This window comes from Microplitis mediator, chromosome 4 (assembly GCF_029852145.1).
Source record: "Microplitis mediator isolate UGA2020A chromosome 4, iyMicMedi2.1, whole genome shotgun sequence".
NCBI lineage: Eukaryota > Metazoa > Arthropoda > Insecta > Hymenoptera > Braconidae > Microplitis > Microplitis mediator.
In genome coordinates, this window is record NC_079972.1 from 7,072,886 (window position 1) to 7,144,974 (window position 72,089).

General features: G+C 33.1%; 2 protein-coding genes across 2 annotated transcripts; both read left to right on the forward strand.

Annotated features, from left to right (window-relative positions):
- The first annotated feature begins 17,710 nt into the window (after positions 1 to 17,710).
- Positions 17,711 to 19,278, forward strand: LOC130666566 (uncharacterized). Its single transcript, XM_057467681.1, has 2 exons — positions 17,711 to 17,945; positions 18,047 to 19,278. Exons 1-2 carry the CDS (start codon positions 17,774 to 17,776, stop codon positions 18,745 to 18,747), a joined length of 873 nt encoding a protein of 290 aa, XP_057323664.1. The 5' UTR covers positions 17,711 to 17,773; the 3' UTR covers positions 18,748 to 19,278.
- LOC130667200 (uncharacterized) lies at positions 18,799 to 19,299 on the forward strand. The gene has a single exon (XM_057468693.1). The coding sequence runs from the start codon at positions 18,799 to 18,801 to the stop codon at positions 19,297 to 19,299; it is 501 nt and encodes a 166-aa protein (XP_057324676.1).
- The last annotated feature ends 52,790 nt before the right edge of the window (positions 19,300 to 72,089 follow it).

Genomic DNA, 72,089 nt, shown 5'->3' on the forward strand with positions numbered 1-72,089 from the left:
CAAGGAGAAAAAAAACAGAAAAAGAAGTATAATTGATATTTAATTTATCTTTTTAATTATTTAAATTCGAGTTGTCCTTTTCATATCTCTAATTTGAATAACAGTTACTTGAAGGAATTGACATCCCTCTGAGAAGTGAGAAATTGTATAATTTGGCGTAAGAAGGTTCTGGAAACGATCACCTTGGTCAATTAAATATAGATTTGTCCTTGATGACATAAGTTATCTTGGTTTAACTTCCAAATTGATAGATGAAAGGGTGTCATCTAGGAGACACCGCTTGGTACCAAAGGTGGTAAAAGAATTGTTAGACCCCTACGAGAGTACCCAAAATAGTGGGTCCGAGGAGTAATATCGTGAAAAAGAAAAGAAGGAAAAGAGTTCTAGGTGGTAGGGCGACCACCGATCGTGGTCGGGAGCAGAAAAAGAAAAAGAGTCGTTGGTGATTAAAATGAGGGCACTTGATTGGTCAAGTAATAGCCTCATCCGTACTGGTACCACGGCACGCGTCATTGAAGCTTGACCCTTGGGTCACGGATGGAAGGGTGACACCTTGAGGAGTACTACTTATTACCAGAGGTGGTAGGGGAGTCGCTTGGTAAAATAAACAAGCGCGATGTCAGAACCGAAGGTTTAAGCTTATGAATCACTCGGCTGCGGTAATAAAGAAATAAGAAATCAAGAACTAATACTGATGTTTATTAATCTTACTCGTTGACTTGGGACTCTTGCCCCCTTTCCCCTTCTGCAAACGGAAGTGCCGACATGGAGCACACTTGCACATATCAATAGATGTATATGAATTTATTTTTCTCTTATCGAGTTATTATTCAAACTATCCTTATTTAATTAATTATATATTTTTTAAAAGAATTTACTTGTTAAGTTATTCTTACTATTATATTATTAATAATAATGATCCTCTAATGATAAATGCAATTTGTAGTATAATAACCGTTTAAAGGTCCTTTTCTCTAGGGTTTTTGATAATCTCAATTAAGCATGCATATATATGGATATACATGTGCATGTTGAATTAACTATTATGTTATATCTTTATGAAATTGTTTTTCAGATAGTCATGTGTATGTGTTTCTTTTATGTGTATATGCAGGCACTCGGGCACTGGTTCTTATTGATATATATAGTTTCCTACCGATAGATTTAGTATATTAGTAGTATTTAATTATCAGAACCTTAGCTCAGTTGCGACTACGGTTTAGTGTTTTATTAAACGTGATGAATGTATTCATGGGGAATCGGTTTTTGTGTGAAGTGTTTTCAGAGTTTACCTCGTTAGGTGATACAAGTTATAATTGTAATTTTGATGTGTTCGCTGTGTTTGTTACTGTAATAATAATACCGTATCGTTACTCTCAATAAACAAATTACATTTGAATATAGAAGAACACACACAGCTCTCACCGCTCTAGATCTCATCGTTACGCGTATTGTCCTCCTTCCAGGAGTGGGCTACTGTGGTGACAATACCACTGCTTATGTGCCGCGATTGTTTCTTATATCGGAGTACGATGAAATTTGATATTAAGACTTCTGTGTTCTCCACTCTGGTCATAACACGATAAGCCTTAATACGCATATACATATATACAGGCATACTGTTTTAATTTATTGTGTTTTAAGTTACTTATTGTACGAATTGTCAACCAATAGAAATATATATATATATATATATATATATGTATCTTTTATATACATAGACATATCTTTATCCGAGGGATCTCAGTATTTTTATTAGTTGTTTCTACGTTCTTTTATATTTATGAATAATTTCGTCTTTATCTCATTATCATTATTATTATTAATTTTTTTGTGATCTCTACTCTGGTCATAACACTATTTGTGCGATCATCAAAACAAAGTTCTGGTTCTTCACTATTATGAGTAATATCTTTAGTGTTGATTACAATACAGCCTACTAGGTATCGTACACTGCCGCATTACGGTGGTTCACGGTAAATAATTTACGTGATTAATTATAGGACATGTTTGTTCATACTTGAGAAGTTCTAATAAATCCACGCTGCGTAAATGTAAGGACCTTATTCCCACACCATTTCTATCGATTCATTTTGTCTTTGTTTGGCAGATGGCGCCATGTAAATTTTCGATTCGAGTAATAAAATCCTAAGTAAGCATCAATTTCCAAAATAATAGGTTAGAGAAATAAAAGTGACTCAAAGGTTATTCTGTACTAATTTATGAAATGGTACAGCAATTGGGAGATTTTCCGAAAACATTTTCTTACAAGGTAATTAACTTTAAGATTATGTTAGTGTTTATAAATTTTAAAAACTTATTATTTATAACAGTGCCGATGAAATTGAATATTTTCAATAAATTTTTTCCATTCACGGAAGCCAAATTTGAAGATAAATAGATCATTTGCTAAAAATTATATATATATTATAATCATAATTATATTTATATATATATATTATATAATCAACGTAACTGAAGAATAGCATAAAAAATTACTCAATTTCTATAAAAACTTTTTTTCATCGATGCATCGAGTGATTAATTAATCGTTATTAATGTAACAGGTACAAAAACTTTTTCAGGTCGGTGATGCAGCAATATTTTTACATGAGATGACTTATCATGATATCTTGGCTCGCCAAAATCGACGAGTGAGGTATATGGAAATTAATTATTATAAATTAACGGTATTACATTTGCCTAATAACTGTACTTCGATTTATAACTGCATATAAATATTTTAAAGGAAATGTGCACTCGAGAGGAGGGTCACCGTGACACCTAATGATGATCACCACAATGAATAACCGTAACTTACGGTAGAGCTACCGTAACTTACGGTAAAGCTACCGTAACTAACGGTAGTTTAACGGTACTTCTACCGTAACTCACGGTACTTCTACCGTAACTCACGGTACTTCTACCGTAGCTCATAGTACTTCTATCGTAACTCATGGTACTTCTACCGTAACTCACGGTACTTCTACCGTAACTTACGGTAATTTTACGGTGGCTCTACCGTAACTTAGGTAGTTTAACGGTACTTCTACCGTAACTTGCGGTACTTTTACCGTAACTTACGGTACTTCTACCGTAACTTACGGTAGAAGTACCGTAACTTACGGTAGTTCTACCGTAATTTTACGGTGGAGCTAACGTTACACCACCGTAGGTTACGGTAGCTATACCGTAAGTTACGCTAGAACTACCGTAAGTTACGGTAAACCTACCGTAGACCTACCGTAATATTAGATCCGCCAGGGTGATAAAGTGATCAGCAAGTGCTTTCATTCTGAATGGTAATTTTTTAATTTATAATTGAAACGTAAATAACTATAGGATAAAGATTAAGATTTGTTGTCTATGCAGGAGGTATTGATATTTGAACTTTAAAAAAAAATAATGATAATAATAATACTAATGATGATAATAATCGTAACTTTAATATTGAGAAAAATTTATGACATGTACTATGAAATTGATTATTTGGAATGTTAGGATTCCCTATGTTGACACCCAGGTTCCGGGTTATGATTTAGACACTCATTTTCAAAGTTTATTTTTCCGGGCATACTCGAAAAGTAGATACAGCGAATACTATCAAAGCTTTAAATCGCGCTGTATCCTTGTTTGGTCCACCTACTCATGTAATAGCAGATCAAGGTAGATGTTTTACCGGCAAAGAGTTCCAAGATTTTTGTACCTCTCAAAATATTAAATTACACTTAATAGCAACGGGGGCTAGAAGGGCAAATGGTCAGGTTGAACGAGTAATGAGTACTCTTAAAAATATGTTTACTACAGTTGAAACAAACGGGTGCTCATGGCAGGTGGCAATAGATGAGGTTCAATTAGCGATGAATTGCACTACCAATCGTGTCACCAAAGCTAGTTCACTAGAATTGTTAATTGGTAGAGTAGCGCGACCGTTTGGGTTAATAGTCAATGATAATGAAAAAGAAGTCGATATCTCTGATGTAAGACAAGATGCGATTGAAAATATAGAAAAGAATGCTAAATATGATAAGTCTCGATTTGATAAGAATAAAGCAAAGGTAATTAGATTCAAGTTAGCTGATTTTGTTTTAATTAAAAACGAAGAAAGAAATCAAACTAAGCTTGATCCAAAGTTCAGAGGTCCATTCGTGGTAGTAGAAGTTCTCGATAATGATCGGTATACTTTAAAATCTTTAAGCTGTAATAGAACTTACAAATATAGTCATGAGAACTTAAGAAAAATGCCGGAAAGTCATATTCCTAGCGAGTCGGATGTTTCAGATGGGAGTGTTGATGAAAGAGACTCTGAGGCAGAGTCTTGAGCCACCAGGGGGAAGGTCAAGCACTAATGACAGAAAAAAGATCGCACCACTTGCACCAGGATGTAGGTCGTAACTGCGAACCGGGAGTGGTTTGTTCACGGGCGATGGGCATCTGGTGAAGTGGCGGGGGTCTGAAGTTTTTGAGAAGTCGCACCATACGTATCATACAGTAACTGTTGATAGTATGGCGGGGGCTTGGATAAAAGATTGCATAGTTGTGGCTTTGGCAATATTGGACAGAAAAAGATCGCACTACTTGCGCCAGGTTGTAGGTCGTAACTGCAAACCGGGAGTGGTTTGTTCAGGGGGTGATGGGCAACTGGTGAAGTGGCGGGGGTCTGGAGTTTCTGGAAGTCGCACTACACGTATCATACTGTGGCAGTTGATAGTGTGGCGGGCGCTTGAAAAAGTGTACCTAGTTATGAGAAAACTTAAAATTCAAAAATCTCGATCAAAAACATTTCGTATATTTGTTATGCATTTTTGTCTGTAAAGGCCAACTAAAAACGAAAATTTTGAATAAAAAAACATTGAATTTCTACCATTATTACGAAAGTTATGATCAAAAAACCATAAAAAGAGCGGTTTTTTTGTTTCAAATTCGATATTTTTTGAACGACTAATCAAAAAGATCTCAAAATTTACCGGGAAGCCTCTTTTGAGGGGTACTAAAAAATACCAAAAATTGAAGAAAATCGGAAAAATTAATTTTTGAAACCGTCCGATTTGGCGTGGAATGCCCCATATAGATAAATTTTTTTTAAGTTATATTTTCATGAAAAAATAATATGATGTCCAAAAAAAACATTTAATAAATGAAAATTAAATTATTAATTTAACAAACCATATACTGCAAAGATATCTTGAATTTTCATATGTATAATTCAATTTATTTCAGAAAAAACAGATTTTACAGCCTTGGCTTACAGGACCTTTTTTGTAGCAAATTTGATTTCCTACAAATTTGTCATTTACTTTTTTTCGGTAACTACAATATTTTCTACGAAAAACTCAAAAAATCGCTAAAAATCGACTTTTACATTTTTTAACTCTGACCCCGTTCCTGTCACATAAATTTTACTGTAGGAACTTTTGAAGTATAAAGGTTCCCCTACAACTTCTGCCTATGGACAGTAAAAAAAACGTGAAATGCAGCAGAGCTATAGATAATTGAAAAAAAAAACCTCCACTTTACATGCTAAATGAATGGGAAAATTTCAAATTCAATTAGCGAGTTCTTAAAATTAAAATTAAGGGCTCAAATTTTGTGGAAAATTTTTTTTTTATGTCTAGAACAATATTCCGTCAATAGAGCAAAAAAAAAAAATAGTCGTTTCAAATGAGCCACCCTAATATATATATATATATATATATATATATATATATATATATATATATTAGGGTGCTTCGTTTGAGATGACTATTTTTTTTTTCCAAGTCCCATGTCAAAATATCATTGTACCCATTGAAAAAAAAATTCTCACCAAAAATGAGCTCTTAGTTTTAATTTTAAGTACTCGCTAAATGAATTTGAAATTCTCCCATTTGATTAACACGTAAATTTTAATTTTATTTTTTCAATTATCTATAGCTTTACGGCATTTCAAGATATTTGATTGATCATAGGTGGAAATCACAGAGGAATCGTTCCTCTTTGAAAGTGCTTGTAGCTAATTTATGTTTTGTAACCGACCTCACCGGTAAAAAATCTTAAAGCCAATTTTTTCTCAAATTTCATGGTTTCTTTTATTTTACTCACAAACCATTAACTTTACGACAAAATTATACAGGACTTTTTTTGTAGAAAATTTGATTTCCTACAAAAAAAATCGTGTAAGACATTACCGTAGAGCTAGTAGTTTTCGAGATAAATCCAATTAAACATCTCAAAATTTGAAAAATCGCTGTTTTATCCAAGATTTTAGTACTTTTTGGTAAAATCATTGCTGAAAACACAAATAATGTATAAGAACAAAATATAAAAATACATATTACACATTTATATGTAAATATAAAAAGTATGAAACAATTATCTTTTTACTGAGAGAGAAAGTAATTAAAAAAGCTTCCGATTGTCGGACAGAGGCGATTGGATTAAGTGAAGAAAAGACGGAGGAAATGTAGTAGGAGACAGTTTTGTTTTATATAACAGGGCTAAGCTGCTACTCTGGTCGTCCTTTTTAAGGGCGCCACTGGAAGTATTAACGGTCTTCCAGAACCGGGTCTTAATGTTCAGGGTCGTGTGAGTTAAGAGTAAGAGAGAGGAGAGGGAGGATAAATTATAAATAAATTAGACACAGTTAGAATTTACACTTTTTACCTTTTATTTAATTGACCTTGACAATCTCTTATTTTATTTAACAAACCCTTTATCTTTTATAAATCTTATAACCTTATTTTATAAACCTTATTAACCTAATGTCAACTACCTTTGACGATTTCCTAAACCTTTATTACCGATTTATTATTAAGCCACTACCTTGGCTGTACACACACGCAACTTATTCTATACACGCCAACTACCTTTGGCTTTACACACACACGCAACTTATTTTATAACTATGCCAACTACCTTTGGCTTTACACACACATTACCGAGTCCCCGGACTTTTTATCACACACACACACACGGTTAAAATGGCGTCTGATTCTCGCCTACTTTTCCCGCCACGATTTTATTTTAATAATTTAGTTAATCTTTGAATTAATAAAATTGATTAACTAAATTAATCTTTTTTCGACTTTTACTTTTATTTTATCAATTTCCTCCTTTAATAAATTTCCGTATCAACCAAAATTATTCATCGGAAATATCAACACCGCGTTCCCCCGATACTCAAAGTACGCGTTACTGACTACCTTTGACTTTATCTAATCCCTTTCTTTTCTATTAATTATTAATTTTAATCTTTAATTTATTCTTATAAATTCAATTTTCTCGTTACTTAATTTTTCATTTTAATCTCCCGGTGATTCTAATTTTTAATTATTCCCGGAGACTAATTATTTCAAATCTCTACTTGATTTTAGATTTTATTAATTTATTGTTATTTTATATTATTAATTATTACGGACTAGACTACGACTAGAATCGCGAGGATTTCCGGCGTGTGTGGCGCACAACCTGCCTGGAAATTTTACTGCGTAGTATCTCGACGAGCGAACGACGCGGTTAAATATTTTATTTATTACAACCCGTTAATTGCGACAATATGTCACGTACTCGACGTACGACTATGTATTTTAACTAATAAATATTCCGGCCTTTATTGCCTGGAATATTTTATTAATAAATACCTGTTCTTTCCCTTTAGCGTCCTTCCCCGGGTTGCGCGTCTCGTGGATCCAAGCTTGCGGGTGTCGGGTCCGGCTTGTGTCGCTCAGCGTCTCGGCTGTCCTGCGTGTACGTTTTGTCTTTTTTCTCAGCTCGTATCTCCTTCACCTGCTTTTATGACGATATTAGAAAAGTATTTTACGGATACCGGCCGTATGCCTGGTACCCTTTTTTTTGATTTATCAATTTTATCGCTTGGTTCCACAATGGTAGCCAAGTCTCAATTTTATAATTACCTTTTTTTCTTAGCGGTGTTTGGTGGACAGCGTCTCTCGTGGCTCTCTCACTGGAGGTTCCGGTCGGACTAACTTACCCGGCTCTCGTCTTCCGCACTTAACTTTTTTTCGGGTGCGCTTCACTCGGACATCTTCGGAAAATTAACCACTCCTACTTACTACTAAGTGGGACTGACGACGAACTCCCCTAATTTCCACGCCCGACGACAAGTCGCTATATCTACCCCGGATAACCCTGGGGCAGTAAATCGATTTACCGACCGCGTGTATCATAGGTGTTTTAATTAATCAGCCGGGAAAATTTAAATTCTCCCCGTTACACTCCCCCCTGCCAGACTGTCGCCCGGGTGGGTGAAATTTACAGGTGTTCGTCGTCCAAGGATCCAGGAACAGCGGTTAAATTAAGAGATTTGACGTGGATTATGAAAATGAAATGAATAATTTATTTTGATTACAGGTTACATCCTCTTTACTCTTCCCGTTCCTCGGGACTGTCTAAGTCCAACTTATCTTCTGGATGTACTTCCAACTCGAGAACATCTCCTTCCTGAAATTCTCGATCATCGAACGGTGGTATGTCTTCGCAGCCTGAGTCGGCAGGGACGTACCCTTGTTCCCAGTTAATACCGGGGGGCACCACGTAATCCATATGTTCCATGTTTGGCCCGTTCTTCCCCTTCTTCCTCTTTTTCTTCTTTTTATTCAAGGTCCCAGACGCCTGAGCCTGAGAACCTTCAGCCTGGACAACGACTCGTGGTTGAACCCGTCGTCCGGCTGGGCCTTTAGCTACTGCTGGTTTCTTTGATGTTGACAGCGGTTTGCGTGTTTCTGGTCTTACTGACGTAGCGCTTGTTGGTGTCGTGTCAGATGTTCGGATAATGCGTACTGGTGGCTCGACTGCGGATATTGAGGCAACACGTACTGATGACTTGACTGATGTTGTTGGCAATGCTCTGGCTTCATCTTGCCAGGCGATGTCGTCTGGTCGAGATGACGGTCCTGGGAGTTGCTCCGATTCAACTACTCCAGAAACCGGGTTCTCTTGACCTGCATGTTCTTGTAGTTTAGTTGTTGTCGATGAGGCCGCCTGGAAGTCTGCCACAGCTCTGGCTCGAACAGTCATCAGTAGATCGGGTATATCCACCTGACCCTGACTCCACTGACTAACTCGCCATCTTGGTTCGATATGCATTGACAGCTTTTTGATACCTTGTCGTAAAATCTCCTTCTCAGGGAGGGCCAACACTCGAGCTAACTTAGCTTGGCGTAACTGTCGCCTCTTGACGTTCTTTCGGTGGCGGTTCTCAGCGCGACTCAATTCTGCTGGTGGCGGTTTAATAATTGCTACTTGTTGAGAGGATCCAGTAGATTTCTCTGGTCTTGGCTTGACTTCACTCACCGCTGCTGGTGGTCTGTTAATCGCAGCACCTTGGTGAGTGACTTTAGTGGATCCTTGTGGTCTCGGTTTAACCTCACTCACTGCTGTAGGTAGACTAGGAGTTGCAGCAACCTGGTGAGTGATTACAGTAGATCTTTCCTGTCTTGATCTCGAGCGAGGAGTGTCACTGGTCGATGGACCTGCCTCGACGTTCCTGAGATGGGTGGGGGCGGTTGGTCGGTCCCCAGACATCACCTGGCCTAGTCTTCTTGGAGTTGACTGGCATGGTGTCCTCTGCTCTTCGCCCTCAGGTGTCCACAACCTGCCTGGTTGGTTAACTGCCAACCGGCGATGGGGGCGTCTGCCTGGAGGTCCGTAAGGTCGGTCTGCCTCCGGATTCCGGCGATATCTTCTGCGGGTGGCCTCTGTCCACCCGGGTACTCCCTCCCGGGACCTCTTTCTTGATCTTTCCATCTGTAATAAAAATAGATTAGCCATACGTTCGAGTTATATTGAATACAAACTTATTGAGACTTTTTATTCGCTATACGAGTACTGCGGCGCGGTAATTTTAGATCGGGCGTGTAATGCGTACCGAGAGATTTACCCGCGTCATTTTTGAGTTCCACAACGAGTGGACTTACGACTTTAGTAACCGTAACCGGCCCGAGGTATTTCATCCCGAGACTAGCGCTATATTTTTGACTCTTATTACTAAGTTTTCTATTTGGGTAAAAGACCCTGTCGCCTAAATTAACCTGAGGTATATCCTGTTCAGTATTTTTATAATTTGCTTGCCGTTCATGCTCGGCCCGCATGATACTTTCAACCTTGTGTCTAAGCTCAACCAAACGCTGGACACGTTGTTTCCATTCCTCATTATCTGGAAGAAAATCTTCCATTTCACATTCCGTCATCTTATCAGATAGTCTAGGTTCTTGTCCATGCACCAAGAAATATGGAGACAATTTCAACGACGCGTGATACGAACTGTTGTATGCTAGTTGGAATTCCCCTAGATGGTCATCCCATCTGGTCTGGTCCTTATTGATATAAGCTCGAATCATCGGCTTTAAGGTTCGATTAATTCTTTCCACCGGATTAGCTTGTGGATGAGCGACAGCCAGTGGTGTAAACTTCACTCCAACTGATTTCAAGTAGTCCTGTACGGTCTCATTGACAAACTCCCTGCCATTATCCGTCACCAGAAACAGCGGGTAAGACCGTAGGGAAAACGTGCGTTTAAACGAGTCCAGAACAGCAGCTCCAGTATGTCGACGTAGTGGATAAAGCTCTATAAACCTAGTATATAAGTCCTGTATGACTAAAATATACTGGTGGCCTTTACTTGATCTAGTGAAAGGTCCGGTGACATCAGCAGCGACAATGGCCCAAGGTCGAATGGGTTGCCGAGTCTGCATTGGAGCTTTAGATGACGTCTGTTTATATTTAGCTTGTTTACAGATTTCGCAAGCTTGTACGTAATTCTCCACGTCTTGATACATACCAGGCCAGTAAAATCGGACCTTTAGACGTTCGTACATTTTCTCTCTCCCTAGATGTGCAGCATCTGGGTCTTCATGGTGTCTATGGAGGACTTCTTGGACTTCAGAATCTCGTAAAACCAATTTCCATGCGTGTTCATCTCCAACGATAGATTTTAATGGATCCGGCCGATGATATTCGAGTTTGTCGTCGACAATACGCCAATCCGAGTATCGCTCTGGATTGCGACGTACATTATTGAATTTAACTCCGTACCAATTTGACACTTGTAGATGTAAACAGTGATTTGAACCAAGTTGATCTGTTATTTCTAACCAGTCTTCTGGAGCAAGATCTTCATATATGCGAGATAGTGCGTCGGGACCTTCATTTTCCGTTCCTCGTCTATGCTCAATTGTGATCTGGTGAGATAATAGCTCCATAGCCCAACGAGCTAGCCTGCCATTCGGATCTCGTAGCGAATGCAGCCATTTTAATGCCGCGTGATCGGTGACAACAGTAAAGGGGGTGCCTTCAAGATAACAACGCAACTTACGAACTGCCCAGACTACAGCCAGACACTCCTTTTCGGTAGTGGTATATCGAGTCTCAGCACCCTTGAGTTGACGACTTAAACAGATGATAAGAAATTCTTTGTGTGTCTCAGGATCCCGTTGTACTAAGAATGCCCCAAGTCCCGTATCACAAGCGTCGGTGTATAAATAATATGGAAGTCCAACCTTCGGTACTGACAGTGGCTGAGCATCTATTAATGCTCGCTTGAGCTTTTGGAAAGATTCTTCTTCCAGGTCTCCCCACTTCCATTCCGTTGTAACGCCCGTTAGTTTGTTTAGAGGACCTTGAGCTTTTGCGACATCCTGCAAATGTCTGTGATACCAATTGACGAGACCTAGAAAACTACGAAGCTGTTTTCTGTTCGTCGGACGAGGGTAGTTGATGATTGGTGCTATCTTCTCTGGATCTGTATGGAGACCATCTTTATTTACTAGAAACCCCAAAAATTTGACTTCAGGTCGACAAAATTTGCATTTTTCAGGATTTATGAGTAGACCAGCGTCTCTGAAGACTTCAAATACCAAACTTAGAATTTTCTTATGTTCTTCAATCGTCTCACTGATGACTATCCAGTCGTCTAAATATGCAAAGACTTGGTCAGCCCATTTCATCGGAAATTCTCGTTCAACCAAAATTTTGTGGAATCTTTCCTTTAACTTGTCCATAGCTTTTTGAAATGTACTTGGTGCACCTACTAGTCCATATGGCATCCGCAACCACTCAAATTGCCCTCGTCCTTCCACGGAAAAAGCGGTGAGAGGAATCGACGCAATAGCCATGCGGATTTGATGGAAAGCTTCTTTTAGATCCATCGTGCTTATATACACTGCACCATGTAATGCGCTTAATATGCGTAACATATTAGGTAATGGATGAGCTGGTGGTATCGTGACTCGATTTATGGGTCTATAGTCAACGCAAAATCTCCAAGTATTATTCGGTTTCGCTACCATGACCGGTGAACATGACCACACGCTGTAGCTTGGTCTTATAAACTTTTTCTCAAGTAATTCATCAATCTGTCTGTTCAACTCTTCATTTATGACGGGACTGCGTCTGTACGGTTTTATTCTGACTGGTTTGGCATCAGGCTTCAGAACAATCTCGTGTTCAATAATGTTAGTGAGTCCTCGACTTGGCATAACTTCAAATTTCGCCATTTCAAATTTAATGAAATTTTTGAAGTCGGTTTCTTGATCTTCTGCTATTGATGCGCACCTCGTCACGTTTTCTTTGCAAGAAATGAGTTCAAACGGATATATCTCGTGACTACCACTGAACTGCCAAGTTCTATCTTTACTGTTAATTATTACTCCAAATTGTAACGCAAAATCCATTCCCAAAACTACAGAATGACCAAGATCTTCAATTATACTTAGATATTGTTCTCCCGCTACCGAACCAATCTGTATGATAAACGGAGCGCCACCCAGACTTTTACACAGCGTGTGATTTGCCAGCAGAACCCCACGTTTTTGCGTTTCGTCAGGTCTAAGTTCTCCTGACGCGTACTCTCTGATGTCACGATACACCTTGGCATTGAGATAGGATCTTTCACTGCCAGTGTCCAGAATGCCATTAAGTTTAATACCAAAAATCCAGAGTAACACTGGTATTCTTGCAGTGAATTCAGGTGGTCTTGGTCCTGAAGCAGGAACAAAAATTTTCCTTTCCGCTAGACGATATTTAATGGCAGCTGACAATGGCTGATTCTGGAGTACTTTTGGAATGAAGACTTCTCGAGGTGAATGTATTGTCTTGGTATCTACTGCCTGTGACTCTGGATTGTTTACTTCCAGAGTACACGGCGAAGATACGTTGAACTCGAGGTCCACTGGCTCCAAACCCGGCTGGAATTCATCTTCCCATGGTGTTTCTGGTTCATCATCCTGCTCCATTGTAGTCGTAATTAAATTAATACTGGGGTTTTGGTTTGGTTGATTAAGATCTTGTATAATAAAATTTGGATCTTCCATTAGTTGAATTAACTGATTAACAGTTTTGATAGAATCAGTCGTTAGATCTTCCTGAATTAACTTGATGATTTCCTCAATGTCTATTTTATTTAAAGACATGGTGGCTAAGCGTGTGACACTGCCTGGAATGGCACGTAGCGGCGAAGTAGGTACTACAACTGCCTGCGACACTACCTTCCGGCTATTCTGTTGAGGTATACTGCCAAGTTGAGAATATCGCGGCGAAGTAGATACTACAACTGCCTGCAATGTTTCACACTGGCTAACAGGTTCAGGCGTACTGCCTAGTTGAGAATACTGCGGCGTAGTAGCTAGTACAACTGCCTGCGATATTTCAGACTGGCGAACGCTGCCTGGATGAGGACATTGCGGCGTAGTAGCTAGTACAACTGCCTGCGATGTCTCCAACCGGCTATTCTTTGTGTCTTGAGTCGATATATTTAACCCCTGTGTTGTTCTTGCGACATCCTGAGCCGACGGGGAGTTCGATTCAGGTATTAGTCGTTTTTTCGGTTGTCACCTGGACTATCGATATTCTCTTGTTGAACTGGAGTTCGACATTCTGGTGATGTTGAATTTTTCGGTATGTTGTCATTTGCGTAAACTAATGTTACATTTACTTCTCGTATGTCCGGTCTCAAAACAGATGTTACAGACTTCTTGTCTGGGGTTCTCACATACCTCAAAGACGTGTCCTGGGACCCCACAGTTAAAACACGGTCTTGTATATCTCGGAGCCACTACTGGATTTTGATTGAAACCTGATGTTCCTACTGAAGTTTGATTCATACGAGGTCTGAATTGTTGTGGTCTTGTATTGTATTGGTTGTTTTGAGGTCTGTAATAATTTGTATTATTCCTCATCTGTACCCCATATTTATTATTGTATGTTCCGGATGGTGGTGCTACCATAAGGTTACATCTTGAAGGTTCCAAGTCCTCTTCTTCATAAACTAGATCATCACTCGGCGACTGAAGCATATTAAATCTTGTTTTTTCTTGGAATTTGACAGTTTTATTGATTACGGCTGCGGGTTGTTGAGCCTCCTCTATACATCGAGTGGCCTCGTGTAACGCATTTAACAAGTCCTCATATGAGTAAACTGATCTGGCAAAAACTAGAGTTCGAAGTTCATCTGTCAGATGGTTACGGATACAAGCGACTTGTTCTGGTACTGGAGGAGGTATCTGCATAGCTTGGTACTTCTGCTGTATTTTTAATACAAACTCGGTTACATTATCTCCTGGTTTCATTCGCATCTTGCTGATTTCCATAATAATTTGGTGGTCAGTTGCAGAGCTGCCGAAAGCCTTTCTGAATTCTGTCTTGAACTGATTATAGTTTGTCCATCGTAAGTAATTGGCATCAAACCATCGAGCTGCCGCTCCCTGGAGTATATAGCTCATTGCTTTCAGTAAATCCCATTCCGACCAGCCTTCTCTGTGGGCTCTGGCTTCGGCGGCGTAGAGAAAATCATTCACCGTCATGTTTTCTTGAGGATAATGTAAATTACCCATTTTTAGGCTATGCAGGATATCCTTCCACCTTCTCTCGTCGTTGTACCTGCCTAGACTCGGTTGATAGACAGGATTTGGAACGGGTGCCCCCGGCGCGTTATAAAAACCTCCCTCTGCCTGGGGGTGACTTCTTGCTCTTTCTCCTGGATAATCGTTGTTGTTATTCTGGTTGGGGACCGGGATCTGGCGTTGAGGACCCATTTGTAATTGACGTAATTGTTCTTGGAGAAAATTTATTCTGTCCCCCACTGATATATTTTGGTTGTTGGGATCCGGTCTGTCATCACGGTAGTAACCAGGTTGGTGTGGTAGTTGATCTTGAGGTTCGTGGTGTGGGAGTCTGTCAGCAGCTGGGCCCTCCCCCCTCGCCAAATGTTGGCCCATCGGGGCAACGTTTGCATTAAGTTGGAGCTCAGCTGCTCTCCAATTTACCGGTGAATTAGATTGCCACGAATTATCTCTTGAATTCCATCTATTGTTCATTTCCCGTTGATGATCCATGATTTCTCTCATTACTTGTGACAGATGATTTATTTGTATCGCGTTTTGTTCATTTATATTTCTCTGATCACACGACAATTGGCGTATCTGCCGAGTACTGTCATCCATACGGCTAAATATGCGTTGCATATCTGGAGGTATGTTGTTCTGAATGTGATTTAAGCTTCCAGCGAAATCCATCTGTTCATTCGTGATTCCATCTTGTCCAGGTACCGGCCTACGGACATCCTCAGCCTGCGTTCTGGGTGGAAAATTCCACCCATCAGCGGCTCCGATCATTCCGTGGCTATCTGGTGGTACATATGGAGGTAACGAATTCACTGGCACTGAGCTTGAAACCGTGCTGTTAGTTGTGGTGATCGTAGGTGTTGTCCTTGTCGTTGTAGTTACAGTTGTGACTGTCGATAATCTCGGTGGTGGACCAGGATTTGATGAGACAGTCGGGCGGTTAAACCCTCGACCTGCCGACAACCTTCGTCCGTCTGGGGCTTCCTGAGTTTGTTCTTGGTTAAACATTATCACCATTTATTTTTCTTTTTGTACAAATAATTTATGCCACTACAATTTTGTTGACCGGTTTGGTTTATTTAATTCCCGACAATGGTTTAGTTGTTTTCAATTTTAAGTCCGAGTAAATTTGATCCTTTGTTTACGTTTTTATATTTGATGACTCATCCGGTAGCAAGTAAAATTTTAAACCGACGACTATTTTACTTGATTTTGTATATTCGTGTTATTTTACTTATTTTTTCTCGCATTAATTATTTTAAGTGAATTAATAACTCATTTTAAGTAAATTTATTAATTATTTTAAGTAAATTTATTATTTATTTTAAGTAAATATCCTTAAAATATTTGCAGTAAATGTCTTTAGAATATTATAATTATCATTATTTCCAATAACCCAATTATTATGTAGTAAATCTTTTTTTGTTTTCTCAATTAATTTTTTTCGGATTCCAAAATTTTCCCGATATTATTTTCCAATATTAATATTTATTCAAAGTAGTTTTTCAAAAATAAATTTTCCCACGCCGCTTTAATCAAACTTTTTTCTATAATTCTATTCCGCGAATTTATCAATATAATTTATTTATAATTAAACCCCTCAGTCTCTCTTACAATTAATTACCAGGTTTTTCAATAGTTGGGCGCCAAATATAACAGGGCTAAGCTGCTACTCTGGTCGTCCTTTTGAAGGGAAAATTTCAGCTTAAAATTGAAATATTTAAACGTCGCGCAAGAATTTTTAATGTTTCCGAGTACTGTTTCTTGGACGTTTTCGAGCGACCCTTGAATGTTAATAATAAACCTTCTCAATTTTTTTACCATCAATTTGTATCATAATGAATAAAAAGATAACCCGAGAAATAGAAATAATAAGTTGTTTACACACTTTTTTATTTTTTAATTCAATTTTTAGGTTTTTTTGCTTATTCAAAACTTACCCAATTTTACTGTTTAAGACTGTCCTGTATATTTTCGGTAATGCAAAAGTTATATTTAAATGAAATGACAGTAAATGAGTTATAAAAAAAAAAAAAAACTAATTCAAAGTATTAGTTACATAGGTGGCACGTCTAAATACCCGAAGACAAATCACCCGCGACAGAATACCCGCGACAAAATACCCGACGACAAAATACCCGATACCAAAATACCCGACGACAAAATACCCGATACCAAAATACCCGACGACAAATCACCCGACGACAAAATACCCGCAAACCAAAACACCCTCGACAAAACACCCGCAATTAAAAACACCCGCCACACGGTGTGACGCTTTTTGACCAAGATAATTCATCCTGAAAATCAATTGAAATTAAAAAAATCTCTTTATTTTTTTTTCCGTGCATTTTTTGAAATTTTTTTATGTATGGGTATATTCTTTTAATTGCACACACACAAAAATCGTGAAAAAAGGGCGCTATGCTTCACACCCTTTTATGTATGGGTACATTGATATAATTGCACACACACAAAATTTGAACTAAATAATAATAATTGTAATCAGTATTTTATTTTTTTGTGAAAAAAAAAATTTTAATTTTTGAATAATTGAAATATTTTTCGTTATTAGTAAACGTATCTATAGTTTTGAATGCTTATATTACTTGATAAAATATTTATAAATCGAATTACCCGCGGTTTTGTTGAGGATATCAAATCCTAAGTATGCCATCTGTTAGCCATATTTCATAATATTTTATCATTATTATCTCATATGTAATATTTCAAATTCAACCAATACGCCATTAAATCTGCCGAATGATATCACTGCCATCTGTTAGTCTTATGACACACTAATTTTACTTATTAGTTAATATATGTTACCTCTGCGATGTATTTATATTTTCTGTGGTAGCGTATATAAACACGTGTTTGTTAGCAGTTATTAAAAATTTCTTGACTATTATTAACTAAATATTAAAGACATAATAATAATGCCTTTAAAATTCGTAAAATCTCAAAAAGGTAAAAATTTATTAGTCCACGAAGGTTATACCTATACGTGTAAAACTGTAAATAAGAAGAGCATTACTTGGCGATGTAACGAACACAGTCGAAAATTTGCTTGTTCGGTAATTATTCACACGTCATCACAAGATAAGAATGGTGATTATTATTTTTTTTACTGATCGTATTATTTGTTTTTATAAAAACTATAATTTTAGTTGGTAATTTTAATAATTGTTCCTAATTAACTATATCAATAGGTAATATTATTGGAGATGTTCCAATACATAATCATCCTGCTGATTTAGCTGATGTTAAATCTAAAGCGATTCGATCTACTTTAAAGCGTCGTGCTGTTAGTGATGATGTTGGACCAATTGGAGTTATTGCCGACGTTGTTAAAAACGTTAAGTCACCGGTGGCAGCGCGTTTGGGTACAATTTCATCAATGCAGCGTACAATCCAGCGTGCTCGACAAAAAACGAAACCAACAGCTCCAGAAAAAAATCTTGGAGATTTTATTGTGCCTGATGAATCACAACGTACATCTAAAGATGAACAATTCTTGCTATTTGACAGTGGTGGTCATAGAAATCGGATTTTAATTTTTTCCACGGCTTCTAATTTGATAAAATTGGCTGAATGTGAGATTTGGTGTGGCGATGGAACCTTCCGTACTGTACCGGCCATTTTCAAACAGTTATATTCAATCCACGGCGTAGTTGGTGATAATACGATGCCACTTGTATACGTTTTGTCTTCAAGTAAATCTAAATCGATTTATTTAATGATTTTGCGTAAATTAAAAGAATTACTACCTGATATGATTCGTTTGCGTCGTATGCTAACTGACTATGAGTTAGCTTACATGAATGCATTTAAAATTGTATTTCCTGGTGTTAATATCAGTGGATGTTTGTTTCATTACACACAATGTGTATGGCGACATGTTCAGCACTAGGGTTTACAATCACTTTATAACAAGAACATACGTTTTTCTGAAAATATACGAATGCTCATGGCACTTGCATTCGTTCCAGTTCACGATGTAATTTCAGCGTATGACGAACTTACTAAAAGTAAATTTTATGTCGATCATGATGACGAATTATGTGGTTTGCTCGATTATTATGAGTCAACATGGATTGGTGTACTGAAACGCAACGGAGTTGATCGTTCGGAGCCTCTATTTGCTATTCAAATATGGAATTGTTATTTGAGCGTTATAAACGATGAACTAAGATCAAATAATGGAATGGAAGGTTGGCATCATTCCTTTAATGATTTAGTTCGTGTTAGTCATGCTAACGTTGCTAAGTTTATAAATGTATTGAGATCACAGCAAACACTTGTTGAAATGAAGTTAGTGCAATTAAATACTGGTTTGTCATTACCTAAACGGCGTCTTCTTTACCGTAATTATAATGATCGTATCAAAAAAATTGTGGTTTCATATGATAGCAATAATAAATTGCAGTTTCTTAAAAATATTGCTGGTGTTCTAAAGATATAAACTAATTTAATACTTTATGTTTATTATAATACATGTTTTATTGATTAAGTTTAATTAATGTAATTACAATTACCATATTAACCGTTGATTATTGACCTTTAATATACATTGATGCAATATTGTATTTAAGTTTTTGTGTACTTTAAATATCATTATTATATTAAATATGATTTATATTATAATTTTTTTAATTATTTTATATTATATACTATATATTTACTATTTTTTTTTGTCTAAATACAATGCTGAAGGAATTCAACATCTATATTATTTATAGATATTTTGGACTGCGAGTATTTCATCGTGGGTATTTTGTCGTCGGGTATTTTGGCATCGGGTATTTTGTCATCGGGTATTTTGTCGTCGGGTATTTTGTCGCGGGTATTTTGGTTTGCGGGTGTTTTGTCGCGGGTATTTTGTCGCGGGTATTTTGGTTTGCGGGTGTTTTGTCGCGGGTATTTTGTCGCGGGTATTTTGTCGTAGGGTGAATTGTTACGCAACCAGTTACATATTATCTGTTAATATTCAGAATTCTTGAGCGCCGTTTAAATATTTAAATATTGGGCTGAAATTTTCAGCATAGTCATAATTTTACAGATATAAAATATTGCTGCCACAAGGAAGAAAAAATTCAGAAACAAAAATTCCGAATTCCAATTACTTTTGATATTTTCAAAATTCGTGAGCGATCTCTTGAAAATTTTTTATCGAGCTGATTTTTGGAGAGGCTTCTTAAAACATCTTAAACTAACAAATTTTCATTAGAGACTCGAAAAAAAAATAGTCGGTTTTTTTGGGCCACCCTAATATATATATATATAAGCGAAGTACCACTGACTGACTCACTCACTCTCTCACTCACTCATTACGAGATCTCCGAAACTATCAGTCCTATTGACTTTACATTTGGCAACATATTTCTTTCTCAACGTAGATTCTCACTAAGAATGAATTTTATAAAATTCCTATTGAAAATAGACTTTTGAGCAACGAACCAAATCCTCTCTTCTCATGAGATATCTACCAAACGCGCTTCTCTGATTAGGTACTACCAGATGACGTAGCGAATGTCGTCATAGTAGAATAAAAATTACTGACGAACTAAGAAAATGTATGGTGTAAATTTTTCTTGTATAATCGACTCTGGTGGGGCTTTGCGGGGGCGTAAGAAATGAAAATTTTCACAATTTCTAGCCAAGAGACCTACAGACTTGAAACTTGGAATAAAAATCACATAGGATACCAGAACATAAATGAAGTGAATTTTTTTTTAAATTTACAATGGCAGGACAATACAGGGGCATAAGAAATAAAAAGTATATTACGTCCCTAAGCCAGAAAGTTCGATTTTCTGGCGTATGTGATATTATGGCCGAGGCGAACCCTGTTGGTCGTATACTATTTTTTTTTATCTTCCGCCGAAAATACGTTTAACAATAAGGTTATTAATTATAACACAGTACCTGCGAATTTTACAAAACCGAGGACTTTGCAAATGGTGGGGAGGCGCGCCCGACTTTTAGAAGACCGAGGCGAAGCCGAGGTTTTGCTGGTCGGGGCGTGCATCAACAACTAATGAAAATTGTACACCACGAAGGACGGTAATGTAATTTAAAGTAAAAAATTTTTGAAATTCACATTTCAAATAAAACTTTATCAATGTATTCATAATAGTCATAACCCTGGTTAAAAAAGTGAATTAACAAGGATTAAAAAAGCACACATATTTAATACTACTTAATACTCTTAATTCTCCGGAGAATTCAGATTGAACATAAAATGAATCCTTTTTAATTCTCCTTCATCTAGCGAAAAAATTATTATCGTTTTAGGATTAAAGAGAATTAAAAAGGATTAAATATATTTAATCCTAACTTATACTTTTTAATTCAAAAATAATATTGCAATTTCTGATCGCGCAGAGGCTTCGAAAGTATAAAAGAGGATTCGAAAAAGTTTAATTCTAACTTATTATTTTTAATTCTAAAATAATGTTGCAATTTCTGTTCTCGCGGTGGATTGAAAAGAATAAAAAAGGATTCTAAAAGATTAATTCTAACTAATTCTTTTTAATTCCAAAATAATATTCAATTTCTGTTCCCATGGAGGATTCAAGAGAATATAAGAGAATTGGAAAAAGTTTAATTCTAACTAATTCTTTTTAATTCTTAAACAACTTTGAATGTCTGTTCTCGTGGAGGATATAAGAGAATAAAAGAGGAATCGAAAATGTTTAATTTTAACTAATTCTTTTTAATTCTAAAATAATATTTAATTTCTGTTCCCGCGGAGGATTCGAGAGAATATAAGAGAATTGAAAAAAGTTTAATTCTAACTAATTCTTTTTAATTCTAAAATAACTTTGAATGTCTGTTCTCGTGGAGGATACAAGAGAGTAAAAGAGGATTCGAAAATGTTTAATTCTAACTAATTCTTTTTAATTCTAAAATAATATTTAATTTCTGTTCCCGCGGAGGATTCAAGAGAATAAAAGAGGATTCGAAAATGTTTAATTCTAACTAATTCTTCTTAATTCTAAAATAATATTCAATTTCTGTTTTCGCGGAGGATTCAGGAGAATAAAAGAGGATTCGGAAAAATTTAATCCTAACTAATTCTTTTTAATTCCAAAGTAATATTCAATTTCTGTTCCCGCGGAGGATTCAAGAGAATGAAAGAGGATAGGAAAAAGGTTAATTCTAACTAATTCTTTTTAATTCTAAAACAACTTTGAATGTCTGTTCTCGTGGAGGATATAAGAGAATAAAAGAGGATTCGAAAATGTTTAATTCTAACTAATTCTTTTTAATTCTAAAATAATATTTAATTTCTGTTCCCGCGGAGGATTCAAGAGAATAAAAGAGGATTCGAAAATGTTTAATTCTAACTAATTCTTCTTAATTCTAAAATAATATTCAATTTCTGTTTTCGCGGAGGATTCAGGAGAATAAAAGAGGATTCGGAAAAATTTAATCCTAACTAATTCTTTTTAATTCCAAAGTAATATTCAATTTCTGTTCCCGCGGAGGATTCAAGAGAATGAAAAAGGATAGGAAAAAGGTTAATTCTAACTAATTCTTTTTAATTCTAAAATAATATTTAATTTCTGTTCCCGCGGAGGATTCAAGAGAATAAAAGAGGATTCGAAAATGTTTAATTCTAACTAATTCTTCTTAATTCTAAAATAATATTCAATTTCGTTTTCGTGGAGGATTCAGGAGAATAAAAGAGGATTCGGAAAAATTTAATCCTAACTAATTCTTTTTAATTCCAAAGTAATATTCAATTTCTGTTCCCGCGGAGGATTCAAGAGAATGAAAGAGGATAGGAAAAAGGTTAATTCTAACTAATTCTTTTTAATTCTAAAACAACTTTGAATGTCTGTTCTCGTGGAGGATATAAGAGAATAAAAGAGGATTCGAAAATGTTTAATTCTAACTAATTCTTTTAGTAGATTTCATAAAAATCTAACTATTGTATTTGTCCTCATGATGGAATTTTCGAAAAATTTTGCTACCTCTGAACTCAGCTCGATGAGCTGAGTCAGGAAATACATTCAGTTCAAAAGTTTATATATGTATTTATATATATATATATATATATATATATATATAATATAACGCGCCGTTCTCCAACGATAGCGTCCGCAATTCTACACCGATCTTAATGAAACTTAGTATACTTATTCTATGGACGATTACCTTGGATAAGTTCGAAGATGAGCCAATTCGGCCGATAAGTTTAGAAGTTATGGTTAATTGAAATTTTGTAAAATTTTCAAAAAAAAATTTGTTTGCCGCTTTAACTGGATGTAACTTCTAAACGGAAAGAGATAGCTTATTTTCGTTTGTTCTATGTGAAAGCTCGTCCGATTGCCTACAATTTTGACTATACAGCTCATTGATTGGACCATTTTTTCTAGTAGATAAATGATTTTGAACATTTACAAAATATTATAAAAACTAATTTTATGCAGGTTTTCACTTTGATTATAGCCACAATTTCAAACCGATCACCTTGAAACTTAGTATACGTATTTTGTGGGTGACTACCTTGTTCGAGTTTGAAAATGAGCTCAATCGGTGGATTAGTTTAGAAGTTATAGCATTTCAAAATTTTCAAAATGTCCAAAATTCATATTTTTACTTATTCTTCCTTCAATATCTTTTGAATGTGATAACTTATCGACTTTATATAAAATTCATCTGAAAGCTCTTCGAATAAGCTTTAATTTTCATGCCTATATATATGCCTAGACCACTAAAATTACTTATTTTACCATTCATTTAATGAAATTTTGCTATTGCATTAGTTCTCCTACTTCTTAGTACATTCATGGAGCTACTTAAATTCATATTATCGCAGTGTGACAATTATAAAATCCAAACATCTCAATTCAGTGGGTATATACAATTTCGTTTAATTGACAGTGGATAAATGATATGATATATCAATAACAAGATTAACATTAGTTATGATGATAATATTTTCTATATCGACTCGTCGTTTGATATTCTAGTAGGCTTTTTATTTCAAATATCAGTACTAATTTCAAGTATGACACTTTGATGTATCACAATCAATTTTTAATCTTAGAATATTTTATTAGTAGATTTTATTGAAAGCAAATTATCGCCTTTGTCTTTATGGTAGAATTCTCGAGCATTAAAACCATAATCCATCATTATTTTTCGAATAGGGTCCGGAATACCATTGGTCCGATAGTTTAAATATATGCATACGTATCTTAAAATAACGTCAAATCAAAACATATAGTGCATTATCATCAAAAATTCTTCTGAAGTTCATTTAGTTAGCATCAATTTTGACATTATACTTAGAATTATTTTATTTTCTTTGTTTTATCATCTCGAGAATTTTTACGAAAATGTAAAAAAAAATTTTATTTTATTATTAACTTTTATGTGAACAGTGAAAAAAATTCAACAACGAGAAATCTACTTCCATTTCGGCTGCCGAATGGCCTTTTTTTAATTCTAAAATAATATTTAATTTCTGTTCTCGCGGAGGATTCAAGAGAATAAAAGAGGATTGGAAAAAGTTTAATTCTAACTAATTCTTTTTAATTCTAAAATAACTTTGAATTTCTGTTCTCGTGGAGGATATAAGAGAATAAACGAGGATTCGAAAATGTTTAATTCTAACTAATTCTTTTTAATTCTAAAATAATATTTAATTTCTGTTCCCGCGGAGGATTCGAGAGAATATAAGAGAATTGAAAAAAGTTTAATTCTTTTTAATTCTAAAATAACTTTGAATGTCTGTTCTCGTGGAGGATACAAGAGAGTAAAAGAGGATTCGAAAATGTTTAATTCTAACTAATTCTTTTTAATTCTAAAATAATATTTAATTTCTGTTCCCGCGGAGGATTCAAGAGAATAAAAGAGGATTCGAAAATGTTTAATTCTAACTAATTCTTCTTAATTCTAAAATAATATTCAATTTCTGTTTTCGCGGAGGATTCAGGAGAATAAAAGAGGATTCGGAAAAATTTAATCCTAACTAATTCTTTTTAATTCCAAAGTAATATTCAATTTCTGTTCCCGCGGAGGATTCAAGAGAATGAAAGAGGATAGGAAAAAGGTTAATTCTAACTAATTCTTTTTAATTCTAAAACAACTTTGAATGTCTGTTCTCGTGGAGGATATAAGAGAATAAAAGAGGATTCGAAAATGTTTAATTCTAACTAATTCTTTTTAATTCTAAAATAATATTTAATTTCTGTTCTCGCGGAGGATTCAAGAGAATAAAAGAGGATTGGAAAAAGGTTAATTCTAACTAATTCTTTTTAATTCTAAAATAACTTTGAATTTCTGTTCTCGTGGAGGGTATAAGAGAATAAACGAGGATTCGAAAATGTTCAATTCTAACTAATTCTTCTTAATTCTAAAATAATATTCAATTTCTGTTCTCGCGGAGGATTCAGGAGAATAATAGAGGATTCGGAAAAATTTAATTCTAACTAATTCTTTTTAATTCTAAAACAATACTCAATTTCTGTTCACGCGGAGGATTCAATAGGATAAAAGAGGATTGGAAAAAGTTTAATTCTAACTTATTCTTTTTAATCCCTAGCGAATTCGGTTACACCCAAAAAATATCTAAAACATACCTGGTATTTGAGTATCATTTTGGTATGTTTTCAGTAGAATTCCAAAAGTATACTCAAATTATACTTTCCATAATAATAATTTAGGTATTTTTTTGAACAATTTATACCGAAATTGTACTGAGATCAAAAAATTAATTTCTTAGATATCGATATGTTTAATGTGTTTAAGTATATTAGTTGAATAATTTATTTTGTCACGATCGGAGTGAGTGAAGGCGACGGGCGAAAGGGTTATTTTATTTATTATTTATTATCGGAATACCGAATTATCTTGTTCTATAACTCAGCCAAGGAGTTCGATTGAACCGTCACGTGGTTAGTGTGAGAACTTATGAGTGATTGTACCGATCATTAAATTATAAGTTATAATATGAAATTATTTTATTCTGTCATCCAACCAAGGAATCGGCGTCACGTGGCTGATATAAGAATGTTTTAATTTCTTATCGTTTTATAACTTATTTGTCTATTCGTTCCGAGCGGATGTACTATAGACCGTCCCGTTCAATGACCTGCGTGGCTTTAGGGTAGGTCCGGGATTTTTGAGCGAGAAGGATATTGGGTCGGTGAATATGGGCCCTCGAGAAGACCGTGTTCTTTCTCTGTCTTACTTTAGGTTTACTATGACTTAATTTACTAGCAGTTGAATGCTGGAGAAAAAGGTCAATAAATGAAAAGACGAATGTATAGAAAGAAAAACATGTGTAGTATATTGACAGGTTAAATCTTACATGTAAATATTATAATTTTAGACTTACCCAGAAGGGTTGATGTACCTGCACACACACTCACTCCAAATTCACCAGTTTGAATTTGTGTACACAGGAGTTTACAATATTTTATGACAGTTTTTAATTTAGATTCACAGGTCGAATCTGTTCACACGAACGCACTGCACGCTGAACCGAAAGGCCGGCTTTGCTGTCGAGTGAATTTATGATGATATATATAAATATTGTAACGAATGTGAAACTGATCTTTTAAATATTTGAATAGCTAGAAAACAAATGCCTTCTTCTCTCTTGTTTTATAGATGCGCGACAAAAGTCAGTCAGTCATATATTGACAACTAAACAGCATACGTCTTGTATCAATAAACTATATCGCTCTCTTGCTTTCTTTACTGCTGTTAATTGTGGTGTTGTTATTTATAATTTAAGTGTGTTATTATTGTAGTGTATAAGTGATATTAATTTAAGATACCAATTACTACAATTTGGTGTCAGAAGTGCGCGTAACCTTCGTGTGTATTTACAAATATAAAAATAGCTGTCAAAATATTGCGACGCGATGGGAAAGACAAAGTTTTGAAACGATCGTGTTTTCGATATTAAAAAAAAAAAAAAAAAAAACGTAAATTCAGTGATCAATTAAACGAGTTTAATGAAAACATATTTTTTTAATTTGTGATAAAGTGCGTGTGTGAATTTAAATAAATTTAGCAATAAATCAAATAAGTTTTGTGAATATTAAAGTGCGTGTATAGTAATATAAGTAAATTCGGTGACGAATTAAATAAGTTTTGTCCATATTTTTTTTTTACAATATTAAAGTGCGTGTAACTTTTGTGTGAGTGAGTGAAGTGACATATTAAAAAAAAAAATAATAAATAAATAATTATGCCACGACGGACAAGGCAAACAATTGCCGATGATGCTTCGGACATCATCGAAGACGCTCGGGACAATAGGCTGAGAAACGAGCTTGATAACAAACTAGAGGAGTTCCGCGAGCACATTACGCGCTATTTGGAGAAGAAGAGTAAGGAAGATGATAAAAAGAGAGAAGAGGATGAAAAGAGGTTCGACAGCCTGGAATCCAAATTCACCAGGATGGAAGGATTTCTCGGCAGGATCGCAGATAAATTAGAAGACGCATCAAAAAGGAACAAATCCGGTGATGTACCCCTTAATAATTATAATAATAATAATAATAATAATAATAGTCGCGACACAACATTTGATGGGGTTCCTCCTCGGAACATAAATGTTGACGCGGAAATTCATATCGATGCGGAAATAAATAAAAATTTAGAAAATAAATCGGGAGAAAAATTTAGTAAAAATAACCCGAGAATAATCGCGACATCGAACCCATCATTTGTTTTTAGACCGATTGATTCAATTAAACCAGACACATTTGATGCTTCTGTGTCTGCTAATAGATATCTGAAACATTTTGAAATCGTTTCAAATCACAACGGATGGACAGATGAAATTAAAACATCATACTTAGGAGCTTCATTGAGAGGAAAAGCTCAAACAATTTTAGAAAAATTATCGTCGGATGAATTTAAAAATTACGATAAAATTAAAGAAATTTTAATATCACGATTCGGAGAAAGAAAATTTTCTTATGTTTATTTAAATGAATTGCAAAATAAAAAACAAAAATTTAACGAGTCTCTTGACAGCTTTGCTGAAACAATAGACAAACTCTCTCACCTCGCGTATCCCGATCTAACGGATGATATGATTGAACGTCAATCTTCTTAACCATTTATTAGTGGGTTACTAGACAAAAAATTACGATATTCTTTAAGATCCGAAATAATTTTTACGTTAAATAAAGCTTTAGAAAGAGCTTTAGAATTAGAATCAATATTAAAATTAATTGACAGTGAGGAAAAAAAATATAATTCGCCCAAATAATAACTTCAAACAATCAGATAATTACAAACATAATTTGAAAAGAAAGCTAGAATTTGATAATAGTGATCGTAAATGTTGGAATTGTAATAAACAAGGTCATTTCATGAGGGATTGTAGAAATCCACAAATAAATAATCAACACAATTCGCAACAAAATAAGAAACCTAGATATAACCAAAATAATTAAAAATTGATTGACTTCAATGCGATTGGGAGGGTCCTTATGAAATTGAAAATAGGCTAAATAACGTAGTTTATAAAATTAGAAAAATACCAAATGAAAATATAAAATCATGCATGTAAATCGTCATGAACCATATTGTGATCAATAAGAAGAAATAAAAGAAAAGTCCGGCTGGGGCCCTGAACGATCTCAGTGTAGACGTTGTAAAGGGTTCCCGGGATTCTGTAGTCAATTAGTAAGTCTAGGATATCTTGCAAACTGATAGAGTTGAAGATGTCTGAACCACTGCTAAAGACTGGTATAGTCCTTAGGAGAAGTCTGGCAGTGGACCCTGAATAGCCACACTGTAAACGTTACTGAAGAGTTCCCGAGATTCTAAAAGAAGTCTGGCTGAGGGCTCTGAACGATCTCGGTGGTAACGTTATTCGAGGGATTCTATAAGGACTGGAAATGTTCTGGGTTTGAGTATATTAGCTGAAGGAAAGTCTGGCCGTGGGCTCTGAGCGATTAATCGTTGCGGGGTTCCCAGGATTCCTCAGTCATTGATCGGAGACTGGATATTTCTTTTGATCTAAGTGAGCTCAACGAGGATCAAAAGTTTGATTCTGAGGACTGATCAATGGCTAAGAGCAACCTGACTGGAGCTTTGGGATCCATCCGGAGTTGACACAGTCGACATTTCTCTTTTGTTGATGGCCACGACTTCTGAGAGATAGGTGGATGCCCTGGAGAGTTTCCGAGGAGCTTTTAGGGAGAAAAATGAAATTCGTTGCAACGTGTGTCATTCAGAATCATTGGTATGTTAGCTCGAGATAACATATCGGAGAATGGTCTGGATGAATCGAACGGCAGAACATTGAGCATTTAAGATCGAAATTATTGAATTGATCACGATAATGAAAGTTTATAAATTAACAACTGATAAATAATAGAATGTAACGATGAAATATGTTTAAGTATAAAATTTAATAAAATGTTGGAGGTACTCGTTTTGTTTGTTTATTATGTTCAGATAATATTTCCAATTTCATTGGGGAAGGAGAGAAGGAGTCCATTCCTAGTCCTTCAAGGAGGAGAGGAAGGAGTTCCTGTTCCCATCCCGTACCTGATCCCATTCCTATTGAAGGTCCATTCAATCAATAGGAGGGTTGCATTTTTAATTTATTTATTTTGATTCATTGAATAGGAAAATAGAGTCACGTGCACTGATTAACTTCTTAGCAGAGTATTTGATTTTTTTATGATCAATGCTTAGCTCAATTAAACTATAGACTATTTTTTTTATTATCTTTGCATTAGCCTACAGGGTTGTTTTTTGGCTATGGTGTTTTTTCCCTGTAGGATGATAGATAGGGTGTGTTGGGACCATAGCGGAATCGAACCAAAATTGCAAATGGTTTTAATTTCAATTAAGTTCGATTCTTCCAACACAAATTTTATCGGGACGATAATTTATTGAGAAGGGGGTAGTGTAACGAATGTGAAACTGATCTTTTAAATATTTGAATAGCTAGAAAACAAATGCCTTCTTCTCTCTTGTTTTATAGATGCGCGACAAAAGTCAGTCAGTCATATATTGACAACTAAACAGCATACGTCTTGTATCAATAAACTATATCGCTCTCTTGCTTTCTTTACTGCTGTTAATTGTGGTGTTGTTATTTATAATTTAAGTGTGTTATTATTGTAGTGTATAAGTGATATTAATTTAAGATACCAATTACTACAATATATATATTTTCTTTTAGGGTTTTATTAACAGGATTAACTATTCCCGAACAAGGACTCCGATTGCCTAGGCGGTGGACGTCACGTGAAGGAGTTTAGTTAATCTTAATGCGAACTCAAAAGATTATATCTTAGGTATCCAACCTAGGAGTCCAGATGCCTAGGCGGAGGACCTCACGAGGAGAGGTTTTAAAAATAAAATTTTAAGTCGCTAAATTATAATTTAAAATAAAAGAATCGAAACTCGGTTATCGGTCTAGGACCTCTGATTGCCTAGGCGTAGAGCGTCACGAGAGCGAATTTTGAAATCGACTCAGTGAGTCTTACTCGCGGATTTCGATGTAGAAGCAATGGCTTTTGATTTTTAATTTTGATTCCGATTATCGGTCTAGGACCTCTGATTGCCTAGGCGTAGAGCGTCACGAGAGCGAATGTTGGAATCTTACTCGCGGATAGATCTGACAAGGGTTTTAGTTGCGGCGGTAATGACTGAATTTGAGTATTTTTCCTGGGTTTATATATGAAAAGGTTTGAAAGAAAAGTGGGACCGAAGATGAAATAAAGAATGGGTTAAAGAAAGAGGAAAAATTATATATAAAGGTTTTATTTTTGGGCAGCTGAGAATGACATATTTATTGCGGGAGTTCTTGGTATTTTGTAGTAAACAGGATGTGAAATAGAAAAATAAGTCCGCGGTGGGCTGCTCGAAAATAACTTTTATAAAATATATGATGACATTTGCAGAGAAATATAATTAAAAATTTGAGAGAAAAGTTCTTCTATGGTGGTAAAGGGGGAAGTGAGGATCCGCGGGGAATCGTGGGATTTTAAAAACGACGTCTCTTTGACAAATATATGATGACTTTTATGGTCAACATATTTTTGTACTCTAGAAAAATATAATTAAGAAAAATAAAATCGAGAGGAAAAATTTGGGTGATAGAAAAAGGGAACAGAGGGGTTCTGCGGGGGACCATGTAATTTTTAAAGACAACGTCTCTCTGACGAATTTATGACGACACTTGCTACCAATATTTTAGACGGTTCTGAGAAATGCAATTAAAAATTAAAAGTAAAAATAAAATTCGAGAGAGATTTGTACGTTAGAAAAGAAATAGTAAGGATCCGCTGAACAGCGGGACCTATTGGTAACAGATGTAAAAATTCAATTCGAACTAGATCACGGAAGTATCATAATGAATTTATGTGACATTCATGATGATTTGAGGGACTTGCATTGGACATGATAAAAACATTGAGACAGTGAGCTCTTCGTAAGGGACCAGCCGTAGCGGTGCAGCTGTGCATAGCGGGAGAGAGATATACAGAGTTTTCTTACTTGGTTACTCTTATTTTCCTTTCTCTCTCACTCTTCTGACTTGACCATTCGTATTCACACACTCTTTCGGTGAGAATTCAAAACATACCCAAAAAGAGCTAGATGAATATATAGGTGTGAAAGAATATACATATGATGATACCCTCACATATACGTACACGCATTTTTATACATATTATTGGGTGTGCTTTGAACTACGCAGTCAAATTCTTATTTTAATAAAAATAAAAAAAATTAGAAGAATTGATAAATTAAAGTACGGTTAAATCGCGATCCATTTGTAACGATCGTTACAATTTATATGTTTTTTTAATAAATAATTCAAAAAAAAAGAAAAAAAAAAGCGATAATTGACTGAGGTTCCAAACTTGTGACTTCTCACTTGAAAGTCTCGTGAAGTCCTCATAGCGCTGTCACAGGTCTTCACGAAATAAACAATTTTATTTTTATTTATGGTTTGATTTTTTTATACATTATATTTATGTTAACTATCTATACTATTATTGTAATAGAATCAAATAAATAATAAATTGATAATTTTATGTCTATCAAACACAAATAGAAACATTTCCTACAACAGTGAAATTTTTTTTTATTTTGGTAAAATAAAAAAAAAAGGAATTAAGTATTTACTACTCAAAAGCATTATAATACTAAACACTTAATTGAAATAGTATTTTCATAATTTTCTATGTAGGCAATAAATTTATTTACTTCAAACTTCAAAGAAACATCTTCTTTTTTACCAGGTAAAGACTTATATAGATAGATATTATCTTCAACCTCTCTGATTTCGGTATAATTTGAGTATAAATCGTGCTTGACATAGATATTTTTTCAGTATCATTTAAGTATGAAAAATTCAAAAACATACCCAAAACATGAGACGATTTGAGTATAATCTGGGTATTCATTGAGTATAATTCGTAAAGCATACCGATATATTTATCAATTTTTACTACACCGGAAATGAACCCAAAAGAAACTTAGATTTTCGGTATAAACAAATTCGCTAGGGATTCTAAAATAATATTCAATTTCTGTTCTCACGGAGGATTCAAGAGAATAAAAGAGGATTCGGAAAAATTTAATTCTAACTAATTCTTTTTAATTCTAAAATAATGTTGCAATTTCTGTTCTTCCCGAGAATCCGAGAGAATAAAACAGGATTCGAAAAAGTTATATTCTTTCTTATTTTTTTAAATTTCAAACTCATGTTGCAATTCCTGTTCTCGCTGAGAATTCGAGAGAATTGTAACCATAACAAAAGAAATTATTTTTTTTTTTAAACTTTGAAAAAACAAAATAATAATGATTAGTAATTATTTATACATTAAAATTTTATTCTGGGAACGAAAAGAAATAATAATTTTATATATGAAATTTTATTTTTTTTTACGGAGAAATTTTGGGAAAAAAAAAAGTAATTGAAAGAGAAAAAGGCAACGGGAAAAAAATGTAAGAGTGATCGTGAGACGCTCGCCGACCGACAATCTGGCGGGAAAGAGTAAGTGAGCGAAAGTTAGTTCCGCGCTCACCACTAGAGCGTGCGGGCTTCTTGGATATGGACATTTATAGTAGAAGTGTTAAAACCAAATGCAGCGGACGTTATCGTCAGTCATCACTCCACTGCTACCAAATGAACTGCGTAGCAGAGTGTGAAGTACCTACTGGTAGTGGCGCAGTATACCCTGCACCACGTCCTATATATATATATATATATATATATATATATTAGGGCGGGCCGAAAATCCGCTTTGTTTGAATTTTCATTATTAATACCAAAAATATTTTTCTTTGTACAAAAAAAAAATTTTTCGAAAAACAAAAAAAATTTTAGGTCGATATCTTAGGCTCGCCATATCCCGCTAAAGTTAGAAGTTGTTTAAAATTTTTTTCCTACACATTTTGATCAGAAATTTAATTCTCTACGAAAAAGGTCCTATACCCTGATTAAAAAAAATGATTAAAAAGTATTTAAAATAATTTGTTTTTTAATCATTTTAAATACTTCTTAATCCTTCAAATAATTTCTAATCCTGTCTCTTATGGACATTATCGTGTGAAATCATTTTAAATCATTTTTTTTAATCAGGGTAATAAAATTACGCAAAGTTGATAGTTACTGAGATAGTTGCAATTTTGTTCTAAAAAATATAATTTTTCAAAATATTATCACTTTTCAGGGTAAAATATGAATTTTATCAGATAAATTTCATGGAAAATTGAATTTCTTACAAAATTGGCCTTGTGGTAAAAAACTTGAAATTTATAGTTATTCAGAAACTGGCAGTTTTATGTTTTGATAGTCAATTTCTCGTTATTTGGTGGCTATCACCAAAAATTGCTATTATCTTTGTAACTATCAACTTTGAATAAATTTTCATTAAGTCTGTTTTGTAGAAAATTGAATTTCCTGTGAAATTTTTATGATAAAATTTATTTTTTAACCTGAAAAAGTAATAATATCATGAAAAATTCCATTTTTTAGAGCAAAATTGCAATTATCTCAGTAACTATCAACTTAACGTAATTTTATTGTGGGACCTTTTTTGTAGAGAATTAAATTTCCGATCAAAACGTGTTGGAAAAAAAAATTTTAAACAACTTCTAACTTTAGCGGGATTTGGCGAGCCTAAGATATCGACCTAAAATTTTTTTTGTTTTCCAAAAAATTTTTTTTTTTGTACAAAGAAAAATATTTTTGGTATTAATAATGAAAATTAAAAAAAAGCGGATTTTCGGCCCACCCTAATATATGGGTCATTCCACCAAATAAAATTATTTTTACGGGGCGACCCTCGTCGATTTGGTTCAAACTTTGTAGAGTCGTTCTATATATTAAAAAAAAAATTCTCTGAAAATTTGAGCCTTTTATATGCAGCTGTTTCAAAGTTATGATTTTTTGAATTTTTAAAAAATTTTTGTTTTCAACTTTTTCATTAATTTTTTTAAAGGAAAAAATTTTTTTTTAAAAATGAGCACATAACAGTTTTTCGTAGGAAAAATTCTCAGCTTTCCAATAAAAATATCTATTTTTCATTTTATGTTACAAAAGACCTTTTAAAATTCGATTAAAGACGAAAAAACGATTTTTATGACTGTGCGGCGCTTGATACATCTAATTTGATATTTTTTTCTGAAAGCTGAGACTTTTTCTTACAAAATATGTGATTTTCACGATGTGCATATTTTTTGTTTGAACAAAATTAAATAAAATATAAACTCTCTATGATTAAAAAACGTTAATTCTCATTTTTTCTGAGGATGTTGATACATTTTTACCATATATATCCTAAGCTATCAACAATAAGTGAGATAGGGTGCACTGCTTGTGTTTCTTTCACCGTTTATGACTCAAAGTATTGTACGTTCAAAACATTTATTTTCTAAAAAAAGTCATCATTCCCTGATTAAATCAAACGATTCGAAACGGTTTGTAATGTTAAATGCCCATAAAAAGGGTGATTCAAAAGTATTCAAAGTATTCAAAAGCCTTAAAAAGTATTTAAAATTTTTTTTTCAATCGTTTTAAGTCGTTTCTTTTAATAAGGGATGGTTATAACAGTGAAATCAACGCTGGTAAAATTTTGAATAGCCCGGATGTATTAACTTGCGGTGTGAGGATGTGTTTTCGGGTATGTATCTGCAGTAAAGCTCTGAAAACAAAAATTATAAAACTATTTTTCATGATACCAGCATCAATGGTTCAAGTCTAGGAATTAGTAATTTGAACTTTGATTCTTGTGTTGTGTTCAATAGTGATTTCAGACTATTGATGTCATCTGCGTTAATGATAGTTCTGACTTTGTAATCAAGTTTTATAAAAATTTGTGTGCATAATAAATAGTATTTATGGTTTCTGTTTAACTATAAATTGCAAAGCATAAGTTAGGCGTACACTAATGGTTGATCGCACCATTGGGTTTAATATAACTTGATTCTAACTGGCTGCTGACACTGATAATAATTTTCAATGCAGGTAATCATGAAAAAAATAGTGTGTAAAACTAGATGAAACACGACTTCAGATTGCAGTTATTGTCAGCTTTTGCGTACGGCTCGGGCAGCCTACTTTACTTTCTTCTGACATCGTTTTGTTTCATCTCTTGCCACACAATCAACTATTACAGTTTGTTAAAACTATAAAATCAATGACTTGTATTTAAATAATTATTGATTTTGTTCAAACAAAAAATATGCACATCGTGAAAATCACATACTTTGTGAGAAAAAGTCTCAGCTTTCAGAAAAAAATATCAAATTAGATGTATCAAGCGCCGCACAGTCATAAAAATCGTTTTTTCGTCTTTAATCGAATTTTAAAAGGTCTTTTGTAACATAAAATGAAAAATAGATATTTTTATTGGAAAGCTGAGAATTTTTCCTACGAAAAACTGTTATGTGCTCATTTTTAAAAAAAAATTTTTTCCTTTAAAAAAATTAATGAAAAAGTTGAAAACAAAAATTTTTAAAAAATTCAAAAAATCATAACTTTGAAACAGCTGCATATAAAAGGCTCAAATTTTCAGAGAATTTTTTTTTAATATATAGAACGACTCTACAAAGTTTGAACCAAATCGACGAGGGTCGCCCCGTAAAAATAATTTTATTTGGTGGAATGACCCATATATATCTGGTGTAGATAATATATTATATTTGGTATAACCAGTGGTCTTCCCCATGGACGATTCGGGATATCCATCCCAATTCGGGCTCTCTATATTTTTCTTGGGAATAATTCTTTATTCTATTCGATTTCTCTGAAGAGAATTAAAAAGTATGAGAAATTTCTAAATATGAATTCTTCTTAATTCTATTTAATTCTCTAAAGAGAGTTTAAAAGTATTGCAAATTTCAAAATATGAATTCTCCTTAATTCTATTTAATTCTCTGAAGAGAATTTAAAAGTATTAAAAATTTCAAAATATGAATTCTCCTTAATTCTATTTAATTTTCTAAAGAGAATTAAAAACGATTCAATTCATTTTTAATCCTCTTTAATTTTCTTTTTTAACCAGGGACCATGAATTGTCAGTAACTGTTTACATAATTAATAGCTAATTAATTATATGATGAGAGGATAAGGGGATCTGGTGTGTATGAATTGGTCGGGTTGATAATAATTTTATTTAACACAATAATTAGCAAATAAACACCAATAAATATTTTATTTACACTATATACATGAACTGAGATTTTATTTGCATGAGAATATCAATATTTAATTGTCTTTAGTATTTATTTTAAGTAATTTATGCGCGCGTGCAACACGTGGCCAAGATGGCGTCTAGGCGCGAACAAAGCCGGTACACGCGGTGAGAATTAATTTAATTGAAAAAGCACTGAAATTAATAATGAGAGCAAAAATAATATAACTAATAATTACTTCGAATTATTAGAAGCAATATTTCACAATTTATTTGATGAGAACACACTTGATTACTGAATAAATGAGAGATTTATGGGAAGCACGATGCGTCTGAATTAATAGCTGTAAGCAATATGATAGAGAGAGAGCGTTAGATGTGTGAGAGAGACAGCGCTTCCGTCTTATTCATCTCCACTCAAGTGGTAGTTGCGATAAGAATGCGACTAGCGGAGCCGCCTATAATTGATTACTGATTGACTGTACTATCGATCATGCATCAGTAGTGAGAATGATGATAAGATCGTGGGAGATTTGAACAGTAACTTTGGCATAACATTGCTCGTCGGTAGAACCTTCAGACGAAGAGTCATTCAATTTTGTTGTGATTACATTCTTAGATTCAAGTTAAATTTTAGTGATGAATTCTTGGAGTATATATTTTATATATATTGTTATATTTTATGTACATTTTATATAGTATATATATTTTATGAGTTATATTTTACTTATTGTTGTGCTGTTATATTATTTATTATGAGAATAATTGTATTTTGAGGTTGTGTTTTTGTACACAAACCCCAATACAACACTGAATACTGCTATGCTAGTATAGAGATTGCTGTACTACCGACCCGAAAATCACCTAGCCCGACAGAGTGCGCTGCGATTCGAGCAGGCCATAAAATGTTGCTCTTTCTGGCGTTAAATGCGGCCAGAAAGACCGTACATTCGGCGGATGGAGCAAGAAAAATTTTTTACTTTTTTCGGCCAACAGACCTTCAAACTTGAAATTGTAAATGAGTATTACCTTGGTTACTAAAGAGTAAAAGATAAAATTTTTGTTTAAATTTACACTGGCTGCACGGGGGCGTAAGAAATGCCAATTTTCACGTCTTTGGACCAAGAGATTTACAGACTTGAAATTTGAAATGAATATTACCTACGATATGAGAACATGAATGGCGTCAATTTTTTTTATAACTGCAACTTCTTTGATGATTGGCGACGACGTAATAATTCGACCTACAGTATTGATATTTGTAATAATTATTAGTTACAATACAACAAAAATTAATAACGATACATTTAAAAATTTTTTATTGAAAATTTACTTCTAAATCAGTGGGGTTTTTTTTTTTATGAAGCCGACTGTTATGGGGCTAGCCGGATTATCAACAATTGTATCTATCCTGTGGTTTTATCGGTTACAACTTTTTTCACATAGAAAAGTGCGAAAGAAAAGTATTTCTAAGGATGTTTATACAGTAAATGGTAAGATATTGATATCAATAATAAAAACAAAGTATAGAGTCATTTAACATTACAAAATGTCCAGCGAAGCGGGCAGGTAATAGCCAGTATATATACGATGATAATTTTTAGAAAATATACGATGATGATTTAGCCGTGTGTGGAGAGCTCACTGAAGCTGAAATCGTTGCATCTGTATTGCCAGTTGCTCACGAAGAAGCGGAAAAAGGCGAGGAAGAAGAGAGTGAAATAAACCAAAATGATTTCACAATAAATGATGCTCGCAAAGCTTTAGATGTAATAAAATGTGTTTTTCTCAGAAAAGGTGGTTTCAGTGACGGTGTTGTCAAATCCATCACGAAATTAAATTGTGCTTTGGATATGATAACTCACATAATTGGTAAGCGTAAAACAATTTATGAGTTTTTCTCCAATCAAGAGAAACAAAATGGATACTAAGCTACCATAACATAAACTCTTTTCAAATATGTAAATAGTACTATGTTTCCATTAAAGTATGTTCTCATTTATCACTGGAAATTTGTTAATCTTGTTTTAACGTAGTGATGAGCTAAGCAAGACCAAGACCAAGACTAAGACCGCCTTGGTAACGGTCTTGGTCGAGCTTGTCCGGTCTTGGTCTTGGTCTTGCTCGAATAGTCTGCTATTTATTACTTACTTCGTTTTGAAAATTTTTCAAGGCTTTTTATAAATATAAAATATGAATGATCAAAAATCAATATCTATAATTAATTAAGCTTTATTTTACAATAATCAAAAAATGTTACTGTATTCTATTAGTTTTAATACTAATATATTATTATAATATAATATACGTTAGTTATACGCATATATTTATTATTTTTTATTTGATGATCAAGAATTGATGCACAATAGCCATCGAGCCGACTCGTTACTTAATCTATTGCGATGTTTTCGTATCACAAGAGGTGCTTTCGAAAACAACCTCTCAGCTGGGACAGATGTAGCTAAAGTTGACAAAAATCTCGAGCCATTTTTGCCAAAATCAGATATTGAAGCTTATGACGTTTCCACCAAAGTAGTACATTTTCGTTGCTCAAAGCTGTAGGATGACTCAAGTACTCTTCTAACTTTTTTCTCGAGAGTTGAGAAGCTGACGAAGAAGCTGGAGCTGAATATAATTTATTGAAATCTATAGCGTCTTCATCTTCCTGACACTCTTCACTTATATCCATTGATAATCCTTCTACTGGCTGTTAAAGTCGATATTCTTCAAATAACTTCTCAAACCGTTTTTTGCTTTCATATTTAATCTCCGATCCCCAAGGTGTTATATCGAATGTTTCTACTTTATGTTTAGGATCTAAAATTAGCGTTGTGCAATAAAACCAATTAGATTTTATACAATGCTTGAGCATTTTCTCTCGCAGCTTGAAAACCCAGGATGAGCTGCTCATCTATTGCAGTGCATTTATGGATAGAATCTAATTGATTTGTCAAGAATTCTATCTGGTCCAGCAGCAGATTGAATGAAACTATAACAAAAAGAAGCGTTGCATACTTATCATCACCAAGTCAAGTCGTCAAATTTTTGAAATTAATTAAAAATTTATGAATTTTTTCTAAGATTGTCCATTTTTCTTCCCAAACTTTGAAATCGTTCAATTCAGGCACACTATTGCATAATGTGGCGATACCTTGCTTCAATTTTAAAGCTATCCCAATCATATCATGCGTGGAGTTCCATCTTGTTGGGCGGTCTAGAATTGGGTTCAAATTAGTCGGTACACTAACTGTTTCACAAGCGGAATGGAATATTTTATTAAGTTTCTCGCTTCTTCTAATTTTACTAAAAATAGAGCGTATTTTCGTGATTGACGTATTTGAATCTTCATTACCGTAGTGAAATGCTTAAATTTTCTTAGATGCTTACGGTCTTATCATATCATCCTAAGAAAATGGTATAAATAGTTCTAACAGTAACGAAAGATAGAAAACTTACCCTTCCAATTCTTGAACGCATAAATTGACCTTTTAGTGTAAGAAAAAAAATTACAAAGTACTCGAAGAAAGTAAAAATATAAAATAAATTAGCTTAGCTCTACATTAACCATGTGTTAACCAGACATCGGAAAAGAATAGTTACTTCAAGAATATTCTTGTAGACCCTTTTTTCAGACAATGGTAAGGTTAACCGATGCCTTTTTATATTCGGTGTTTAAATTTAGTGGAAGAAACTAGAAATTGCAAACACACAAAATGTTTTGTTTCGACAAAAACTCTTTCATTCTCATATATCCTATTTACAGCGGAAGTTATCATTTTTAATCAAGTCTTGCATTATCGGTTTTGGTTTCAGTCTTGTTCTTGTTCATTCGGTCTTGGTCTTGGTCTTGCTAGTGTTTGTATGATCTTGGTCTTGGTCCTGATCTTGCAAAATCGCGAGAATTAACCGAATAAACCGAGAAATTTTGATGCGAGATCGAAAAAAGAAACTAGTCGGTTTTTTTGCTCCACCCTAATATATATATACCAGTCTCTTCAAAACATTATGTAACCTTCTCTCTACTGAGTTCTCTGAGCTTTCTCTTCGTTCGTTTTACTTCTCGCACCTATACACATATACTTCCATTATTATGCATTTGTTATGTCCGAATAATTTTTTTTTTATTTTAATAATTACATGAAATACTTATTTCTGAGCTCCTCTTTGCAAAGCGCGCAAAAACGCAGCATCAGCTTTTCCACCTTTTTATGCGGCAAAGAATAGTGGGAAGACAACTGCAATAAGTTTAACGAATAAACAATAAACTGTCGTCACTTTCCACCAATGACGATAATTATAAATTCCCCATCAAATTGCCAAGCAAAGTTTATAAAAAGCCTGAGCACCCATAGCTCAGGGCTAGTCGGTTCTTAAAACTTACGGTCCACGAAGATTCGAAAGTTGAAATTTCGTGCACTTTTATTGCAGGAATCCGCCCTAGGCGTTGAATAATCGATAAGAGGTTTTTTAATATTTTCTACCTAAACCTTATTGCAGGAATCCGCTTTGGCGTCGAATAATCAATAAGGCAATTCTTAATTTATCTAGACTAATTCTTATTGCAGGAATCCGCTACGGCGTCGAAAAATCAATAAGAAATAGTCAAAGATTGTAAAATTTCACTAACCTTACTGTAGGAATCTGCCCTAGGCGTAGAATAATCAGTAAGGCATTTAAACTAAAATCTTTTGTATCCAATTATTGCAGGAATCCGCTTCGGCGTTGAATAATCGGTAATTGAATTCAAATTATTATTAAAAATCCTCAAATATTGATCTAAAATTCGATCTGACGCAACTAAAGTAATCGTTCGTCTAGTACAATATTTGTCGGATTTTAAAATCCATCCGGTTCAATCGAATCAGTGACACAAATTCACGTGAATTTGTGAGTCCATCTCGAGCCGAGTTTTGCGCATAAAACCACTTTTCCGGTGTGTAAAAAAGACGCATTAAATATAAATGAAAATCTTATAAAAATATTTGTTAAGGATAAATAATCCTATAATACAAATTAAATATTAAATTGTGAAAACTAGAGTGAGTAAGTGACGTTTAGTTGAAACGTTGTAATTTGAAACATCTAAATAAAGACAAAGTTCATCACTCCAACTTTGCGGTTTTCATTCGAAAATAGTGCATAAGGCCTTATCCTACAACCCAGCCGCGTCCACTCAACCCAAATCCTAGGAGGAAGGTTAAGCGAGCTGCAACGTTCTGGAGGGGTAAAACCTGCCGTACTAGAAGAAGTTACATCGAAAGGTAGGTGAGGAACAAATTTTTCTATCATCATCAAATATTTTTGGCTTAAACAAGAGCACCAGTCTCTTCGGAGACGTTTGGGTTCTTAATATTCGAAAAGATCCACTATAAATAATAAATTATAGGAATGTAATTTCTTCCTCGTATTCTTTATTGTCGGTCGCACCCTCCAACCTGCTTGTCAAAAATTACTATCGCTACTAAAGGGAGGAATCCCAGATAAATAATTAAAAATTAAGCGGCGCATGCATGTGCACATAATACATTATAATACTTATTTGACTATTTTTCCATTCTTCTGCATCATTTCTTTTATTGTTTATTCTTATCATTATCCTTCTTCTTCTTTTTCAATTTTTATCATTTTCCCGTATTTACATTCTTGCACTTCGCTCATTTATAATTAAAAACATTATTTCAATAGTCTCTTCTATGAATCTCCGAAATTTTCATTAAAATATTTTTTAAACTAAAAGGTTCAAAGACATTTTTACGACAGTCGATCGTGTAGCATTGCCGTAAGACGATGAAATATGTTTACTCGAATTGAAGATTTATTGTCCGATTATTTTCGTACGTGCATGGGATTTGGTTATATATATATATATGTATGTATGTCATTTGTACATTTTGATGACTCGAAATTTTTTTTGCATTAAATTAAGGAAAACTACCCCTACAACTCATGTCCTGCGGAATTTTGGATATAATTTAATTATTTTTATTTATTTTGTAAATTTACTATATCCTATCCATTTCGATGACTTGTATATAATTGTATATAATTTATATACAATCTTCATGTGCAAAACGAACGTGTATCACTCCTATAAATGCTATTCTGTTTATATGAGTAATTTTTTGGTCAATCTAAAAGAAATATGACGAAATCTTAAATGAACGATTTTTTAGATAGATAAATTTTCTATGAAAATTTGAAAACCGGTCGACCCTGCGGTCCAGCCTTGATCCTTGCTGTTTTCAAGCTTCTTGAGCTTGAAAATATTATTGCCAACATATGTTCGAGCTCTTTAAGCTCGACCATAATTTCAAGTACTCTAATATTTTCGAGCTCTTTAAAAAAAAACTGGAAAAAAATTTTTAACACATTGTTAATTTTTCAATTAAATCTGTCTTTTCTTAATTGATATTGAATGATAATAATAATGCGCTGATGCGTAAGATTAATGTTGGTACTTTATACTGAACCAGGAAAAAAAGATCTCAAAATCCAGTATTCCGAGGTGCTAAGTTACCGAATATAATCGCAAAAATTATGATTTTATGAAAAATAAAAAATTTTGAGAACTTGTATTTTATTAGTCCAATATTTATTAATAAGTCGATTTAATTTTAGCATAACAGTGTACATTAACAGTGATATTTGTTCGTGTGCAAAAATGGAATGGAAGAGGGATAAATTAAGTTTTGTGATTTTGATTTTTGTAATTTTTTTCGACAACATAAACGACAAAATATGCGACCTTTTTGGAGTCTGCTTTTTTTCAAATTTCAATGAAAAATATAAATATTCCTCTAAATATGTATGTTATTTGCGTACGTTATGAAATTTTTCTCAGTCACGCCAGAAAGTTATAACTTGTGACGCGCGTACGTAAGTACACGCACTTACGATTTTTTCAATATAATAACAACACACAGCGAAGTTTTGATAAACCTTTTTTAGTTATTTCTGAGAATTTTTTTTAACTTTGCGCTAAAAAAATTAAAATTTTTCAGAAAAATGATTGGTGTCGGTCCTATTTTCGTAAACTGAGTTTTAAACAGATCTTGACGTTTGGAGGTCACATTTATTATTATATATTGTATTAAATTGAACATGTTTTGGTGAAAAAAGGATTCTTAACTCTACAATGAATGATTTTTTTTTTTGTGATTGTATCGAATTATACCGACCTCAAGAATACGAGGCAAAAATATTAACTGCTGATGTTTCACTGAAATTTTGGAGAGAATCATCGCGGTCAACAAAAAGTGTCTACCATTTACACTGAAAATTTTTTTCGGCTTCAAATACACTCATGCCATAAAAAGAACAAGAAATTTTAGAAATTTTTTAGTGATATTTGCAAGGCCGTAACTTCGTGATTAATAATCGTATCGAAAAAAAAGCATTTTGTAGCTTGAAATCTCTAGTTTCGACGCATTTTTATCAATTTTTTTTCAGACCTTTAGCAATTGCACAACTATGAGAAATACCGCGAGACAAAAATTTTCTAAATTTTATTTTTTTTTTTTGAGTGACTCCATGGGCTGCGAAAAATTTTCTCAACTAAACCAATGCATATGTCGGTCATCAAATTTAATCAGCTTTAATTTGCATTTTTTTTTAGATTCGTATAATTACTTGTCGCTGAGATATGAGCCATCAAACGAAAAATGATCCTTTTGGATTTGATCATCGATATTTCAGGTACCAATGATCACACAATAGATTTGAGGGTGGTGTTAAATACTTGAATACATTCCCTACAAGACCCTTTCATCATTTTTTATGAAAAAAAATTTTTTTTCATTCTTAACATCTAAACGAAGTGAGTACAAAAAAGTAACTTTTTTTGGTTTGTAGTAAATCAACCTCTACTTTGTATATATCGATAAATAAAAATGTCGCCAGGTACTTTTTAAGCTTAATGTACCCCCTAATAACCCAGCAAATTTTTAAATTGAGCTATCGAACCGTTTTTTGAGAATGATTGATCAAAGGTTTGCTAAACAATGAAAGGGACAAGTTCTGTTCCTTTACTTGTGTAATCACAATTCAAATAAAAAAAATAATTTTTTTTTCGACTTATCTTAAATTTTTGCGTTGGTTACTTAGCAAATGCAAGGAAATGACAAAAGAAAGTTTCCAAAAAATGTCAAAAAAAATCAAAGAATAAACAAACTCAAACTTGTTTTCTTGTGTTCGAAATTTTTTTTTTACAAAGTAGCGGTCGATTTACTGAAAAACCAAAAAAATCACATTTTTGTACTCACTTTATATGGATGTTAAGGATAAAATAAAATTTTTTTCATAAAAAATGATGAAAGAGTCTTGTAGGGAATTTATTCAAGTATTGAACACCACCCTCAAATTTACTGTGTGATTATTGGTACCTGAAATATCGATGATCAAACCCAAAAGGATCATTTTTCGTTTGATGGCTCATATCTCAGTTACAAGTTGTCATACAACCTCAAAAAAAATGCAAATTAAAGTTAATCAAATTTGCTAACCGACCTATGCATTGGTTTAACTGAGAAAAATATTTCGCAGCCTTGCAAAAATAACTAAAAAATTTCTATAATTTTTCTGTTCTTGTAAATTATGGCATGAGTGTATTTGAAAAAGAATTATAAATTCCAATGGACATCAAACAGTCATGGCATATCAATCATCAACAGTTTTTAAAATTTATTTCTTCTTTGCAGCAGAAATTTTCTAAACATGCAATTAAATTTTCATCGTAATGTTTATCGAAGGGAAATTCTTCTCAATCAGACGTCTGAATAGATCAAATATTGAAGTATCGTGAAATAATCTATTGTTGTGTTTAGCTGCAATTGAACTTGATATTTACAGTAGCTATCTTTCATTAATTAGTTTGAAAATTCATTTTCATAAGATCATGTACATTTCCATGACATTCCATATATAATGTCTCTAATTCATTTCCATGACTTGGCCTATATCATGTCTGTTGTACATTTCCGTGACTTTGAATTCATATATATATATATCAACAGTTTTTATCATATATAGAATAAAATTAAAAATTTGTTGGTGAAAAAAGAATTCTTAACTCTACAATAAATATTTGAAAAAGAATTAGAAATTCCAATGTTTATCAATTAGTCATAGCATATTAATGAACGATTGTTTTCAAACTTTCCCTGATTGAAAAACTGAATTCGATCGAATTAAACTTATTAAATTAAGATAAATTCTGTTTTATTCAGCGGGAAAACCAGAATTTATCTAAATTGAAATGAATTTAAATAATTCTATTCGGTGTCATCCGAAAATAATTCTTAAATTTCTGGTTCTGACTCCAAATAAAACTGAATAAAAACAGATTCGAAATTTTTAAATCGGTTTTATTTTGTTAAATTCGAAAATAATCCTCGAATTCTTTTAAATTCTGTCTTACCGAATTCAACAGAATTGAGTAGAATTAGAATTTTTAATTCGGTCGCTTAGTTGTTTAATCAGGGTTCTTTTCATTTTGCCGCAGAAATTTTCTAAATGGGCAATGAAATTTTTATCATAATGTTTTTGAAACGATATTCATCTCAATCAGCCGTTTGAATAGATCAAATCTATAAGTTCATGAAATATTCTATTTTTGTGTTTAGCTCCAATTAAGTTTGATATTTCCCCAGCTGTCTATAATTAATTAGTTTGAAAATACATTTTCATAACATCATATACATTTCCATAACTTTACTTATATATCTATAATACATTTCCATGACTTTGCCTATACAACGACTCTTGTACATTTCCGTGACTTTGAATTTATACTCTCTAAAAACGAATAAGTGAAATTCTCGCGAATCAGTGGATAGTCACTTTTTTCACAGCTATAAGTTTACCACTAATTCAACCAGTGGTATAACTTATAGCTGGTTCCCAGTAAATATTCACTAATCCAAAGTGAATTTTACTGATTCATTTTTAGAAAGTACATAAACATATCCACATTTATTATTACATATAGTATAACATTGAATATTTTTTGGTGAAGAAAGAATTCATAACTCTACAACGAATGATTTTCTTTGTAATAGTAATGGTTCCTAATTATTCAGAGTTTAAGAATACGAGTTAACAATATTGACTGCTGATTTCGCAATGAATTTTTAGAGAGAAACGTCGTGGTTAAAAAAAAGTGTCTACCAATCACACTGATAATTTTTTTTAGCTCTGAATATTTGAAAAAGAATTAGAAATTCCAATGTCTATCAATCAGTCATAGCATAGTAAAGAACGACTGTTTTCAAAATTGATTTCCTCTTTGCAGCGGAAATTTCCTGAATGGGCTATTAAATTTTCATCATATTATTAAAGCAATATTTATCTCAATCAGCCGTATGACTAGATCAAATCTATAAGTTCATGAAATATTCTATTGTCGTATTTAGCTACAATCAAATTCGATATTTACACTAGCTGTCTTTAATTAATTAGTTTAAACATTTATTTTCATAACATCAAATACATTTTCATGACTTCACTTATATATCTATAATACATTTCCATGACCTTGCCTATATAATGTCTCTTGTACATTTCCGTGACTTTGAATTCATATATAAACATATCCGCATTTTTTATTATATACAGTATAACATTGAATAGTTTTTGGTGAAAAAAGAATTCATAACTCTACAATGAATGATTTCCTTTGTAATTGTAATTGTTTCTCATTATTCAGACCTCAAGAATACGGGACAAAATATCAACTGCTGATGTTGCATTGAATTTTTGGGGAGAAACGTCGTAGTTAACAAAAAGTGTCTACCAATAGCACTGTTCATTTTTTTTAGCTCCAAATACTTGAAAAAGAATTAGAAGTTTCAATGTCTATCAATCAGTCATAGCATAGCATAGTAATGAACTCCTGTTTAAGAAATTAATTTCCTTTTTGCAGCAGAAATTTTCTAAATGGGCAATGAAATTTTTATCATAATGTTATTGAAGCGATATTCATCTCAATCAGCCGTTTGAATAGATCAAATCTATAAGTTCACGAAATATTCTATTTTTGTGTTTAGCTACAATCAAATTTGATATTTACACTAGCTGTCTTTAATTAATTAGTTCAAACATTTATTTTCATAACATCAAATACATTTCCATGACTTTACATATATATCTATAATACATTTCCATGACTTTGCCTATATAATGTCTCTTGTACATTTCCGTGACTTTGAATTCATATATAAACATATCAACATTTTTCATTACAGATAGCATAAAATTGAATATTTTTTTGTGAAAAATGAATTCTTTACTCTCCAATGAATGATTTTTTTTGTTATGGTAATTGTTTCTAATTATACAGACCTCAAGAATACGGGACAAAAACATCAACTGCTGATTTTGCATTGAATTTTTGGAGAGAAACGTTGTGGTAAGCAAAAAGTTTCTACCAATTACACTGATAACTTTTTTAAGCTCCAAATATTTGAAAAAGAATTAGCAATTCCAAAGTCTATCAAACAGTCATAGCAGAGTAATGAACGACAGTTTTCAAACTTTATTTCTTCGTTACAGCAGAAATTTTCTAAATATTCAATTAAATTTTCATCATAATGTTTTGGAAGCGAAATTCTTCTCAATCAGACGTTTCTATTTCCTAGTTTCATAAATAATTATTTAAGTCTATGGAAAGAAGAATGTGTCATTTTTCTTTTATCAGAGTGACGAAGTTACAGATATATTTAACATGCCGTTAAAAAAATTACAAATTTTCCAAAATTTGGGAAGCTGTTGTTTCTACTATGATTCTCCAAAATCAGGAATTCCTTAAATTTATACGTTTGAAAATCCTAGGATGCAATTCTGACATTTTCAGAGAAATATCTGTTTGTGTGGGTATTTGGGTGGGCCAAAAAAAAGAACTAATTTTTTTTTCGTCAGTTACCGTGTAAATATTGTTCAAGATGATGACAAAAAACTTCTGGTGAAATTTGAGATCTTAATATTTACATTTAGAGTTGTCGCTTCGTGCTTTTTGATGCTGCATTTGATGAACATGAAGGGAAATAAAAAATTCTCAAGTTTGCAATTTTATACCTCGGCAATAGTTCATCGTACAGATAAGCTCAGGAAATTATTTCGTAGGACATTAAACGCTCTACAAAAAATCGGTCTATCAGTTGACCCTGCGGGCCAGCACCAAAACTTCCCGCTGTTTTCGAGCTCAAGGACCTCGAAAACATTATTGTGAATACATTTTCGAGCTCGAAAATACGTTTGTATGCTGTTGTTTTCGAAAAAAAAACGTTTTTCACCATTTTTTCTCCAACGATATCTCTCAACCGAATAAACCGATTGAGACGGTTGAGGTGGCAATCGACGCGTTTTGTCAAGTTCTAAAGCTGATCGAATTTTGGATTCGATTTATCGAGTAGTTTTTGAGATATTTCAGAAAAAATAAAAAATTTTTTTTTTCAATTCTTTCGACAACGGTTTCTCTCGAACGAATGAACCGATTTTGATGGTTGGGGAGGCATTCGACGCGGCTTATAAAGCTCTAGAGCCCAGTCCATTTTGGAATCAATCCATCGAGCACATTAAAAGTTATCCAAAAAAAACATTTTTAAAAAAATTTTATTTTTGGAATATCTCTGAACGAGCCCTACCGATCAAGCTCAATTTTCTCACGGCTTCAAGATATTGACAATCCGCGTCGAATGACACCTTAAAGTTCAAAATCGGTTCATCCGTTCAAAAGATACAGGTATTTACATACGCACGTACGTACATACATACATACACTCGGACATCATCTTGAAATTAGTCAGAATAGCTTCCTAGGACCTCAAAACGTCGACATCTGATGGAAATTCGATTTTCGTAAATCGGACCGAAACCAACAACTTCCCGAATTTTTGAAAATTTACAATTTTCTTGGCGGGAAGATAAAAAAGTCTCCAATCATTTTTCGATAAATTCATCTGTTCAAAAGTTATTGGAGCTTGAACTCAAATTTATAGTAAATTCCGAGATCTTTTTATTTTTCCAGCGAAACTATTAGACTGATCACAGAACATCATAAGAACTTTTTTTTTGACAATTTTGTTCCCTACAAATTAATTTTTTAAATAATTTTTTTGATTCCGCTCTGTTTTCTATTTATTTTCATTTAAATGTCAAGCTCAGGAAATCGATCAGAACACTACTTCTTTAACAGCTTGACATTAAAATGAAAATAACTAGAAGACAGTGCGGAATTTGAAAAAACTTTAATCGAAATAATTTGTATGGATTAAAATTATCTAGAAAAAATATCTTATGACAGTTTGTAATAAATCTGATCGTTTTGCTGTGAAAATAATAAGATATCGAAATTCACTATCAATTTGACTTCAAGCTCCAATAACTTTTGAGCAGATGGATTTATCAAAAATGATAAGAAACTTTTTTTCTAGAGCGTTTAATTTCCTACGAAAATGTATCCTGAGCTTATTTGTACCATAAGCCATAGCCGAGGTATAAAAATGCAAACTTTTTTTTTTCTTCTATGTTATTTAAATGGGAAATCAAAAATCACGAAGTGGCACCTCTCAATATTAATATTAAGGGCTCAAACTTCATCATAATTTTTTTTTGTCTTGAACGATATTTTCATGGTAACTAAATAAAAAAAAATTAGTTCTTTTTTCTGGCCCACCCTAGTGTCTGTGTGTGTGTGTGTATGTGTTTGCACGTGTATGAATGTGTGTCTTAAGAACAGTTAAAATTTATTCAACGTTACCGAAAAGAAACAAAGAATGGGAAAAAAGTATTTTTGTTAACTAAATGAAAAATACTGGATGTACACTAAACGTTTCAGTGACTTCACCGAAATGATCATAGGATATAAACGTCATTTTGGTGACTTCACTGAAATGTAAAGAATATATGCATGACATTTCAGTGATTTTTGGTCTTCTTAAATATTTTGAAAACTAGTTAATTCATCTATTTTAGATTCTCATTAGCTCTAAAGCTTTATATTCTGCATTGAAAGGTGCTTCCACCATCTAAGCCGGATTAATCGATCATCATATTTTGTTGCTGAAAGAATTAAGAAAAAATTTTGTTTATCTAATAATTAATTGCAATCGGCTAGTTGCGTTAAATACAATCATGAACAAAAACTAGAAAAATCAATGTTTTAACTTTTTTTTTTATTATTTATATTTTGTTTTGCTGGTTTCATTCTAAGTTCACGCAACCTTTTCCTTTGTTATTTCAATTGATGGTTTTCAGTCTTTCGAATTTTCGGAGATTTATACGAAAACTAATTTTTTTTCCAGCTCGATATAAAAGTACTTGAAGATATATATTGTCGAGCTTAAAGAGCTTGATCATGTATTGTCAATAATGTTTTCGTGTTCTTTGAGCTTGTAAACAGCAGGAAGTTTCAGTGCTGGTCCGCAGAGTCTATCGGTTATCAGATTTTTGTAATGATTTTCATAGTTATTGAACTTTAACACATAATAAAGAACTAAACAGGAAGTGGGATTGAATATGACAATGCAAGAAGTGGAATTAAATATTTGTTGATATGCATCAAATCAAATGAAAATTTTCGTAATCTTTGTACTCCAAATAATTCTCATCAAATTACGTCTATAACCATTATAATATTGGTAATGTTAGCTGTACACTAAATTATTTTGGGGAGTCTGATACATGTTTCCAAATTACTCAGATTTTATAGTAAACATTAAACAACAAGTATAAAACAACCATCACAGTTACCTAAGAAGCAACGTCATGCACTCAGTTTCGAACAATATTCTTGAGTAGTCATTTTCGATACCCTGTTTATATTATAATAACAATTAACTTATGTGCAAATGTTAATGCTAGAATGAAAAATTCCTTGTTGCAAAGATTTATTAGCAGTGTTTACGACATCGGTAAAATTATAAATTATTCCAGAAAAATATTTAGAATATTTAGAATTTAAAAAACCACAATGCCATATCTCATGAACTTTAATACCTAAACAACGGTCAAAATTTATTCAACGTTACCTAAAAAAACCAAAGGATAGTGAAAAAATATTTTTATTAATTAAATAAAATATACTGGACGTACGCTAAACGTTTCAGTGACTTCACCGAAATGTACATAGGACATGAACGACATTTTGGTGACTTCACCGAAATGTAGAGAAAATATGAATGACATTTCGGTGATGTCACGGAAATGTAATGGAAATATAAATGACATTTCGGTGACATCACGGAAATGGATCAAAGTCATCGAAATGTACAAAAGATCTGAAAAAAAGTCACCAAAATGGCGCGGTGACATACATATATATATATATATTAGGGTGGCTTTTTTTTTCTACTTTTTTTTTTATTTCGAAGCTCACACGAAAAAATGTTAGTATGAAGTATTTGAAGACTCCTGTTCAAGTTTCAACTTGATAAAAAATTTTTTAGAGGTCGCTCAAGAATTTTTTTAATTTCTAAAATCATCGAAATTCAATTTATTTTTTTTAAATCTTTACTTTCTCAATAGCTCAAGATTTCTAAGTAGGTCGTAGAGAAACATACTAAAATTTAAATTAAAAATATTAATATTTACAGGTCGCTTAATATTTTTGAAAATAAATTTATCGAATTTTTGTATTGTTTTGAGCGACCTTTAAATATTAATGTTAAGACTTGATCTTGTTACAACATTTATTTTATAGTATAATAAAGAAGTTTTGACATTGAGCATTATTGAAATCGAAAAATATAATGAAAAGACCGATTATTCTCAGTAAGACATAGTGGTCATAAATTTATCAAAATCAAAGTTCCTGACTTTTCAAATATGTTTGGAATTTCCAGACATATCTAAGTCTCCCAGTAATGTGGCGACCATAATTAGAATATTTTCATACTTATTCCGTTTTCATATTTTTGAAGTTGTTTTATTTATAAATTATAGTGTCAAAATGATTAAAGAAAAAAATGCAGACCCCCGAAAAAAATTATGTAAAGTAAAGTAGCGAATAGAAATCAAATTTATTGTTTTTTTTTTTATTTTTTTTTTTTTTTTTTGTTTTGTTACATGATTTTTTATATGTAGCTCAGTTTTATTTCAGCTCTGAGCAAAGAAAATTTTCCCTTATAATCGATAAGCATGGCTTCAACACTAATTTTTTACTTACTTATTGAATTTTTTTCTTTAATCATTTTGAGACTATAATTTAAAAATAAAATGACTTTAAAAATATAAAAACGGAATACCCAGACAGGAAAGTACGACGGGCCCAGGCTTGACCCAGGCTTGGTTCAACTATGTATACTTACCCTCGCAGTTTTGGATCACGGTGAGAACACCGTGGAAACACCGAGCAAACCACAGTGATTCCATCGTGATTACTCCAGGCGTTTGTTCCATTTGTACACTGTGATTTCATGGTGTTCTCACGATGTATCCACTGAGATTACATGGTGTATCTACGGTGGTGACATAATTTCTCCACCGTGTTTACACGGAATATTCATCATGTATACACGGTATGATCACTCCGTTTACATGGTGCAATCACTGTGTTTACACGGCGTAATCACGGTATTTACATGGTGAAATCACCGTGTTTACGTGGTGAAATTACCGTGTGAACGGAGTGAAATCACCGTGTTTACATAGTGAAATCACCGTGTTTATATGGCGCAATCTCCGTGATTAGATAATGCAATCACCGTATTTGCATAATGCAATAGTACACTACGCTTATACAGTGCAATAATACACCGCGTTAATACGGTGTAATCGGCGTGTACGGTCGGTGTTTACACAGTGAATTCACTGCGTTTATACGGTGTGGCTTCGACAAATTACTGTTTTTAAATTCAACCGTCACTTCGACTTTAGCGTGTTATATACGATGATTTGCGCGGGGCAATCACTTGTAGCACGCTTAATATCGCATAAAACAAGCAACAGTCGTAGTAACAGTTGAACAGGCAATAGTTGTTTCGATACACATGTGCGGTAGGGGTTCTGATAGGATAGGAGTGACGTCACAAGTCTGATATTGTGACGCATTCTCAACAGACCAAGGACGTTGTCATATGGGTGAACGCAGCGAGGAATAGTCTGTGGAATTTATGCGGTGTTGTCCATTGTTCAATATACTATAAAAAGTAGTAGAAGGTTACACACCCATTACCACACTCACACTCATACAAAATATGGTTGGGAAACAGTATTTGAATGAAATTTAATTTTATTAGTGAAAATGATTGTAATTGAGAAACAATGAGGTATTAAAACAAACAAAAAAACATAGTAATTCTAATAATAATAATAATAATAATATCAATAATAATTATTATTATGTTAACAATAGATAAATGATCATACACGCAGAAAATTTTATAGTATTTTTTACATAAAAAATTTATAGAAAAATTACTATGTCATAGTAACATGAGGACAGTATGGAATTATTAAATAAATTACCGATAACGTAGAAATTTCTGAAATACATCGAACAGAATTTACAAGGTGCATTGTAATTTTATCCAAGAAATTTAAATTTCTTAATCTGTTGCTTTGTCAAAATTACAATGCACCTTGTAAATTCTGTTCGATGTATTTTAAAAATTTCTACGTTATCAGTAATTTGTACAATTGCACACCTCAATCGCGAAAGCGTTGAGTGCGCTTTACTGTCACTCTCTCGCTCTCGGCCCTTTCACTGACTTTAAATCCTCTCTACTTTCTTTATAGTACACCAAAGTTGTTAATGATATATACCATTTTAAAGGAAATTTATTAAGGAACATTTTTCAATGCAATCCTTATTTGATTCATGATGTGATTAATTTAAAAAAAATGATTTAGTCCAGAGCCCTCAGTGCGTCAATTGTGGTGTTCGAACTCGTCTATAAACGACGATAACTTTCGACAAACAAGACTTATCGACTTGTTTTTTTTTTATTATCTGTGTATTTTTGATCAAAAAAACCTTCTCAAAAATTACTGTCTGAATCCTTTTTGTTTTGGTGTAATTAATAAAAAACGTGAAAACTGGTTATTCGTGAAAAATTTAGCTGCTATTTTAACTGTTGTTATTATTTTTTTCATTGTTTCTCTCTATCAACTACTGGTGGCAGCACTAGCGTATCAATATGTTTGAAAAAAAAAGCGACATCTAAGACAAAAGGCGGGATATTTAGAAAAAAATGTTAGTAAAAAAATATCAAATTGAAAATAAGGAATAAAAAAATCAAATTGATAATTTGTAAGTTGAATAAAAGTTCATAAAAAAAAAAAAAAAAAAACATTAATATTATATAATAAAAGTAATGATTAAAAATAAAATGAGCGATTGAGGTGTGCACTTTTGGATTTTCCAACATTTCCATGCTGTCCTCATGTTACTATGACTATAGTAATTTTTCTATAAATTTTTGATGTAAAAAATACCGCAAAATTCTCTGCGTGTATTTTTTTATTTTTCTCAATTACTGATTGGAAATATAAATAAATGCTTAACTCTGAACTGGATCAATGAAAGTTACTTGAAATTCCAAGAGAGTACCGCATTGAGTAGGACGTTGGTCTGAAACTGAAAAAAATGAGTACAAAATATTATATAGGTAGGTGGGTAGGGGGGTGGTTGGTTGGGTAGTTAAAGAGATCTCGAAATGTATTGCCCAACTACAAATGCTCACAGTCAGGAGTTATTCAGGGTAGACCGTAAGCGGCTTTAATTTTAACAACGAAATGCTTTTCCCGTCGACGAGCGTGCGACAGCTACCGGAGAAACGACCGGACGTGGGGGGAATCAATTTCACAAGAGGCAGTTACGTCGACGAGGGATGAGTGTTTTAATATTTCACGCCTGTCTCCGTGCTATGACTACTATACGGACAGCTTCACTTCTGTACTTGTACAATCGCTCTTATTCATCCCTACTTAGATGGTAATTGCCAAGTTGCGATATAGTTAACCATTCCAAGATGGTACTTGAGTCCTCAAATTAAATTTTCATTATATAATTTATCCTCCGAAAAAAAGATTTATTTGAGCCAAAGATATCGTATATTTGGATATGGCCACATAAATATTTAATTTTGAGAAAGATATAATATATTTGAGTACACTGAAGGAAAGGTTATCTTGGTTCAAAGAGATTTATCTTGAATCAAGAGAATATCTAGGAAAACGGAATATCCTGGGTGAAAATATTTTAAAAGTAATTGTTATTCTCGGCCGAAAAAAGGCCTAGGTAGTGAATACGAGGCCGAAACTCGCTAGGCCGAAACTCGTTAGGCCTAAAAATGGCCGACAATAAAGCTCAAAAATGTCTGACGCCAGACACGAGGATTTATACTATTATTATTTTATTATTATTATATTTGATTGGATAGAATAGGAATAATTGAATTTATCAAATAGTGACTTAATTATCCGGTAAAAGTGAATTACATATGGCCATTTATTAGAATTTCCAATATATACAAAGCCATGTATAGAACTTTCAACTAAATTAAAAAAAAAAAAAGACTTACTCAATATCTGTATTTTTTTTTTTATTTTTTTTTTTTTTTTTGATGCGGGAATCAATCAGATTTGTGATCATATTAATTTCTAACCGAGTAGAAATTTTTAATTTAGGGAAAAAACGTTATAAATATCAACCGAACGCACACGATTTAGTGGGATTTGAACCCGGGATCTAACGAACGAAAGACCGACGCTTTAACGACTAGGCTACGCTACTTTTTTTTTTATTTTTTTTAAAGAAGTTTATTTGCTTTTGAAAAAATACATTTCTTGTCTTACAATAAATTAGCTGCAAACACAAACTTAAAAACTAGCCATACAATTCTGAGTTAATTAACATTTAACGTAATTTATTGACATCTAGTCTCCTAAATTGGAGCAGCTAATGTCAAGGAAGGATCTCAATAATTTTTATTTATTTTTGTTTGTTTATATACATGCCACTTACCCTAGTAGCAATGGAATTGGGCAAGATTCTTTGGCAAGATACTTGAAGAAGCACTTTGTAAAGAATTGTACAATTCTCGACCAAGACACTTGATCAAGAATCTTTATCCAGACTGGCTGCAGACTTGGGCCAGTCTGTGACCAGAATTTGACCAGATTCTTGACCCAGAGTTTTGAGATAGACTTGCGCGAGAAACGCAAAAGACGACGAGTGCGCACCTATTTCCCTCCTTTCCACTTGAATGTAAAAAGTATAGTATCGCAGTGGTTCTCATTTATAGTTGAGTCAACAAGTTTAAAAATGTTATTTTTTTAAATTACGCATTGAGTTTGTAGTAATGCCTAGAAAAATTGATTTTCAGAATTTTCTAGCACTTAAAAAATTTCGGAAGTTTTTGAATAGATTAAGATGAATAATTAAAATTATAAAAAATGGGAATAGAATTCCGAAAGTTGTGACAAATAGAAAATTGCTTCTTCTTTAATAATCGTTTTTTAATTTTACGCTTCCTCTATTAATTTTTGAGTTATTGCTAATAATCAGAGTCTCTCGTTTTTTCTATTTGATTTTGACTTATAAAAATTGCTATTTTTATTTGTAAAAAAAAAGTCTTGTCAAATTTAATGACGAATTCAATAAGCTGTCGCTCGCATTTTTAAAAAAACTAGATTCATTTTCTACAGAGAACTCATTTCTCGACTACAGTATTATAAATGAAACTAATGTAGAATGAGAACCTCTATATAGGATAGTCCCAAAGTTTAGCAATAGGCAGCTCCAGATTTCTGGTCAAATTCTTGACAAATTCTGACTACAGTCTGGCTCAAGTCTTGACCAATAATCTTGGTCAAGAATCTGGACCAATTCTTGTACAATTCTTGATCGAAAATCTTTTTAAAGTATCTTGATCCAGGCTGGTACAAGGCTTTGACAAAATTGCTACTAGGGTAATTATAAATAAACTATTTCTAGTAATTCAATTTTGGGAGAAGATACTTGTAATGGTGTGGAAAATAATTTCTTATGAAAAAAACCACTTAAATTTCCAGTTTTCCTGTTGTTACTTATGATACTAATAAAAAAAATAAAAATAAAGACATTAAACCTAAGCTATTTACAATTATTTACACATATAAAAATAGTATTTTCTACTTTTTACTGAGCCTTCTTCTCAGCTCTTTTCGATGATTAGATTCTTCAGTCAGCCAGAAGTACTTATCATTGAGTCTGTGAGGATCCAAACGGTCGCGATCAGGGAGAGCAGTAGAATAACCAAAGTCAAACTTTCTCATGTCTGCATCAGCGTGCGCAAAGTCAATTTTTTTGTGAGCTTTGTGCCTCTTCCAATGGAATAACACTGGTACATTGTTGACATCTTGGATGTTGCCAGTCTTATCTAGTGGTATGAACGCTTGTGGCGGAAGAAGTTCAAGTTCATAATCCTCAGCTAGATCAGCCTCAGAGTAATCCACCAGCCCTCTGATGGACTCATTCTCGATGTTTGGGATGTTGCCGAAGTAGTCACGTATTAGCCTGATAATATGGCAATCGATTCTTGGGATATCAGCTATATTATAGATGTCTTCATTGCTGATGAACTTTCTGAAGTTGGACTCACTTGACCTATAGGCTCCAATACACGCCCTCAGGCATTTACGCTCAAAGACTCTAAGGTTTTCCATTACAGCAGCGCTCGTGTTCCACCATATCGGCGCAGCATACGTCAAGATCGGCCTAACTAGCAGTTGGTAGCAAATAATTTTTGTTTTCCTGCTCAGATGTTTATTATATAATATCCTGTTATTCGCTTTGAACGCAGCTTTGGCTTTAGAGAGCTGCAAATCAGGGTGTGATCTGAGTCTCAGCAGATAATCTATATGCACTCCAAGATATTTGACGACGTCCTTGTGTGGGATTGGCACTAATTGGTTGGTGTTTGGTGATGGTGTCGAGATAGTGAAGTCTTTAAGTTGAGCTCTGGCTATGTTACTCAGATAGTACGACCTTCGCCTGAAAACAATAGTCTCGCATTTTTCCGGATTTATTCGCAAGTTCCAAATCTTGTAAAAGTCATTGATTTTATTTACGATCGCTTCCAAACGCTCTTTGAGTTCCTGGGGTTTCTTTCCCGCTATGCCTACAATTAGATCGTCGGCATATGCAATTGCGAATAATTCCGGTTCAGCATTCAGGCCAAACATTGACAGCAGAGACATGGTGAAAAGATTAAACAGCAGCGGCGAGTTAACTGTGCCTTGCTGCAGTTCCTCGAGGACTTGATAACTATTTGTAGAGAAATTGACTCCATCCCAAATTCGGAATGATCTACCTGAGATCATGTCAGTTATTAGTAGAAGAAGCCATCCTGGGAATCCATATTTTTTTAGTTTGAATAACAGACCGTTGATCCAGACCGAATCAAAGGCTTTCTCCAGATCTATCAGCACAGCAGCCACTCGCTGGTTCTCTCTTAGGTGTTTACAGATTATATCCAGAAGTTTGTGGACAGCATGAGTAGTGCTATGCTTGGCACGAAAGCCAAACTAGAGATCGTGAATCAGGTTGTTGTCACTGCAAAATTTTACAATATGATTATTTATAATCATTTCATACACTTTACCCAGGTTTGAGGTTAGACTGATGGGTCTGTAGCTCGTCGGTTTACTAGGATCTTTATATTTTTTCAGGATCGGCAAGACCTTCGCTGCTTTCCATGAGTCTGGGAAAAATGAATGATTGATAGCATTATTGAAGATTATGACCAGTGCATTCGTGATTCTACTTCCCTGATTAAAAACAATGATTAAAAATGATTTCACACGTTAAATGTCCATAAGAGACAGGATTAGAAATGATTTGAAGGATTAAAAAGTATTTAAAATTATTAAAAAACAAATCATTTTAAATACTTTTTAATCATTTTTTTTAATCAGGATTGGCAAGTGCTTCAGAATAATAGACGGGATCCCATCCGGGCCGCTAGAAATCTTGTTAGGTAATTTTTTGAGAACTTTAGTAAGTTGTTCGTGATTTGTGAATGGATGTGCCTCTTCATTCTCTATTCTTGGGCATAAAGCACGGGTATTTTCTGAAAAAGTTGTTACAGTAGAGCCCAGTAGTCTCTTGGACGCTAACACTGATTTGATGTTAATTGCTTCTTTGTCAACGCAATCTTTTAGCCTGGATCCAATGTTAAGGTACCGAGGTGCATTGATATATTGAAAAAATTCTCCTATTACGTTCAGTTTCTCAATCGGATCGTTTATTAGCAGCTCATCCCCAATAGGACATGCTTTGTCTATGTCGATCGATCCATTGACACATGCTGGATCCCCTCTGTTTATTTGTTGGTTCGCTATCTCGATCATCTTTTTTCTTCTTAACAAACGGTTAATTTTTGGGAAGAAGGCTGTCGGATCTTTATGGTTTATTTGTTTTAATTGGGCTTTCCAGTACTCAGCAATCGATTTATTCAGTTCTGTCCTTAGCTCTGATTTGATCCGGTTTATCATCCACTTGAGTCTTTGCAGCAACTCAGGCTTGTCTGGTCTTACTGCTCTCTGGGTTTCGTGTAGTAGTTTTATTAACTTGGTTTCGTTCTTCTGCAAGGTTTTAATTCTAGAATTGATGTATTTGAGGATACTATCTTCTTTTTTTAGAACTGGGGCTGTTTTTCTTAATGTAGTTGTTAATGCCAACGTGATTTCCTTGATGCACTCATTTATTTCTTCCGTTGTCAAGTTCCTGTCATCCGGTAGGTTTTTGGAATATTCCATATTGGCAATTTTCTCGAACTTTTTCCACTTTATCGCTCGTATATTCAGTTGGGAATTTAGGCCGTCATCTATCTGTCGGAAGCTATTGCTTGAGGGTAGGATTACTGTAAACAGTAGGGCCTTGTGGTCGCTGTCGTAGTCGTCCGTTTTTATTCTGTTGTTGTCAGCCAGGTCTGTTATGTCGAGGTTTGTGATACACACGTCTAAGTACGTTTGAGCTGGAGTGTATGATGGGTCCACTGTTGGATAAATTTTAGCTCTGAATTTCTTTGCTGTCTCTGCTTCCCATGTTCTAAGATACTTTCCTCTTTGGTTGTCGTTTGCATCCCCCCAATCTCTTCTTCGTGCATTTAGGTCGCCCGCCAGCACAAATGAATTTAATGGGTCGTCTAGGTTCAGTTTTTGTAATAAATTATCCAATTCCTGAATGAAAATTTTTCTGCTGGAGTTAGTACCATAGCAACTAATGATGAACAGTTTTTTTTTTGTCATTATGCTTATCTAGAAGAATTTGAATTATTGTAAACTCGAGCAGTTGGTTATTTACTGAGGTTGGGTATTTGATAGTCTGAAAACCGATGTAGTTTTTAATCAGGATCGCAGTTCCTCCCCCTTGCTGCGAGATAAAGTGTTTGCTGGTTAGTTTAGTTTCTGAAATTAGAACAATATCTGGGTTATATTGTTCTACTCTGTTAAATAATTCTAATCTTCTGATAATGTGTTGGAGTGAATTCACATTAATTGCCATGACTATAAAGAATTCGCTTGGGGCAGCATATCTTTCATGTTCGGGGTTTGGGTCGTCTCTCTGGCTGTTGCTATTCATCTTTCAGGTTTAGGAAGTCAAATAGGAAATCAATTTTCTGAGAGTTGGTCTCAATCTTCTGTATACTGGTGTTCATTTGATGAATGACTGCAGTTAGTGTCTTCAGCTCATTATTAATTTGGTTCATCCAGCTGTGATGTTGCGTGGCGTCCGATGTAACTCTCACTGCGCTTGAGTGTATGTTTCGCTGATGATGCTGTTGATTCTGAGTTGACCTGTGGACCTCAGGACTCAGTGGAGGAAAGGGATCTCTCCCTTGCGATAGACCATTAGAAAACGAGAGTTGCGGTAAGCTTCTCTGGTTAATCATTTCAAGTTTTTTGTCATTTAGTGTATTTCTGGCTTTTGTTTGCTTTTTTTTTTGTTCTTTTACGAATTTCATGAAAAGACAGCCTTCATATGTGGCTGGGTGTCCCGTCTTACCGCAGTTAGCACATTTGAACCTCTCTCTTGTCTGCTCGTCTTTGAGCGGGCACTCTCCCGGAGTATGTGTCTCCGCATTTCACGCACCTGTAATCCATCTCGCAGTTGTCTTTAGTATGACCAACTCTCTGGCATTTCCAACATTGTAGTATTCTATTCCGCCTGAGTCTTTCCCAACGTACTTTTTGGTATACGACCCTTTTTATTTTTAATAATTAACTAAGACGGCTATTTTGTGTGACTTGTACTATGATGTGTCTTTTCTTTACCCCTTCTCGAACAAATTTTAATTCAGTGACTTTAGCCACTTCCACCGAATCGTTGACTCTATTTTTGAGGTCAGCTGCTACATCTTCTGCAGTAAAATCCTCACTTATTCCTTTAAGGAGGATAGATTTGAATTTTTCACCTTTGGGAGTGTAAGAATAAAAGTTAATTTTACTGTCTTTAAGTCTCAGTTTTATTTTATCAAAATTTGGCTGGTTGTTAGCTTGAATTGAATGTAACCCTTTCGATAGTTTTATTGTGAAAGCTTCTTCCTCTAGTTCATTACACTTCAGAATCTTAACTGTATTACTGACTGTCTCACCTTGTATAAAGATGAGAAGCGGTTTGAATATTTTGGGGGCGTTGCCTTGTGGACTTTGGCGCGCATTTTGGCCCACTTCATTCGCATGGTTCCCCTCATTTACGCTCTCAGCGCTACCGTCGAATTCTATATCATTCACTGACATCTGTGGGGTGCTGTCAAGTAGTTGAAACTTGTTCTGAGTGTTAATTGGTAGTGTTGAGATATTTTCATTTAGGGAAGAGAATTTACCGGTGAAATAAATATTTTACTTATTTTACCAATTTTCAGCAGGTTATTTACCGGATAAATAACCAAGGTAGTTAATTTTGTTCCATGGGTGGCGCTGATGTGCGATTGAAGATGTGTACAATATAGACTAAAAATTATTAGCAATTATCTATTATCTTTCAATATTATTGAGTTAATAAATAAATAGTTAAAAATGATAAAAGTGAAACATTGATCGAGGTTATTCGCGGATCTTGTCAAATGCAGCTTTAGTATTGAAATACGATCTTCTGTAGAGTTCTGTTATAACAAAGTAGGTTGAACAGAAGAATTTGAGATTCATCGACCCAGGTTCGAATCTGCGGCATGCAATTTATTATTTTTTTTATTTTACTGAAGTTAGCCGACGTTTTTTATTTTTTTTTATTTGTTTTCAATAATTAAATTAGAACAAAAAACATTTTTTTTAAATTGCACTTAAAATTTATCAAGTTTTTTAAAAATAAAATTTATTTTTTATTTTTTTGTAATAATTTTTTCAATAAAAAAAAATTCAGTATGCCATATTGCTTTTAAAACTTAATATACTAAACTATATACACATTCGATGCAAGTAGATATTTATCATTTAAATTAATATTTTACCGGTTAAATAGCCAAATAACTTACCGGTTAATAACCGGATATTTGCCCACTCGAATCACTATTTTCATTTGATTTACCTCTTGCAGTTTTTTTTGGTTCAATAAACCTTTCTTTATCATCGGTAGCTTCCTCTGGATGAGACCCCGAATTTTTTCTCGTCACTGATGTGTTCGGAGCAACATTATGTTTGCGTTGGACACCTGTCTCTTTTTCCCACATTTTGAATGCTTTCTCTAATGATATCGAGTTAACATTTTTGTTTACTTTTAATTTTTGACTCCTCTTGTCATTAGGAGGCGAGGGGTCAGCAATCGCTTTTCTTTTAAGGCCTGTTCCAGACGCCATATTGGGTGATGGTGTGACCATCCCCTTTGTCAACATTCACCCACTCTATGACTATTTATCTCACGACTACGATTAAACAAGTTCTACGAAAAAGATCACTCTTCAACCTCGAACTGTGTCAGCCACTTTCTAAAAACCCGAATTATTTCAGTACTCGTGTATTAACGGAAAATTCTGCAATTATATCGCTTTCAGATTATTCTCTAAGATGTAGGCTGTACGGCTTCCATGTTGAGACTACTAGGCTACGCTACCGACAATGACTGCTAAGTTTACTTGTGCTATATGAGATTGAAAGAATACATCATCACTTTTAAAACAGCAAAACATAATTGGAAATCTATTATTAGTAATAACAAAAAAATTTCTTATTTTTTTTTCGTGTGCTATAAAATCCTGTGTGTAAGTAATTGTGATATGTGTAATTTTGGTTATATAGTTATGTATAAAATTATTTAAAAAATTTATAGGCTCTATATATGGCCATGTACCCCCATGAAAAAAATTTATAAAGAAAATATATGTTAACATATAAAAAAAATATATTTTTTACATAAAAAAATGTATTAAAAATATACCTTAGAATATATAAAAAATACATGTATAAAAATATATTTTTATATATAAAAAAATTATATAAGAATATGTTTTTCTGTTAATCAACGACATAGAAAAAGAAACATAAAAAGTTTATGTAAAAAATAGATTTTTTATACACTTATCCAAAAAATAAAAGGAATAAGAAAATTTTATAAATTTTTTAGTGATTTTTGGAAGGCTGTATTTTCGTAAAAAAAGATCGTATGGAAAAAATTAAAAAAGTAAATTGAAGCTGGAAATCTCTAGTTTAAATATCTTCCAGCAAAATATTTTTTTGAGCCACGGTTTTCGCGGAATCATAAGAAAAAGGTCGAGACAAAATTTTTCTAAATTTTTTGGTTTTGTTTTTTAGGTCTACGGGGCCGAAAATTATAAAGGAAAAATTTTTAAAAATCGACGAAAATTCGGATATACCATTCGATTCAGAATTTTGCGAGATAAATTTCTTCCGTATCAAAAGAAATATTTTTTTTTTTTAATTGTTGATAAATTTCAAAAGTTTTCAAAACGGGTTTTTTTATGAAAAAAAATTTTTTTTTAACTGTCATTACCCGTAATTGTTTGGGTAATGGTTCAAACAAAATTATCCATTAGGTCATTTTATTTATTTTTCATTTTTTCTATTTTTTATTTAACAAAAAGTGATTTTTACTTTTTTGAAATTGAAAATTCGAAAAAATTTTTTTGGAAGTTACCAAATTTTTTTATGGTTGATATACGATTTACTGAGAGAATAAAAAAAAAATTGTAAAAATATCGATTTGCCGCCGAGTTACACTCTTTTGTTTATCCGCGCGCGGACGAAATGACGCGCTTTTTCGTTTTTCGCGCTTTAATAATTTTTATCTCAGCAACTATTCGTCGTAGAGACTTCGTTTAGAATTCAGTTTGTTCGTTATTAAATCCCAAAAACAATAATACTAGTTTGTCTTGATAACTTCTCAATACTTTCAGAGATATTTCATTTTACATCTGATTTTTTTATAAAAAAAAAATGATCCACCTCCAAATTTATGGTAACTTTTTTCCTTATATTTTTTCTAGTATTTTAAAGAAAAAATTTTTCAAAATCGATCTTTACCCACCGAAAAAATGATCTTTGACCATTTTTTCGTGCGCATCGACTGGACTACCGACTTGATCGGTAAGTTGAACTCTGCCTCAAATTTATTCTATCCGATTCAATGCGTTGTAACACGAAACACTGTTTTCAAAAATCGCATTGGATCGGGTTGGTTCGTATTGGACTTCAATCCGACTTCGTTTGCTGGGAGTATAAAACTAATACTTGATTCATAATAAGCTGATCTTAAAAATGTTACAAATGTTACGTCCTGGAGTCGTGTCGGCTTGTGAGTTGCCGGCGCGAATTATTTGAATTGGACGTGACTGTAGATCTTCGGATACGGGGTAGTTCTCGAAAGCTCGAAATAACTTGGTCGTGATTTAAAGAATAAATATGTTTGATTTATTCATATAAAATAGAATAGTCGAAGAATTTGGATGAATATACACTTGAGTTTACAATTATTATGTGACAAATAACTTTGTGTCAAAAGAATAATATAATTAAATTAAACCGGGAGTTTACTTGCGTGTTATAAACCGCACTACTAATATTTCTGGTTGATGTGAGAGTGTACGAGTGTGAGAGCTGTGATGCATTGGGCATCGGCTTTTTATATCTTTACATGAGCCAACACCCTAGAGAAAAGTGGGATAAGGTTTTAGGGCCTTGTTCCCAAAAAGAAGGAGTTTCGTTATCATCGTTCGACGCGGATGCTGTTGCGTCAGCAGTCGGACGATGTTTTTCAATGTTTTCACTTTTTCGTGGAAAAACTAATTTCACTTTTTTATTCTTTTTAACAGTCAGTATTTGTCGTACAATTATTCTTATCTATTTTTATTCATTAACATTCTTTTAGAGAAATCGCCGATGATGAATAAATATTATAATGCATTAAAAATATCTTATCTATTTGACTATTTTTAAGTGCATACTTATTAATATTTATTATAAAGAAAATATATTATTATTAATAATTCTATTATTTAAATATATCGATTTGGTGGGTCTCAGGTCGGTTTATTATTATTTAAGATTTAAAAATTGGCAGAGCCATCTGATGAACAGGCTGGGACATAACACAAAGTTGATATTAATTTGCTCGTATCTTAATACTTGATTTATAATAAATTTATTATGAACACATTACGAAGTTGATATTAATTTGATCGTATGTCACATCCCTGGTCAAAAAATTAAACTTAATTTAGACTTGGCCGTCTTAAATCTTGACTAAATAAGACCAGTTCAGTCAAAACCACGGCGAATTTGTGTGAGTTCACCTTGGCTTTGACTTCACTCGTCTTACTTAGTCACGATTGAAGACGACCAAATCTAAATCAAGTTTGATTTTTGACTCGGGATATGATAATGAACAAATTTTATAAAATAATAACTGTCAAGTTATAGTTTCTAACAAATGTAGCTATAATATTAGAAAAATATATTATAAATTTAGATTAGTTTAATAAATTCAATTTAATAATGCAGGGTAAAATATACTTTTTAGTTTCTTTATTTTTCAAATTATTCAATAAACAAAATTTTTTTTGTAATAGCGGAAAAAACAAACTGTTAACAATAGGTATAAATTTTTTTAAATAAATTTTAAATCTTGCTTACGCTTAAATGAGAATCGCAAGTAATTTTTTTAAAAATAGAATTATAATTTTAACTTTTAATTTAACTAACGAATGAGAAATAATCGATCGTACTCTATTACAATTTGTGACAATTGCAAAAAATTACGAGTTGTACAGTTTGTAATAGCACAAACGAAAAATTGTTAGCAATAAATATAATTGTTAACAATAAATCCCTGGCGATTTTAGCGCCACGGTGACCTTACAGTAAAAACACCGTTAAAACACCGTGGAACGACTGTGAAAACGTGGTTGTAATGCAGTGAAATCACGGTATTTTTTGTGCAGTCACGCCACTGTATTCCGACCGCGTTTCCATTGCACTTAAAGAGTGTTTCCACGGTGTTTCGATCGTAAGGTCACAGTAATCTCACGGTGGTTTTACGGTGAAACCACCGTAAAACTACGGTGCGCTCCACAGTGGTTTTCAGCGATATCCACGGTGAGTTTACAACGGCTTTCCGATGGCTTGACAGTTTTTTAACCGTGAATTCACCGTATTTCCACAGTCAGCTCATCGTTTCATGATGCGTCCATAAATTTTATAGCGAAAAAAAAAAAAAAAAAAATTAACGCCTACTCGGAGGATCGATCCCAGCGCCTTCGCATTCAAAGTCTGATCTGCTATCCACTGTGCCAAATCACACCCTTGATTGTGGGGATTGATTGTATTTATATAAGCACAAATGAACTTTAGAAAATTAAAGATATTTAATAAATGATTGATTTTCTGATTTGTATTACATTCAATTATATAATTGTTTATAGGGTAACGAGACCAATACCGGTATACCCACTAGTAGCGGGGCATTAAATACTTTTTTTGGTAAATTATGTAAATGAGAAGTTAAAATTTTTCAAACTTAACCATACAATATTTTAAATTTGAAATCTAAGTTTTTTATAACTAAATTCATTATTCAAACATCGAAATGTCCTTAACTATCTCACTAATGATCTTATTAGCTTATTTTCAAAAATTTTAAAAAAGTTTGCGTACTTTACAACATTTATGAATGCGGTAAATTGAAAAATTTCATAGACTTTATAAGATTTATGAATCATTGTAAAATCATTTTTTTCGAATAATGTTACATTATTTAGTCGTATCTAAAGTATATTACAAAATATAATGATTCACAAACCTGCGCGGCATATTTACTCAGAAATCGCTATTAAATAGAATTTGCTAGAACTCAATTATATAAAATTTTGCATTATTGAATAAAAACAAAATTCACTTCGGGACTAGAAAAATTTTTTGACGCAATAACATTTTATTTTCGCCTAAAAAAATTTTTTCTTGAATTCAGAAAATTCTTTGTCGCCACAAAAAAATTTTTGTTTTCAATTCATTATGCTTAAATTTCTTTAGGGCAAGTCAAAATTTTCTTGGGGTGAGTGCAAGTTTTTGGCGCCAAGAAATTCCTTTTTTCTGTGTACTCATATTGATAAGATAACTTAAAATGATAAGCTTTGTTCATTTTAATAATTTAACAATACACTTTAGAAAAGATAATTATCAAAAGTACTGAGAAAATAAGAAAATATGATTGACAGAGATTTGGAAACTATAAGAAAAAAATATATCAATGGTGAAGACACACAGAACTTGATATTTTCGATTCCTCTTTAGATTCACTTTTAGATTTTGACATTTTTTCTCTGTATTCTTTAAATTTCAAGAATTCTTCGTATAATTCCATCTCTTAAAAATTGAATAAAGTTATTAGTTAACGATATTATTAATCATAACATTAATAGAATATTATTTTTACCTTTTGCAAGAGAATTTTGAATTTTCGGTGTTTCTTGTCTGGTTGAATCTGTTACATTATAAAAATAAAGATTATTATCAGTGTTATCACTACATAAATTAGTTATAATAAAATTAATTAGATATTAGAAAGTTAAATGAAATTGATAACATTATTATTATCCGTAATTAGGCAATTAAATAAATAGCCGATACTGGAATTTCTATATACCACTATCATAAGATTTTTCCAACGATTCCAGTTCCGAAAATTGTGGAATCTTACTTCCTACTTTTTTAGGTCTCACATTCACTATGGGAAAAATTAAATATTTTTATACAAATAAAATTTTTAAAAAATTGAAATTAAATAGAACTTTGCAATAACTTGATCCACAAAAAAAAACATACTTCTTTTACTATCCTTCTCTGGAGTAGCATCTTTAGAGTTACCAGCGTCAAAATTATTAAGCACTGCAGATTCCAGTGTATTACCTTTCATTTTTTGAGGAATTGGCATATTTTCTACGAACGAAAAAACAATAAATGAAAATATATAAACTAAATTAAGAAAATCAGGATTTGAAACAAAATTGATGAACAAATTTTATATCCTTTCTTGTACCATTTCTTTTTGGAGTATCATCTAAAGAAATGTCAGATTCAGAATCAGTCACGTTCGGAAATTTCAGAATTTATCTCTTTACTTTCTTTGGTGTCTGATACCCTATAGGAAAAATTAGATATTTGTATACAAATAAAATTAAAAAAATAAATAGACATTAAATATAACTATGCAATAACTTGGTCCATAAAAAACATACTTCTTTTACCATCCTTCTCTGGAGTAGCATCTTTAGAAGTACCAGCGATCTCTAATTCCATATCTAATAATTGAAAAGTAAATCAAAAATTTTAATTAGCCATAGCTAAAGGGGATTAGAAAATTACATTCTGTTTCTAAATTTTCTATTTTTGAATAAAAAAATTAAATAAAATATTTTTAATTCTGAACATCGGATTGGTGTTGGTTTAATTTTAAATTCTCTGCTTACGCTAAAAATTATTAAAAAAATTTAATGCTCAAATGTCTTAACTATGCATGATCTTCTTAATTCAAATTCTATTATATCTGACGATCAACAGTAAGTTTAAAAATATTCAAACTTGAAGATCAAATAAAACAGTATTCTTTCCTGTTATAAGTGCTGTCAAATTTTTTGTCTTGATTACTTATTTGATTGCGTGACGAATCTGAATTAAAAAGTAATTTTTAATTTTTGATCCCATGTGTTTGAATTAATAAGTAATTTTTTAATTTTTAATCCCACGTATGTGAATTAGAATTAATTTTTGAAATTTTAGACCCACGTGTCAATTTAAAAACTACTTTTTTAAATTTCAATTTCACTTCTCTTATTAAAAATTGGTTTTTCGATTCTTAATCCCACGTGTATATAGTCGATTTTTTTGGCCCAGTATATTGTGTATGCTTATTCTTTACAGCATACACTCCTATCGAGAAAAAAATCATAATAAAAATGTATACCCCAATAATTATTTTCTTTATACTTCGAATAGAACTTGAAATTAATATATTTATAATAAGGAACTTCGTTCCTATCTGGTGTCCCACGACACCACGCAATTTTTTTCGATAATCGATCTTTTTGATCACAGAAATGTAGATTATCGGTAAAAAAAAACATTTTCGAATCGAAAAAATGAACAAAAACCGAGAAACTACCAATTATGGTGATTTTTGACAAAATCGATAAATTTAAAGCTTCGAGGCACTAAGAAAAAAAAATCGCAGCGATTTGAAATTTCCAGGTTTTTTTCAGGACACTTTGAGGTTGAAAATAAGACGAAGATATCCTTTGTTCATCCGTTATATCCAAAGTTATAGCAAGATTTCTGAATATCCTTAAATTTGTGAATTTTGACCTGTTTTTTACTAAACAATATCGCTTTAAAAAAAAATTTTCTATCAAATGCCAGTAATTTTGCCTTATAGAGAATGTTTTCCAGTTTTCAAAACCCTGCTTCCATTCTCTGTACGACCAATACATCCGGAGTAATGATTATCAAAGCCAAAATGGACTTTTTTGCTTTGATTAATGATAACTCGGCGCCAAATCGTCGTAGAGACTTTTTCAGGCCGCCAAATTAAAGGGCATAAAATTTCGTAGAAAAGTCATACGGTCGGATTATTCAAAAAAAGTTATTGACGCCCATAGAGGTATTGAAAGACCAGCAAAAATTTAAAGTCCAGATCTGAAAACTAGAAACTTGAGGCTACAATTTGCTTTTTTTAATTTTCTTATACGACCATTTTTCACCGAGTTACAGCATGTTGAAAATCACCTAAAAATTTCGGATTTTTTTTCTATCCCTTAATTTTTGTGACCAGTGTACATAGACTATCTATAATTATATATAGACTATATATAATTGAATAGGAAAAATGGCCCGATCCAATTGTATAGAATTGTATACAATTTCTACACAGAAAAAACAGTTAACTTGGTTCAAGAAAAATATTGTCTTCGAAATTTTCTTTCTTGATTTAATAAAAGTAAAACACTTGATTCAAAAAATTTTTTTTGGTTCAAGACAGGAAATTCTCTTGCTCCAAAAAAATTTATTTTTGAAGCGAAATTGAAAATTTCTTAGTTTAAGAAAAAAAATTCTTGGCTACAGAAAAGAAGTCATCTCTTGCCAAAAAATCAACGTTTTGAACGAAAAAAAGTTTAACTTAACTTAAATAAACGTCTTGATTGAAAAAAAAAATCCCTTTAAGATAATATACTTTAAAGCAGGGCAATAGTTGAAATTGTTATAATCCCTTAAATTTAAGTCAAATATTGTTAAAAATGTTTAGGCCGATTAAAGAAACCCTAATACAATTGTAATACTCGCGTCGGCAACTGGGTAAACCCAGCCATAAAATAGACTACCTTCGTAGAAACCCAGTCTACAGAAGTAAAGCAGCAGCTGGCAACGCGTCTGGAAGCAGGGGAAAGGGCCTCACTGCAGCAGAGAGGGAAGTCCCTCCTACATCAGAATCCAGCATTGACGTTATAGCAAGGAGACCAATAAGGGACCTAATTTGCCACCACCACTATGAGAGAAGGCTCCGGTGGTTCCACCCCTTAGAAAATAGTTGTTAGAACGAGAAATAATTTTAAGTTAGATCTACTCAGAGCTACGAATGAGTTGGATGTTTTGTAATAGTTACTTGCATTTTAAAATACATTCGTTTAAATTAATACTAACAAGTATCTTTTGTTTTAACTAACACTTAAACCAGTTCAAATTCACCAAATAAAATACCCCTCTTGAATCCCAATCTTATAACAGCTGAGTATTCAAATACTCCCAGGAATTATCTTATATTTAAGTAGAAATAAATAAGAAATTGCCTGAGTTACGCGACCCTCACCGAGACCCTGGAACCGGCGAGCTAATCTACATGAGGGGACTAATTATATGTAACGGGGTAAATTGGGTCATTCTATTGACCAAAATTGTGATTTATCACTGATGGCCACCTACCTTACCTGCTACCCCAATTAAGCATTCGATTAAGTTTTTCGACTTGTCGCCGGGCGCGCTAATAGAAAATACTCTCACGCTAGGCCCAATCATAATTAATCAGGGAGGGGTTTTCCGATCATTGCCGAAAATAATCGAGAGGAATTAATAAAACTAGAAGACAGCAGTGGAAAAAGAGGAGTAGTGACCGGAACGACCAGACTGAACA

Bases quoted from the DNA above. Each gene is read 5' to 3' on its own strand.
- LOC130666566 (XM_057467681.1), top strand. From the start codon at position 17,774: ATGCCTTTAAAATTCGTAAAATCTCAAAAAGGTAAAAATTTATTAGTC. The intron at 17,946-18,046 runs GTGATTATTATT...CTATATCAATAG, and splicing joins GTCATCACAAGATAAGAATG to GTAATATTATTGGAGATGTT.
- LOC130667200 (XM_057468693.1), top strand. From the start codon at position 18,799: ATGCTCATGGCACTTGCATTCGTTCCAGTTCACGATGTAATTTCAGCG.